The sequence below is a fragment of the Pelophylax lessonae genome (genome assembly GCF_965119305.1).
Source record: "Pelophylax lessonae genome assembly, chromosome: 9".
NCBI lineage: Eukaryota > Metazoa > Chordata > Amphibia > Anura > Ranidae > Pelophylax > Pelophylax lessonae.
In genome coordinates, this window is record NC_138776.1 from 96425266 (window position 1) to 96497354 (window position 72089).

Consider the following 72089-nt stretch of genomic DNA (forward strand, 5'->3'; position numbering starts at 1 on the left):
CTAAAAAAAAGAATATATACTGTTTGGGGGTTCTAAGTAATGTTCTAGCAAAAAAGATTTTTACATGTAGGAGTGAAGCGCTAGAATAGGCTTGGGAAGGAGGTGGTTAAAAGAGATGTATCATATTTTTTTTCCCCCATTTATACTTACCTAGGTGGATGCAGCATCTGTCCCCCGCATTGAGAACCCCACTGATCGCTCGCTTCTGACAGCTGCCCAAACAGAGAGCTGCTGCCTGTCAGTCAGTAGCTCTCTGCTCTGCCCCCTCCTCACTCATTGGAGCACTGGGTTGTAGAGGAGCAGGGAGCAGCTGGCTCAGGCTCTCAGCGGCTCGCAGACAGGCTGAGTCGGGTGTCGGTCCAGGCACCTGGCGGATCCTGACTCTGATGTCAGCAGAGAGCAGACTTCAGCCCGCTCTCTGCTGAAAATGGGTCACAGGAGTGCAGAACGAACTGCACCCCTGTGATCCATAGGAAATGTACAGCCAAACGAGCTCTGGCTGTACATCTCCTTTCACCACTTCTGGACCGGAAGTATTTACCCCCTTAATGACCAGGCCATTTTTTGCGATACAGCACTACGTTACTTTAACTGTTAATTGCGCGGTCGTGCGACGCTGTACTCTAATAAATGGATGTCCTTTTTTTCCCACAAATAGAACTTTCTTTTGGTGGCTTTTGATCACCTGTGCGATTGTTGTTTTTTGCGCTATAAAACAAAAAAAGAGCGACAATTCTGAAAAAAAAAACAATATTTTTTACTTTCTGCTATATAACATTCCAAAAAAAAAAAATGTAAAAACAAACTTTTTTCGTAATTTTAGACGAATTTGTATTCTTCTACATATTTTTGGTTAAAAAGTTATCGCATCTACAAACTAGGGGAAAGATTTATGTAATTTTTATTTATTTTTTTACTAGTAATGGCTGCGATCAGCGGTTTTCTTTGTACACTGCCCTACATACTACTGACCTCTGTACGCCAACCTACATACTACTGACCTCTGTACGCCACCCTACATTCTACTGATCTCTTTACGCGACCCTACATCCTGCTGATATCTGTACGCCTCCCTACATACTACTGACCATCGTACCCTGACCTACCTACTACTGACCTCTGTACCCTGCCCTACCCTACTACTGACATCTGTACACTGCCCTACATACTACGGAGCCGTGGACATTGCCCTACATCCTAATGACCTCTGTACACCACTCCACATCCTACTGACCTCTTTAGGCTGCGCTACATTCTACTGACCTCTGTAGGCCACATAAGACTTGTGGAGGTAACCAATTACTCCCCAGACATTATAAAAATTGATAATGAATGTGAATGCCGAGTTTCTCACTGAAGCCAACTTTTAACCAGTGAACTTTTATCTCTTATCTCTTCAATGTTGTGCAGATAGATCTCCATCTCTCGAAGGTTGCATACCCCTGCTTTACCCTGTAGCATAGATTTATGCAATATATAGGGGTGAGGCACTTTTAATTTACCGAAGTGCAAGTCCTGGGGGGTGGGGGCCGCTGCACACAGAAGGTTTTTCTTACGTTCATGAATAGAATGAATGAAGTTAAAAAACCTTGAGCCTTTACAACTTTAAGGTGATATTTCTACTTAACCACTTTACCATCGGAGGATTTTGCTGTCTTACGTCTGGGCCACGTTTTGCGATTCGGCACTGTGCGACTTTAACTGACAATTGCGCGTACCCAAACGAAATTTACGTCCTTTTTTTCCCCACAAACAGAACTTTCTTTTGGTGGTATTTGATCACCTGTGCGATTTTTACTTTTTGTGCTATAAACATAAAAAGAGCGTAAATTTTGAAAAAATAACAATATTTTTCACATTTTTTTATATGAAATTCCCCCCAAAAAATGTAAAAATCAAAATTTAAAATTTTTGGAAAATTTGTTTTCTGCTACCTATGTTTGGTAAAAAAAAAATCACAATAAGCGTATTTTGATTGGTTTGCGCAAAAGTTATTGCATTTACTAACTAAGGGAAAGATTTCTGTCATTTTGGTGTTTTTTTTTTTTTTAAACGAGTAATGGCGGCGATCTGCGATTTTTTTGCGGGACTGCGACATTGCGGCGGACAGATCGGTCCCTTGACTGACATTTTTGGGGGTACCAGTGACATTACTACAGTAATCAGTGCTATACATATGCACTCTTACTGTAAAAATGACACTGGCAGGGAAGGGGTTAATTTTATTGGAGAGGGAGGGGTTAATGTATGCCTGGTGCTTACTGACATGTGTGGGGGGAGGTGACTGAGTGACACAGAGACAGATCGCAGGTTCAGCTATGCTGAACCCTGCAATCTGACCCTGCCTGTCACTTAGGAGATCCGCCCGCTTTGTTTACACAAGCGGGCGGATCTCCAGACTCGATTCCCCGACGATCAGGAAAGAGCAGCGGCGATCGCCGCTGCTCCTCCCCTGGCCCGACTCCCGCTGTGACTGAATACAGCGGGAGCGAGCCTCAGGCGGTGCGCGCGTGCCACCGAGAAAGGGGAGTGTCTGGCGACGTAGGTCTACGTCGCCAGACGATAACGAACCACTTTGCCGCAGTAGAGCTCTAGTGAGCAGTGGCAAAGTGGTTAAAGGCTATTGTAAAGGAGATTACAGGAGGTTGATATTACAAAAAAAAAAAATAATAATAATTCTCTTCTCCTAACATGCCAGAGCGCTACCTATGGATATTGTGTGTTTATCCCCACTGACCCTCCACTCTGCGCTAAAAACCTCTGTGCCCTCCTAACACTCCGGGCCTCCTGATACCACAGCATCATGCCTTGCCGACACCACAGTACCATTCCCTTCTGACCCCCCCAAACCATACCCTTCTGACACCCCAGCCTTCCCGACCCCCAGTATTATGCTCTCCTGACACCCCAGCCCTTTGGACCCCCCCCCCCATACCATACCCTCTTGTCCCCCCAGTGTAATGCTCTCTTGAGACCCCAGCCTTCCTGATCCTCCTGTATTGTGCCCACCATATCTCCCAGTACCATACTCTCCTGACCCCCCCTAGTACCATGCTCTCCTGACCCCTACCATACATCCTAATGACCTCTGTACACTGCGCTACATCCTACTGACCTCTGTACACTGCGCTACATCCTACTGACCTCTGCACGCTGCCCTACATCCTACTGACCTCTGTACACTGCCCTATATCCTACTGACCGCTGTACACTGCCCTGTAGCCTACTGACCTCTGTACACTGCCTTATCTACTACTGACCTCTGTACAATGCCCTACATACTACTGAGCCCTGGAAAATGCTCTACATCCTACTGACCTCTGTACACCACCCTACATCCTTCTAACCTCTGTACACTACCCTATATCCTACTTACCTCTGTACATTACCCTACCTACAACTGACCTCTGCACATTGTCCTACCTACTACTGAGCCCTGGACACTGCCCTACCTACTACTGAGCCCTGGACACTGCCCTACCTACTACTGAGCCCTGGACACTGCCCTACCTACTACTGAGCCCTGGACACTGTCCAAACTACTACTGACCTCTGTACACTCGCCTAGTTACTACTGAGGCCTGGACACTGCCCTACATACTACTGAGCCCCGGACACTTCCCTACATACTACTGATCTCTGTACGCCACCCTACATCCAACTGACCTCTGTAGGCCGCCCTACATCCAACTGACCTCTTTACGCCACCCTAGATACTACTGACCTCTGTACAATGCCCTACATACCACTAACCTCTGTATACTGCCCTACATACTACTGACCTCTGTACACTGCCTTACCTACTACTGACCTCTGTATACTGCCCTACATACTACTTGCACTGGCCAGAAATCAGAGCAGATAGCCAGGTCTAAATCTAGTCAAGAAAATCAGCCTACAGTACTAGATGTTCTGCTTTTATGATGAACTCCGGCATCAGACTTGTGGAGGTAACCAATTACTCCCCAGACATAAAAAGATTGTGAATGAACGTGAATGCAGAGTTTCTCACTGAAGCTAACTTTTAACTCCAACATCAGACTTGTGGAGGCAACCAAATACTCTCCAGACATTAAAAAAATTGGCAATGAATGGGAATGCTGAGTTTCTCGCTGAAGCTAACTTTTAAGGTAGGCTAAGTTTATATTTTTACAGTGACATTAGTTTTAGTAGATTTCGTTTTTCATGCTGTCTTTACCTTTTACTGGGAGCTTGCTAGTTGATTTAAAAAAAAAAAAAAAAAAAAAAGGGGGGGGGGGGCGCTGCATCCCAGTGAACGTTGATCTCTTCAATGTTTTCCAGATAGATCTCCATCTTAAAAAGGTTGCCTACCCCTGCTTCACACTGTAGCATATATTTATCCAATATATAGGGGTGTGGCACTTTTAATTTACTTAATACTGGGGGTGAAGGGGCTGCTGCACACAGAAGGTTTGTCTTACGTTCATGAAAATAATGCATGAAGTGGTATTCCTTCTATAATGCTATTGTAAAGGAGTTTACAGGAGGCTGATATAAAAAAATAATAATAATAATAATAATAATAATAATAATCCACTAGCTGCCTTTAAAAATACAATTAAAAGAAAAGGGTAGAAATGTGTGAGTGCTAGTGCGCTCCCATTCAAATTATTTGATGTGCTAAAGAGGGTATAATATATATAATTGTACCTTATCTACTGCCTCAACAAGGCGCAGGATAAAGTGACAAAGTGCTAGAAAGTACTTAAATAATTATAAATAATGACAAATAATATGTGCTCCTTCTCTTTTGCCAAAAGGTAATGCAAATTATTAAAAAATAATGAAAATAAATAATTATTCAGCACAGTACTAAAGTGCATATAATAGACAAAGCATCACAAATGTGTAACAATATATAAAGTGCACAGTGCTTAGTGCAAAAAATTATTTAAACTGGCAGTGATAACTGTGGATCACAAGCATCCAAGCCAAAAAAGGGGATGCAGGTCCTTTAAATGTGCCCAGCAAAATAAAGTGCATGTGAAAACAAGCCCAGGAGTCTTTTTGGTGTGTAGTTCTTATTGGCTCAGAAGGATTAATGGCAATATTCCTGAGCTTCCACGCGTGCTGCATGCAGTCCTACGGTGTTCACACACAATCATTAGATGGCAGCTTACCAGAAAAACCTTATTAACCAGCTTAGAATATAGGGGATAGATTCCACTCTCTCATCTGGGACAATCACAGCCTATTCCGAGTGATCCATTTCTCTTAGGGGTATGTGACAGGGTTGAAAGCCAGAGACCATTGTAAATCTTAAAAGGCTTTCCACTTCACTTCCACAGCAACCTGATAAACTTGTAGATGAAAAAACGGTTAAAAAAAACTGCACTTACCTTACAAAAGATAGATTCCAGCATAAAATATGAACGGGCGCCTGCAGTGTGGACCGCGCCAAAGTGACGATTTTTTTTTCCTTAGTCCAGGGACTTCTAGATGCTGCTCTAAAATGAGTTAGCGCATCCTATAGATTCCGCATATTCAAAAGAAAAGGGTACCAAGGAAATATGAGGGCCCCATAATAAACCAGTCATTATGGAATCAACCACAGGTGTGTCGGCTGAGCACCATGGGATAGTATAGTAAAGCCCCTTTCACAACGTGACACATCCAGTTTTTGCATGTAAATGAACTGGCTGACTGTTTACACCCGACTGCCCTCCAAACCAATCCAAGCAGGCGGAGTGGAACGGATCCCCTATTGTTTTTTTTTTTTTGCCTCATGGGATCACAACCGGAGGTAGCAGGGTGTAAACAGACACAAGTGTACATTTACATCTCACTGCCCATAGAGGAGAATGGAGGGTCCGATCAGGTCAGGCTGAAAAAAAAGGACAGCCAGACCTGATTAGATCCCTTTAATATGGGAGGTCCAAAGCAAAAACACTGTGTAGCACTGCAAAGCAGGACATGCGTATGTAACAAGCAGATACGACTGCCCTCATGTACATATATCACTATACATCATACATAAATAAAGAGGTTTTAAAACTTAACTTCTTGATAGGATTATTTATATTAAACTGATTAACACATTTATATAAAAATACTTTGAGGACTATACATTTCTTTATATGGTATATAACAAGATCACAAAACTTGAGAAGGAAAAAAGAGGTGTAAAGCATATTATTTTAATATATTTAGTATACAGCTGTGAATGAGATGCTCCCATTCTTACAAATTAAAGTAAATGAAAATAATAAGATACATGTAAATAAATAAAAAAAACAATTCTAGTAAGAATAATATTATGAAATTATTCACTTGAGCAGGACATGTGGCTGGGTAAAACTATATAAAAAAATAATTCATTCAACAGTCTCATTTACCTACACTAATACAAAAATATTTCAGATATAACTTGGAGAAAAAGGTTTAGGATATAAATAGAACCATAAACCCTTGACTGATGACAAATTAAACCTGATTGGTGTATAACAACTCCACATCTGTGCCACTTATCCTTAAAATAAAATAAAAAAAAAAAAAAACTGTTATTAGAGAAACATCGAGGCTGCCATTCAAGATTTTGCTTCTTACAATTCTGGTTGCTTGGCTATTATGCTGATGTAATGGCTTCAGTACTTCCTCAATCACCAAGGTGGAATAAATATGTGATTAAGGCCCCTTTAACACTTGTGGAGTATGCCAGCAGATCCGCCTGCTTAGCAAGGGATCTCTCCGATTATCCCTTCTAAGCAAGAGGATGACAGGTCTGTGTCCGCTCCACTTATGCAGAGCAGATACAGACATTCTTGCTGTTCTCTATGGACTGTCGAATGGAAACTGACTACCTGTCCCATTTTCACTCGACTGTCATCCGATCCAATCTGCCAGACGGATGTAGAAGGGATCCCCATCTGTCTGTTTTTAGCGGACAGGACCAGATCAGAGGTCGGCGGGTGTCAATGGACATCGAAAGCATGACCGTTTATGTCTGCCGCTCCATAGAAAGCAATGGATGGATCAGGGTCCACCAGTCCCAACAGCCAGCCAACCCAACAGTTGAACCCAAACGGTCTGTCATTGTGAAAGGGGCCTAAGGAGTTGCGACTTTGTTCTGACTTTATTAGCTGCATGCATGTTCCAGGTTCATGACTCTGAGTACTGAAATCAGAGGAACCGGCGTGAAAGCCAAGCAATTAAGAATTTGCAGAAGGAGCTTAGTAATGACAGCCTCTGTATTTTCTGTGGCATGGGTTTTTTATAAGAGCAATGTCATGACAGGTCATGTGACATATTGAATTTTTCTTAACCGAGAACAGATTCTTTTTTCACCTAGCTGCATGAGCATTGAATAGAAATGACTGGGGATCGTCCTTGACCCCATTTTGGAAATATGGGAGCAATTCATTTTCAGACCTGCTGCATGTGACTTTTTGGAAGCTGATAGCCTTACCCTCAGTCACTTCCAGAAAGGACGTTCCCCTTGATGTTAAACCTAACAAACATTCCTTTTGTTCCCCCTATATTCTTCTCCTATGTGCCATGGATGTCCCTGATCCCAAGATTGCTCCACATGAAAAGACTGACTTTCGGTTACAAGTCAGGATTCTTCTCTATAACATGCACACCTCTCTGTAGGATAACAGGGTGTTCATGTATCTGAGCTTGCACCTGATTTTTCTTAGATGAACATTAAGGCCAATGCAATCTTTAAAGAGCCGTCATAAATAATATTACACAGAATTGAAAAAAATACAGATACAAAAATTAAACATATTAAAGGTCTGTTCAAGTATTAACAATCCACTGATAAGGAGCACATCCAGGAGCTGTCAAGCAAATAGCAATATACAAGCAGCTTTGGATCTGTAGTAGGCAGCGTCCCTGGAATTTTCTCACTTCAACAGATGCTTCAACTGGTCCTGGAGGTTTGAGGATTGTTCAACACTATACGTGAAGCAGAGGATAAGAAAAACAAGTCATGCTGCATTTATTTAGTTTAAACACAAGCATCTACAATGGTGAATAATGGACCATCATCCACGACCACATCCATCTTTATTTGCTGAAAAGATCACCTGGAAGGTTAGGAGCACCCCATCCTGCCCCAGCAGTTTACCTGGGTACAAAGGAGGGTTGGGAATAGGTAACAGTGCACATTCCAAATCAGGGTGAAGGGACCATGTACGATACAGGGAGAAGAAAACTGCAACACCAAAGACATGAGGCGTCAGTAGTGAAGGTAAGGAATTCCTCCTAACTTTAGAGGAAACCTGTATCTGCATGTGGCCCCCGCAGCTCTTGCTACAGCTTCATTAAGCTGTAATATTAAAACCAATTTTTCTTTTCTTATTCTCACTGAGAAATTCAGGTCCATGTGCTGCTTGTCTGTGTAAGCGCTAAGCATTTCTGGGTATAGGGGAACATTATCCCTGACCCCCTAGGATGCAGTTAATCTGAGTAGCTAACCACCAAGCTTGACCTGGTGAGGGAGCGCAGGAAAGGGAATATAAGTGCCTTGGGAAGTGCCCCATCATGAGAACCTGTCACTTTGTCCTGAATGGGCAAAGTTACAGATACACTTTCAAAAGATAGGGCTGTCAATAATATTACTGGTCATTATTTGGATTTAGAGGGCTGATATTCATGACATAATAACGTTTGATAGCCAATTTTTGATTATATTTCAACAGGACAAGGTGAGCAGGTCTTTATTGTGAGCTGTCAAGAAGAAAAATCTAATGATGTGAAGATTTTTTAAAAGTTGTGGAGACATTCAAGAAGGTCCGAATGCAGACTTTTTTTTTTTTTTTCATTTTAAATAGGATATAAACCTAAAGTTTAGTATATACATTTTTTTCAGCATACAGCACCATACATATCAGTTATGAGTAATGGTGTGTATTACATTACCTGAAGATGTCTCCTTCAGCTACACACCTTCCTATCCTCAAAACCAACCGATGCTGTCCTCAGCAGCTGCCCTCCGCCACTGTAAGAGTTAAAGTGGAGTTCCGGCCTGTTTTGCAACTTTAGTGATTCCTGGAGCGCTCGCTATGCTGATCAACAATTGGGCATTTTCATTTTTTTTTCGGGGGTCCCTTACCTTATTTTCAGGGCATTTTTTATTGTACTTCGTCCTTCTCCCCCCTCAGTGGTCACGGCTACCGACATCACTTCCTCCTTTGCATTGCATCCTGGGAGCTGTTTGTCATCACTCCCAGGAGGCTGGAATCAGGAAGAACTCCCAGAACACTCCCTGGAATCAGGAAGAAGGACACAGCAGATTACACTGCGGCTTCAGATGTCCACATCCAAGATGGCCGCGCCCAGACAGCGTTTTTAAAACTAAGATTTTGACTAAAATCCAATACCGTACACCTTGTAAGTATGAGAATAGCGGTTCTGTAAAGGGCGATGGATTAGTATTATAGGGGTATTTTTCATTAAAAAAGGTATTTGAGGCCGGAACTCCGCTTTAACTGCAGCCTTGGCTACACAGAAAAGTTGTGCCGCCTGTCTGGTCCTCACCCTCTGCCATTCACGGAACTTGTATTACTTTAACCCCACAATGCAACACATTCTGTGAGTGGACAGAGCAAACCTGTACTTTAACTGCTCCACCACCTATTCACAGAATGCAATGTGAATGGAAGAGAGGGCAGAAGGGGCCAGGTGGGTGGCACAACTTTTCTGTGTAGCAACAGCTGCAAGTAAAAATGGCATTGGGTGGACATAACAAGGAAAAGAGGAGATCTGTAGCAGAAGTAGACACATACAAGTAAGGGATTCACCTCATTATACATAAACTAATGTGTATTGTGCTGTATCCCAAAAAAGGAAAAAAAAATAGTTTCACTTATGGTATTGGACAATACAGTAAACCCCCCTCCATTGCGGGGGTTACGTTCCGGACCCAGCCGCGAAAAGTGAAATTCCGCGAAATAGAAAAACCCTATTAAAATGCATTGTAGGCATGAATTTTTTACTGTCACTGTACGTGTAAAAGCATTTTAAGGTCTTTAAACACACTTTTAAAACAATAGAAACTCATTTAAACACATAAAAGATATTAAGAGACATAGCAAGAGCTATGAAAAACACAAAAATATTTCATTTTTAATGATTTATATAGTAAAATAACATTACAAAAAAAAACGCGAATTACCGGGACCGCAAAAACTGAACCGCGATGGAGCGGGGGATTACTGTATACTGTAAAGAGAAGAGAGCCGCTCAAAAGTCTACTGCGCCCCCTCTTGGTGGCTCTCTCCCCCCACACTGGGTGCTGGCCCCTTCAGGAGAACATCCTCTCTGTTTGTCTGCTGCAATATTAAATCCAGGACCGCACTCTAACCAAATCAATTACATTCCTTAGTAAGAATGCAGGCTTCAGTCACAGTCCCCGCATCTTAGCCACGCACCTCTGATGTGTTTCACAGATTGGGCTTAGTCGTAGAGAGCCACTACAACTAAGACCAATCAGCGTGAAACGCACCAGAGAGGCGTGGGCTTTAACTGAAGCCTGCATGCTTACTAAGGAACGTGACTGATCCGATTTGGAGTGTGGTTCTGAATTTAATATGTTATTCAGCAATTTAATGCGCGCTTCCACAATATTTTGGGAAAACAATTTATAATTTATAACTGTATTTTGTAGATAGATTTTATGGGTTTATAAACACTTTCCACCGGTTTTCCTCCACTCTAAGGCTTGCACACAGCTGTACAGAGCCCAGAGCCCATATAATGACATTACTGCGATCCACTGCCCCTGCCCATTGAGATGCATTTGAATATGCAGCTGTACACAATAGCGTATAGGGAGATGTATACAGCACCCACATGTGCACTGATGCATCTTCCAAATGCATGTAGTGTGTGTTTAGAGCAAACATCAATGCACATGTGGCTGCTTTACACTACATGCACTCACCTCATTATACTATACGGCGGACGGGATCGCCTCTCTTGTTGGTGCTTTACACTACATGCAGTCACCTCCTTAACCACCTCATTATACTATACAGCGGGCGGGATCCCCTCTCGTTTTGGGAAGATGTCTTATGACAATTCCCTAGTCTCATCACTCTTGCGCGCCCACAGGTACTCTGGGACACGGCGCAACCCCGATCTCTGTAAAGAGCCGATGACGCAGCTCTTTACCCACGGAAACACGAAAGTGCCGGTAATTGGCTCTCCTCGCCTAACACTGACCGAGTGTAAGGAGATGAGAGCTAATCAGTAGCATCTTTTCACAGGGGAGACCTGTACTGATTATCAATCCAGCCCCAACAGTGACCATCAGTGATGCCAATCTGTAACCATCAGTTTTGCCAATCTGTGCCACCTATCTTTGGCCAAAGGTGCCGCCTATCAGTGCCACCCATCACTGCTAAACAGTGCGGCATATCAGTGCCATCTATCAGTGCGGCATATTAGCAGCGCCTCCTCATCAGTGCCCATTAGTGCAGTCTATTAGTGCCAATCAGTGTCACCTAATCAGCACACATCAGAGAAGGGGGAATATTACTTATTTACAAAATTTTCTGACAGAAAAAAAAATGGATTTTTAATACAGCTTACATGTAAAATCAATTTCTTGAAGTACATCACGGGACAAAGAGCCATAATCATAACATATGGGTTATATAGGCCACCTATAGGTGAAGGACACTGGCAACCAATCAGAATTGATGACCCCCTAAATTACCCCTCCCACACAGGAAGTACCTCAGTTTTGTAGCAAGCAATAAAAGACCCCATAGAAGTGGGGAGGGACCTCTGTGTCCAGTGATGTACTTCAAGAAATGGCTTTTACAGGTAAGTTGTATAAAAAAAAAAAAATTATTTGCATACATCACGGGACACAGAGCCATAATCGGAACATATGGGACGTCCCAAAGCAATGCAACTGAGGGGAAGGAGACACCAAAACAATACTGCCATCTGACCCTTAACAAAAGGATTACATTGCTGCCTGCAGTACACTGCGGCCAAAAGCAGACTCCTCCTGGGTCCCAACATCCACTCTATAGAAACGAGTGAACATATGCACCGACGACCAGGTCGCGGCCTTGCAAATCTGAGCCATAGAGGCTTGATGGCGATGTGCCCAAGAGGCACCTGCTCCTCTGGTAGAATGTGCCTTTACAGGAAAAGGTGGGACCTTTCCTACTAAACCTACTAAACCATATGCCTGGGTAATAATCTGGCGTCCAACAGGAAATCATGGATTTAGATGCTGCCAACCCCTTCCTGGGGCCTTCTGGCAGCACAAACAAGCTCTCCGTTTTATGAATATGACCAGTTTCCTGTACATAAAATTGAAGTGCACGCATTACATCACTGTTGTGATTAAAAACCAACAAAATAAAGCTCTATTTGTGTGAAACAAAATGATATAATCTAATTTGGGTACAACGTTGCATAACCGTGCAATTGTCATTCAAAATGTGACAGCGCTGAGTGCCCAATTTTGAAGTGGTAAAATGCATCGTGGCATCAGGTCTCAGGAATGTCATTAAACAGGCTCTGAACGCTGTACGACCCCAATATTGATGCATGCATTAAGCTCAAACCTGACGTTCAAAGGATCCAAACTTGTAAAAATAATTTTCTCAAAGTAGTGTCAGTTTCTACCTTCATCAGTTCTAGAAAAAAACAGGCAAAACTGTAATAAAATGGAAGTACAAAGAAAAGAGTAGCAAACATTTACAACCTATATAAACAGGACACTGCTTGTTATCTAGACTTACTTTTTCTGTATGGCTTCTTGTCTGGAATAAGGTAAAGAAACGTGTTAGTGGAAGTTTTGGATCTTTAGCAGAAGTAATAAAACAGAATCGAGGACACAATAATGAGAACTTACTGGTACTGTAGATGTGTTGTTATAATCGCCATTTTTCTGAGGCTCTGTAAATGATCAGTAAAGCGTTAATTTATATAGATTATTTGTTCAATTTTGGTAATAAACAGCGACTACCAAGTTTTGTTTTCCTTTAAAAGTGATTGTAAAGTCATTTTTTTTTTCTTAAATAACAAAAATGTTATACTTACCTCTTCTGTGCAGTGGCTTTGCACAGAGCAGCCTGGATCCTTCTTCTTCTTGGGTCCCTCATTTGCTGCTCCTGGCCCCTCACTCCTATCGATTGCCCCCACAGCAAGCAGCTTGCTATGGGCATCCTGAGCCGAGTTGCAGCTCCGTGTGTTCGTTCGGACACGGAGCTGCCGTTCGGCCCAGCCCCCTATTTCCTGATTGGCTGACTTTGACTGAAAGCCGCAGGAGCCAATGGCACTGCGGCTGTGTCTCAGCCAATCAGGAGGGAGAGTACCGGACTTGTGGACATCACTGAACAGAGATTTTAGTGTAACAACACCCCATAAAGTGTAGATATCCCACACTGAGAAGAAACAAATGGCAAAACCTTTCCACAAAGTTTGCACAAATAGGGAAAGAAAGTCCTTTCGGACACAAGTCCATTGGTTTCTTCAAATTAAATTTCCCGTGAAGAGTGAATGTGTCCAAAACACTTGTATCTTCACCCAAGGACAAGGTGGGGCATGCACTGTGGATGGCTCCTTACCAAAAAGATACCAATAATTGGCAGTCAAGATGAATCGACGGCCTGTATCCTCACAGTGTATCGTCCCCTCCTTTCCATATACACCTCGTGCTTGTGAAGAAAATATAGCGAATGGCTCCTTACCAGAAATGACATACAGTATATATTAGACTTGAAATGTGAAGGGCAGTGTGGAAGGTCAGTCCTCTCCTTTGCTCCATCACCGATACCGATCAAAGGAAATTGGGTCCTCAAAGGGGGGGGGGGGTCAAACAGAAGAAGCAGACTAATAGTGCATTATCTTTAAAACAACATGGATTTATTGAAAATTGCACTTACATAGAACGAAGAATAAACAAACAAGTTTTCAAGCTGGCACGGCCGCCTGAAGTGCGGTCCATGCAGAAATAGTGATGGCGCGGCTCTCCTATGTCCTACGCGTTTTCCCCGAATGGGCTTCCGCTGGGAATGGAGCTCCAGCGGAAGCAAGATTCATATTGACTGCCAATTATTGGTATCTTTTTGGTAAGGAGCCATCCACTGTGCATGCCCCACCCTGTCCTTGGTTGAAGATACAAGTGTTTTGGACACATTCACTCTTCACAGGAAATTTAATTTGAAGAAACCAATGGACTTGTGTCCGAAAGGACTTTCTTTCCCTATTTGTGCAAACTTTGTGGAAAGTTTTTGCCATTTGTTTCTTCTCAGTGTGGGATATCTACACTTTATGGGGTGTTGTTACACTAATTGCCACCAAACAGCTTTTGTGATAGTAGTTTTTTCTTTGGTGGATTTAAGTTATTTATACCTTGCTATTTCTTATATAGCATTTTCTTTTTTGTCACTTGCACAAATTTCTGGAAAGCGTGCTTATTTTATTCCCATTTATTGCATTCTCTAGTTCTTAGAGTTAAGTGCTGCCTCCCCAACACAGGTTAGCGCACTCATAATATACACTATTTAAATCCTATGAATAAGTCATATATGACAAAACGCGTCAACGCCGCATTTTCCTATCTGTAATCACTCTGTTTTCTACATGCTGGTTACCTGTGGATGTCTGTAAGTGTTTTTGACCTTTTTAAATAAATCTTATTGAAGCAGTTTTATACTATGTATGTGCAATTTGGCTTATTTCCATATATCGGTGTGCTGCCGGAAGACAATGGACCACGGGGAGTGATCCCTTCATCGGGAGACGTTTCATCAGTTGTGTCTCCGGTGGGGCATCCCGAGGTGGATCTTTATATTATATTTTATATATATATATATATATATATATATATATATATATATATATATATATATATAAAAATAAAAGAAGGTGCTGTGTCCAGCAATTAACATCAGAGAAATTCATTTTACGTAAGGCCTCTTTCACACGGAGCGGACCGTATTTCGATCCGCTCTGACACTTTTTTTTGTGTCATCCGGTCCGTATGTTCGCATATCATCCCATCCGTTTGCAGATGATATACGGACATAATGTATGTCTATGGCAGGGCTTGACAAATTTGCCTGAAATCTAGGAGCCAGCTAAAAAAGTTAGGAGCCAGTTTTTTTTTTTTTTTAAAACAACCAAGCTTTATTTAATAAAACGGATACTAAATTTACACGTAAATACGACTAGAACCCCACTCTCCTCTATAGCGAAATTGGATGGAAACAGACTGTCTCTTTCCATCCACTGCCATCTGATCCGATCCACGGTCGGGATGGATAGAAAATAGAACAACCATCCGTCTGTTTTTGGTGGACAGGATCAGATGGCGGCAGATTACTGCTCCATAGAGGAGAATGAAGGGTCCGATCAGGTCTGCCTGAAAAACTGACAGGCGGACCTGATCAGACAGCCCGTGTGAAAGGGGCCTTCGGCTGTGGCATGGCGATGGAGGGGAAAAAAAAAAAAAAAGATTATATATATACACATACATATATACATACATACATATACACACACACACACACATACATACATATAGTTGTTTTTAATAATAATTGAAAAAAAAAAAAAAAAAAGAATACATTTTTTTTTTTTAATAGTTAAAAAATTATTTTTTTTTTTTTCATTTAAAAAATAAATTAATAATAATAACCACACTCCCTGTCCACTTACCTTTAAGCAAAGGTAACTGGATAGGGAGATGAAGCCTGCAAAAACTTCCCTCTCATTGCATTGAGAACAGGCAGTGGAAAGTCATTACTCCCGGCCACCACAAGAGGGCGCCAGTTCCCCATTGGAAGCCTCTCTCACTCACAGAAGAAGGCCGAAAAGCCGGGGCCTCAATTTTTGGGCAGCGCACAAGTCCGTGCACTCGGGGAGGAGGTGGGGGCGCAAAAGGGACAGGACACCTCCTGCAGGGCACCCCAGGCGCCAGGTCGCTAATTCTAGTCGCAAATGCGACCTGGCGCCTGGGGTTTGTCGAGCCTTGGTCTATGGGATTGCGGCTGTCAGCGGATGACACTGCTGACATCCGATTTTGCGTCCTTTACGTTTTTTAAACGGAAGAAAAATAGGGTTCTGTTCCGTTACAAAAAACGCTGACATCCGCAATCCCATTGACATGCATTATGTCCGTATATCACCCGCAAACGGATTGGGTGATATACGGACATACGGAACGCCCGTGTGAAAGAGGCCTTAAGTGAAAAATCCAATTTTTTTAAAAATGTATCTGCATATTTCTTGCTACTACCATATCCTTCTACCAAAGAACAATCCAAAATAAATTCTCCTGCTCCTGATAATCGCAGTGAAAACAGATATGTGTATGTTAGTTGTGGTTTGTACCTGTAGTACAGCCCAGAAACCATAGTGTGCATTTTGCTTTTTTTTTTATCCTACCTAAAAACACACTGATACTAATTTAAAAGAAGAAAAAAATTCTGGCATTGACCTTTGACCCAAACACTGACCTAGATCGAGCTTTGATCTAGGTATTTTTTTACCTTATTTTTTTTTTTTTTTTTTCTCTCTGCAAGAACAGAAAGATACACAATGTAGCTCTTTCCTCCATTCAAACAAAGAAGCAGGCTTCACAGTGACTGATCACTATGATAGCAAATCAGAGGCTATCACAGCGATCAAGTGACCCGGAATTGGGCGTTCCAGGTCCCGATCGTTAGTAGGGGGCCTGGGGCTCTCAGCAATACCCCGGTAGCTTTTATTGATGTGCTGGGAGTGCGCCATGCAGTGTGCTCCCAGCACAAGGAAAGAAGCGCAAATAAGCCACCCCACGAAAAAAAGGCCAGTCAGTCCAGTGGTGCAGTTTATTTGCATACGCCAAGGGGTTAATTTTGGATTGAGTGGAGAGGGATTTGAACACCTGTCAGGTTTTTATTGCTGCTCTTTGGGAGATTCACCCGATTTGTGTTTACTGTTATTACCGAGAGTGAAAGTGAAAGAAAATCCAAAAATTTTAGGTTTTCGCAAGAACAGAAATAGAGTGGAAATCGTCCATTGGGGATACTAGTTCTGGTAACCTTGGTGGCAACCAGGGATTCCCTCTCACTTCCTGTTTTTGCTATTGGACAGGAAGTGAAGGGAAATCTCCCCAATGGGATGCAGATGTAGAAAAAAAAATACTAACAGGTTATAACCCTCCCTTACTCTATCCAAAAATGAAAAAAGAAAAAAAAAAAAAAGGTGTTGCCTTTGGTTCTACTTTGACACGGCCATACAAAATCTAATGACTTCAATCGATCGGATTCCTGCAATATAAAAGACATCGATTGGTTCCAGTACTGGTTGCTGCAAATGGTCACTGATCTTTGCTTTGCCATAATGTAAACCAGCCATGTCTGTAAATTTACTAAAAGTACCAGTAAGGAGCTGAGGCCCACATATTCTAGCACTTGTCTTTTTGATATCTAATGGGGCTTCTCAGGAGTTGAATGTACATAGGTAGGGCTTGATAGAAGACATATCGTCCCCATGGTATGGACTTTTGTCCTTTAAATGTTTAAGATCAGGTCAAAGATCTCTGTGGATCAAACTGTTAAGAGATTCAGCAGTTCATACTGGAGCTGAATAAGAAAAATCCACACCAAACAAGATTCATACAGACTGAGAAGCCAGACTCAGCTGATTGGCATGGTTAATGGCCTTATTAAATGCCCTTTAATCGGGACACATAGCAAGCCCTAGCAAGTGGAGCCTTTTGGACGCATTCTTCCACTACAATTACATTAGCATTTACACCCTTCAGTCCACTCTGATAATCACTTAAAGTGTATCTAAACCCAAAAACAAAAACAATAGTGTTTTTATTTAGGGTCAGTGGGTATAGAAAAGAAACACCCCTTAATCACATTTTGTTGCTTTGCAGCCAGAAATGAAGACAGACACAGTTTTTGTTTTATCCAGTTGTATTTACTCAGTGCAACTTATAACATCCAAGTAAAAGATAGAACACCAACATGTCAGAAAAAAAAAACAGAATCACTGAGTTGGAAAAAGGATCACCCACCCCCCTTATGTCACTAGTAGAAAAAGCTGGATAAAACAATAATGGAGGGTCTTCATTGCAAAGCCACAAAATGTGATTATTGTAAAGGGCGTGATTATTTTTCATACCCACTGTATACTGCAGTTTACCAGCCTTTAACTGATTTTTTTTCAGTTATTTTTACATGGAAATCCTGTAAATAACACATTTTCAGTCTGGGTGGTAACAATGGCTCTCTTCCACTAATACAGTGGAGGAGTAAGTGTGGACACCCAGGCTGGACTTAAAGAGGAAGTAAACCCTCCTCTGCAAGTTGTACCTATAGGTAAGCCTATGATAAGGCTTACCTATAGGTACTGTAAATATCTCCCAAACATGTACCGTTTAGGAGATATTTACCTTCGATGCATCCAGTGACGTCACTGGCGCATGCGCTCTGAAGGAACGGCCGCTCGTGCCGTTCCTTCAGAGCCCCGTGCCGTGACTGTCGGCTCCCGCGCACGTGCGTGGGAGTGACGTCACCGCGGCTCCGGCCAATCAGATGGCTGGATGCCGCGATCCCGGAAGACGGGCGCCCGTCATAGAGGTGAGCGGACGGCACGGCGGGGGCTCGTTCTAAGGTAAGTATTTCATAATGAGCTAGTATGCGATGCATACTAGCTCATTATGTATTTCTCTTTCAGGTTGTAAAAAAAAAAAAATATATATTTTACCGAGTTTACAACCTCTTTAAAACATGTCTGTCCTCCATCTCCATTACAAGGCTGATGGAATTAGTTGTGTACAGAAGAAAGATAACATTGTTTGTGCTTTTTATTCATCTCACAGGAAGTGACAAGGGCATTACTGGCATGATCAGCATGTATTTTCTGTACTTGCGGCAAATGTTCTTAGCCTTCAAAGGATAAGTCCTTCTTTCTAAAAAATAAATAAATAAATGCACATTTTTGCAGGTAAAAAAATGAGCATTTATTTATTTTTATTTTCAGCAGATCACATGTGCAATCTCAGGCGCATGCAGACTGTCAGTGTGTCTGTTTGCTCATACCTCATACAAGAAGGCAGTTACGTTGTGACAGGAAGACTCAAAGAACTAACTAGAGTGGCTGACTAGCGCCCTAGTAGTTCATGGAACACTACAAGCCGTCAGCAGCAAAGGCTGTCAGTACTTGTAGTTCATTCATTAACAGAACTCTGTGAATGAATGACGCGGTCGTGTGGGCAGCCACATTCTTTTCAAAGTGGGTGCAGGCAGAAGATCCCAGCCCGCTGTCACAAAGGGAGGGGGGATTCAGGAATAGGCTGCTGGAGTGGGAACATGGTACGTCCTAAAAAATGTGTGGAACATGTAACATGTTCCCAAAGGTGAACTTGTCCTTTAAAAAATACTAATGCAGTCATCAAATTTAAGGCCTGGTAATCCTCAATATATAAAACGGTGTCTGAATTGTAGCTGTGCAGCAACTGTATTTAGTACACTTCTCCTTAGTGTGTTGTATGATTGGATTTACTTACATCTTCTGAATGTAAAATGGAATCTTCTTGCATCACCATGTTTCTGGCCGCATGGCCAAGAAGCTAGAAAAAAAAAAAAAAAAAAGTGTATTTTTTCATATGCTTGCAAACTACAATATACCTGGACTTGAAAGACATTTTGGGGGTCGAAGCACCCTTGATTTCTTTAAGCTACAATTCATTATATCTTTACAGCAGTAGTTCCCAATCTCAGTCCTCAAGTACCCCCAACAGGTCATGTTTTCAGGATTTCTTTCACGGGTGTTTTTAAAAGTGTCAAAAACTTGGTATCCGTGATAAAAATTTTATCCAAAGAAAATTTCCAAAATATAGCCTGATGGCCATACTTAAAGTGAATATAAACCCTTTTTTCCCCTTATAAAAAACAAACAAAAAATAAAACGCAGGTTTAAACTTACTTCCTCTGTGAAACAGTATTGCACAGAGTGGCCCAGATCCTCCTCTGCTGGGGTCCCCTTCCAGTGCGCTGTCCTCCTCTTCTTTGAATGCTCTAATAGCAAGTCAGCTGCTGTGTGGGCACTCATGCGCTCCAAGCTTGGCTGTGTGTGTCCATAAAAACACACAGAGCAGCTTGACCCACACTGGTTTTGACTGAAAGTAGCAGGAGTCAATGGCTCCCAGATTCTCAGAGCCTTCTGTGAGACCAGGAAGAGGGGAGAAGAGCTGCAGCAGACCAGCACAGCGCTGGATTGAGAATGGACTCAAATAATTGTTTACACTTCACGTTAGAGCTGCACGATTCTGAATAGAATGAGAATCACAATTTTTTTGCTTAGAATAAAGATAATGATTTCGGTGTGACATCTTTCAAATTATACAAAAAAATTGGGCTAACTTTAAAGTTTTGTTTTTTTAAGTCATTAAAGTGTATTTTTCGCAAAAAATTGCTTTTGAAGGAGCGCTGTGCAAATACAGTGTGACATAAAATATTGCAACGACCGCCATTTTATTCTCTAGGGTCTCTGCTATATATATATATATATATACACACACACACACACACACATACATATACACACACATACATATACACACTGTCTGGGGGTTCCGAATAATTTTCTAGCAAAATAATTGGATTTTTGACTTACCGTAAAATCCACTCCTCTGATGTTCATTGACAGCTCCTCAACTTCTTAACCATTGGGTTAAACTGCCCCCTAAACTATAGCCAACCAGGTAACAGGAGCTCAACCAAAACAACTGGAGCCCACCTGAAAAAAAAAAAAAAAAAAAAAAAACAATACACCCTCAAAGAGGACCAGATCCTCTAAACAGCAGCCTGCAAAAACCTTGTGTCCAAAGGAAGTATCCGCAGATGCCAACACATCCACTTTATAGAACTTTGTGAAAGTGTGCACCGATAACAAGGAAGCTGCCTTGCAAACCTGCGTCACTGACGCCTGATGACGGAAACCCCTGGAAGCACTGAGTGCCCGAGTAGAATGCACCTTGACAGGGAAAAGGAAGAACCAGACCCTGGATAGAATAGACCTGAACCACCGTCTGTTTGATCCATCTGGAAATGGTTGCAGAGGAAACGAACAACCTTTTCCGAGGCCCATCAGTGAGCACAAATAGTGAGTCTGACTTCCTAAAAGACTCTGTAGCTGCCAGGTAAACCCTGCGTAGAAGTCTTGGCAGAAGATTAAGAGGAGGGAAGGCGTAAATCAGACGATACTGGCCCAATGGGGCAACCAGTGCATCTGTGGCATCCACCAGAGGATCCCGTGACCGAGCCACAAACCTCTGCACCTTTCTGTTGAGCCGGGAAGCCAACAGATCCTCCTCGGGATGCCCCACCGAAGACACAACTGATGAAACACCTCCGGATGAAGGGACCACTCCCCTTGGTCCAACGCCTGCCGACTGAGGTAATCCAACTGCCAGTTTTCCCCCTCCAGTGACCTTCCAGTGGCCAGATCCTCTGAGCAGAATATTTGCAGAGGACGCCTCCCCAACCAGACAGGCTGGCATCTGTGAGGACCACTTTCCAATACAAGGGGAGGAAGGATTTGTCCAGCCGAAGCGCTTAAGAATAAAGCCACCATATCAGGGACTCTTTCCTTCCCTGGCTCAGTCAGGTCTGATTGTCCAGAGACTGCGGATTCTTGTCCCTTCTGGTCAGAATCTCCCTGCAGGGACCTCGTATGGAACTGTGCAAACAGAACCACCTCGAAGGTAGACACGATCAGGCCCAGCACCCGCATGCAAGTCTCTGGAGGGATGACCATCTGCTGGACAGCAGGAGACGACTTGCAGCCTGTAGTTTATGGATTTTGTCCAAAGGAAGGAGCACTCTGGCTAAGGCCGAGTCCAGAGTCAGACCCAGATAGTACAGCTTGTGGATGGAACCAGAGCAGACTTCTGAAAATTCAGAATTCAGCCAAACTCCCTCAAGCTTCTATGGTGAATTTCCGGTTTTCCACCAGAGCAGTAGGAGACTCCGCTCGCAGAAGGAGGGCGTCCAAGTAGCCCAGTACCACGATCCCCCATTGGCATAACAATGCTGCAACCGGGGCCAACAATTTTGTGAAGACCCAAGGAGCAGAGGTCAGACCAAAAGGTAACACCACAAACTGATAATGCTCCTCTCCCACAGCAAAGCGGAGGAAGCTCTAGAGACCGACACATATTGGAATGTGAAGGTAAGCGTCCTTGATGTCGATGGAGAAGAAAATCCCCCTGAACTTTTGAACCCGCACAAAGCAGTTCAGCGCCTTGAGGTCCAGAATTGGACGCACCTTGCCTTCCTTCCTGGGGACTGTAAACAGGTTTGAGTAAAACCCCTAAAAATGTTCCGAAGTCAGAACCATCACCTGTAAAGTAAAAGAACTTGTACCGCCCCAAAAAAGACCCTGTAAGCAGACCGGGGACAGTCGCATATCAGAGGGAAGAAACTTACCAGAGGGTAAGAACGCAACTTGTTGTAGCCAGACCGAATTACCTTGTGGACCCACAGCAAAGATGTCCCCCCACCCCAGACACGGGTGAGTGCGCACCTTCCTGCTGAAGGGGCCTTGTCCGCGGGTCTGGAAAAGCCCACACTTGACTTGCCAGACAAAGTTCGCTTGGATCCTCCATAGGAGGCCCCGAAGGGCTCCGATCCCTTGTCAGTTGACTCTGAGGGACAAAACAACTTCTTATGAGCCGAGAAGGAGGGCCCACGTCTAGGACGAGGGTCCCTGCCCTTAGTAGCCTGCAGAAGAAAGGTACTCTTTCCCCTGTGAGGCCCTTATTGAGGTCATCCAGGGTAGCAACAAACAGGCGGTCTCCTTAAAATGAAAGATCAGTCAAGGCCTTTTTAGAAGTCTGGTCCGCAGACCAGCATTTGAGCCAAAAGACACACTGAAGGACCACTGCCGAAACAGAGAGCCGAGCCACTAGGGGAGCTGCATCCAAAGAGGCATCACAGAAACTGCAGCCCCTGGACCAGCTGGTCCGCCAGCTCAGCAAAGGCAGGGGGGAGCTGTTCTCCCTTCAGGTCACAGCGTAAAAGCTTAGCCCACTCAGTCAGAGTCTGCGACACCAGGGCAATGGTGAAAATCCGCCTCAGTGCCGAACCACCCAAGGTGTACAAATGGCGGGCCACAGCCTCCACCTTCCTGTCAGCCGGGTCCTTAAAGGCCGGGGAATCTTCAACCAGAATCATGGTTGCCTTGTTTAATCTGGAAACCGGAGGGTCCACCACCATTGGAACAGTCCACTTCTTAAGAAGGGACTTCTCATAGGGGTATCACCTAGCAACTCGCCTAGGGACCCCAAGGAGACACTTTGGTCGTCCCCACTCTTCATTGACAATTCTGTCAAAATAGGAAGGGAAAGGGAACTCCTTTGCTGCACTGGATGGCTTGTGAGTGCCAAAGGGAACCTGCGTCTCTGTCACAGCTGTAGCTGCGTCCTCCAACTTTAAGTCTCAGTGCGTCCACCAGTGCCTTTTTGTGCGCGGTTGCAGAAGCAGAGGAATCATCCTCACTATCTGAGGTTTCAGGGCACGAAAACAACCTCAGTGACTGAAATTTTAGCGGGGCTGGGGGGGAACCCATGGGTCCGACCATCTCAAGGAGGGCCCCAGTCCACCCCAAAACCCTCCAGTGGTAGTGGGGGGACAGTTACTTACCACACCAGGAACAGGGTGGGCACAGCTCCTGACAGGACACCCCTTCATCGTAATGTAGGTGCTGTCGGCCAGAAGGAAACACTGCGACTCAGACCGAAGCCAGTTCTTATGCATCCTCACGAGACGTTTAACTCGCAGGCCAGCCCCTGTCCAGTGGGGTCATGTCGCGGCCAACCTAGCGCCAAGCTGCGGTCTGCACGCACTTGCTGGCCGGACTGGGGAGACCCTTAGGATCTAAATGATCTAGTATGTCACCCAGTCCAGCACTTGATTGTAGTTCTCACATGAACAAATAAGAAAAAAGGAAAACAAAAAATCAATTTAAAAAGAAAAAATTGCCAGGATCAGGGATTCCAGCAAGGAATTAGGTCCTTACTTCTGACTAGGCAGAAAAAGACTGAGTGCCTATAGCTGAGAGTGGGTGTATAGCCCCTGGAACTGCCGATAGGTGTAGTCAAGCTCTTTCCTGCCTAGTGTCCTACTCCTGTAGGGGGCAGTATAACCCAATGGTTAAGAAGAATAAGGAGCTGTGTCCTTCAATGAACAAAGGAGAAAAAAACTGGTAATCTCCCTCAGTCTGGGGCTCCATGCAAGATCTCGCCTTGTGGAGTTTCAATGATCATGAGAACGGTGAGGAATCCGCCCAGAACTAAACAAGAGAATCTTGTCAATGATCTCAAGACAGCTGGGACCATAGACACCAAGAATACAAATGGTAACACACTACGCCATGAAGGACTGAAATCCTGCAGTGCACGCAAGGTCCCCCTGCTCAAGACAGCACATGTACAGGCCTGTCTGAAGTTTGCTAATGAACATCTGAATGATTCAGAGGAGAACTGTGTGAAAGTGCTGTGGTCAGATGAGACCAAAATTGAGCTCTTTGGCTTTAACTCAACATCTTTAGAGGAGGAGGCATGCTGCCTATGACCCCAAGAACACCATTCCCACCATCAAACATGGAGGTGGAAACATTATGCTTTGGGGGTGTTTTTCTGCTAAGGGGACAGGACAACTTTATCACATCAAAGGGACGATGGACCAGGCCATGGACCATCAAATCTTGAGAGAGAACCTCCTTACCTCAGCCAGGGCAATGAAAATGGGTCGTGGATGGGTATTCCAGTATGACAATGACCCAAAATACACGGCCAAGGCAACAAAGGAGTGGCTCAAAAAGAAGCACATTAGGGTCCTGGAGTGGCCTAGCCAATCTCCAGACATTAATCCCATTGAAAATATGTGGAGGGAGCTGAAGGTTCGAGTTACCAAACATCAGCCTCGAAACCTCAATGACTTGGAGAGGATCTGCAAAGAGGAGTGGGACAAATCCCTCCTGAGATGTGTGCAAACCTGGTGGCCAACTACAAGAAACGTCTGACCTCTGATTGCCAACAAGAGTTTTTCCACCAAGTACCAAGCCATGTTTTGTGAAGGGGGTCAAATACTTATTTCACTCATTAAAATGCAAATCAATCTATAACTTTTTTGAAATGTGGTTTTCTGGATCTTTTTGTTGATATTCGGTCTCTCACTGTTAAAATAAACCATTAAATTATAGACTGATCATTTCTTTATCAGTGGGCAAACCTACAAAATCAGCAGGGGATCAAATACTTTTTCCCCTCACTGTATATGATGGAGGACAGTGTCAGTCCCCATCTGGTGGACAACAGTGTCAGTCCCCATCTGGTGGACAACAGTGTCAGTCCCTCTATGATGTATAACAATGTCAGTCCCTATATGATGTATAACCATGTCAGTCCCTATATGATGTATAACAATGTCAGTCCCTATATGATGTATAACCATGTCAGTCCCTATATAAAGTATGACAGTGTCAGTCCCTCAATGATGTATAACAGTGTCAGTCCCTATAGGATGTATAACCATGTCAGTCCCTATATAATGGATAACAGTGTCAGTCCCTAGGTGAGGAATAGCAGTGTCAGTCCCTATAGGGTGTATAACAGTGTCAATACCTATCTGATGTATAACAGTGTCAGTCCAATATAATGGATAACAGTGTCAGTCCCTAGGTGAGGAATAGCAGTGTCAGTCCCTATAGGATATAGGACAGTGTCAGTCCCTATATGATGTATATCACTGTCAGTCCCTAGGTGATGTATATCAGTGTCAGTCCCTATAGGAGGTATATCAGTGTCAGTCCCTATAGGACGCATATCAGTGTCAGTCCCTATAGGATGTATAACAGTGTCAGTCCCTATAAGATATATAACAGTGGCAGTCCCTATATTATGTATATCAGTCCCTATAGGACGTATATCAGTATCAGTCCCTATATTATGTATATCAGTCCCTATATTATGTATATCAGTGTCAGTCCATTGATAGTATGTATATCAGTGTCAGGGACGTATATCAGTGTCAGTCCATTGATATTCTGTGTATAACGCTGACTGTACAGGGAAGGATCAGACATCCAATCATCTCATCCCCTCTTCTCAGTCTACACCTGTGCTACCCTATAGCCCCGCCTTCTTCCCCCAAGCCCAGCCCCCGGTCTCTAGCCGGAAGCCGCCCCCTCACCTCGGAGCTCCGCGATCCCTTCAGCACTTGTTTGGTGAGGGCGATGACGTCAGCGCCGCATGTGCTGACCTTCTCGGTGAGCAGTCCCTTCACCGACTGCCCGTACTTGGTCTGGCCGTCCGCGGACGCCGCCATTTTCGCCACAGCTTCCCTCTCCATCATAAGTACGGCTCACAGCGCGCCTCAAAAAGGCAAAGCGAAAATGGAGGGAGGGGCCGGAGCCCTGCTTGGGTCCCGCCCACTGACCTGTGCGCCAACAAATCACATGACAGGAGGTGGGGCATTGTATAGGGTGGAAGAAGAGGAGGAGGGGGGCATTGTATAGGATGGAAGAAGAGGAGGAGGGGGGCATTGTATAGGATGGAAGAAGAAGAGGGGGGGCATTGTATAGGATGGAAGAAGAGGAGGAGGGGACATTGTATAGGATGGAAGAAGAGGAGGAGGGGACATTGTATAGGATGGAAGAAGAGGAGGGGGGCATTGTAAAGGATGGAAGAAGAAGAGGAGGGGGGCATTGTATAGGATGGAAGAAGAAGAGGGGGGCATTGTATAGGATGGAAGAAGAGGAGGAGGGGGGCATTGTATAGGATGGAAGAAGAGGAGGAGGGGGGCATTGTATAGGATGGAAGAAGAGGAGGAGGGGACATTGTATAGGATGGAAGAAGAGGAGGAGGGGGCATTGTATAGGATGGAAGAAGAGGAGGGGGGCATTGTATAGGATGGAAGAAGAGGAGGAGGGGGCATTGTATAGGATGGAAGAAGAGGAGGAGGGGGCATTGTATAGGATGGAAGAAGAGGAGGGGGGCATTGTATAGGATGGAAGAAGAGGAGGAGGGGGCATTGTATAGGATGGAAGAAGAGGAGGGGGGCATTGTATAGGATGGAAGAAGAGGAGGAGGAGGGGGGCATTGTATAGGGTGGAAGAAGAGGAGGAGGGGGCATTGTATAGGATGGAAGAAGAGGAGGAGGGCATTGTATATGATGGAAGAAGAGGAGGAGGGGGCATTGTATAGGATGGAAGAAGAGGAGGAGGGGGGCATTGTATAGGATGGAAGAAGAGGAGGGGGGCATTGTATAGGATGGAAGAAGAGGAGGAGGGGGCATTGTATAGGATGGAAGAAGAGGAGGAGGGGGCATTGTATAGGATGGAAGAAGAGGAGGAGGGGGCATTGTATAGGATGGAAGAAGAGGAGGAGGGGGCATTGTATAGGATGGAAGAAGAGGAGGGGGGCATTGTATAGGATGGAAGAAGAGGAGGAGGGGGCATTGTATAGGATGGAAGAAGAGGAGGAGGGGGGCATTGTATAGGATGGAAGAAGAGGAGGAGGGGGCATTGTATAGGATGGAAGAAGAGGAGGAGGGGACATTGTATAGGATGGAAGAAGAGGAGGAGGGGGCATTGTATAGGATGGAAGAAGAGGAGGAGGAGGGGGGGGGGGGCATTGTAAAGGATGGAAGAAGAGGAGGAGGGGGGCATTGTATAGGGTGGAAGAAGAGGAGGAGGGGGTCATTGTATAGGATGGAAGAAGAGGAGGAGGGGGCATTGTATAGGATGGAAGAAGAGGAGGAGGGGGCATTGTATAGGATGGAAGAAGAGGAGGAGGGGGCATTGTATAGGATGGAAGAAGAGGAGGAGGGGGGCATTGTATAGGATGGAAGAAGAGGAGGAGGGGGCATTGTATAGGATGGAAGAAGAGGAGGGGGGCATTGTATAGGATGGAAGAAGAGGAGGAGGGGGCATTGTATAGGATGGAAGAAGAGGAGGAGGGGGCATTGTATAGGATGGAAGAAGAGGAGGAGGGGGCATTGTATAGGATGAAAGAAGAGGAGGAGGGGGCATTGTATAGGATGGAAGAAGAGGAGGAGGGGGGCATTGTATAGGATGGAAGAAGAGGAGGAGGGGGCATTGTATAGGATGGAAGAAGAGGAGGAGGGGACATTGTATAGGATGGAAGAAGAGGAGGAGGGGGCATTGTATAGGATGGAAGAAGAGGAGGAGGAGGGGGGGGCATTGTAAAGGATGGAAGAAGAGGAGGAGGGGGGCATTGTATAGGGTGGAAGAAGAGGAGGAGGGGGTCATTGTATAGGATGGAAGAAGAGGAGGAGGGGGGCATTGAATAGGATGGAAGAAGAGGAGGAGGGGGCATTGTATAGGATGGAAGAAGAGGAGGAGGGGGGCATTGTATAGGATGGAAGAAGAGGAGGAGGGGGCATTGTATAGGATGGAAGAAGAGGAGGAGGGGGGCATTGTATAGGATGGAAGAAGAGGAGGAGGGGGCATTGTATAGGATGGAAGAAGAAGAGGGGGGCATTGTATAGGATGGAAGAAGAGGAGGAGGAGGGGGGCATTGTATAGGATGGAAGAAGAGGAGGGGGGCATTGTATAGGATGGAAGAAGAGGAGGAGGGGGCATTGTATAGGATGGAAGAAGAGGAGGAGGGGGCATTGTATAGGATGGAAGAAGAGGAGGAGGGGGCATTGTATAGGATGGAAGAAGAGGAGGAGGGGGCATTGTATAGGATGGAAGAAGAGGAGGAGGGGGGCATTGTATAGGATGGAAGAAGAGGAGGAGGGGGCATTGTATAGGATGGAAGAAGAGGAGGAGGGGACATTGTATAGGATGGAAGAAGAGGAGGAGGGGGCATTGTATAGGATAGAAGAAGAGGAGGAGGAGGGGGGGGGGCATTGTAAAGGATGGAAGAAGAGGAGGAGGGGGGCATTGTATAGGGTGGAAGAAGAGGAGGAGGGGGTCATTGTATAGGATGGAAGAAGAGGAGGAGGGGGCATTGTATAGGATGGAAGAAGAGGAGGAGGGGGCATTGTATAGGATGGAAGAAGAGGAGGAGGGGGCATTGTATAGGATGGAAGAAGAGGAGGAGGGGGCATTGTATAGGATGGAAGAAGAGGAGGAGGGGGGCATTGTATAGGATGGAAGAAGAGGAGGAGGGGGCATTGTATAGGATGGAAGAAGAGGAGGGGGGCATTGTATAGGATGGAAGAAGAGGAGGAGGGGGGCATTGTATAGAATGGAAGAAGAGGAGGAGGGGGCATTGTATAGGATGGAAGAAGAAGAGGGGGGGCATTGTATAGGATGGAAGAAGAGGAGGAGGGGACATTGTATAGGATGGAAGAAGAGGAGGAGGGGGCATTGTATAGGATGGAAGAAGAGGAGGGGGGCATTGTAAAGGATGGAAGAAGAGGAGGAGGGGGGCATTGTATAGGATGGAAGAAGAGGAGGGGGGCATTGTATAGGATGGAAGAAGAAGAGGGGGGCATTGTATAGGATGGAAGAAGAGGAGGAGGAGGGGGGCATTGTATAGGGTGGAAGAAGAGGAGGAGGGGGCATTGTATAGGATGGAAGAAGAGGAGGAGGGCATTGTATAGGATGGAAGAAGAGGAGGAGGGGGCATTGTATAGGATGGAAGAAGAGGAGGAGGGGGGCATTGTATAGGATGGAAGAAGAGGAGGGGGGCATTGTATAGGATGGAAGAAGAGGAGGAGGGGGCATTGTATAGGATGGAAGAAGAGGAGGAGGGGGCATTGTATAGGATGGAAGAAGAGGAGGAGGGGGCATTGTATAGGATGGAAGAAGAGGAGGAGGGGGCATTGTATAGGATGGAAGAAGAGGAGGGGGGCATTGTATAGGATGGAAGAAGAGGAGGAGGGGGCATTGTATAGGATGGAAGAAGAGGAGGAGGGGGCATTGTATAGGATGGAAGAAGAGGAGGAGGGGGCATTGTATAGGATGGAAGAAGAGGAGGAGGGGGCATTGTATAGGATGGAAGAAGAGGAGGAGGGGGGCATTGTATAGGATGGAAGAAGAGGAGGAGGGGGCATTGTATAGGATGGAAGAAGAGGAGGAGGGGACATTGTATAGGATGGAAGAAGAGGAGGAGGGGGCATTGTATAGGATGGAAGAAGAGGAGGAGGAGGGGGGGGGGGCATTGTAAAGGATGGAAGAAGAGGAGGAGGGGGGCATTGTATAGGGTGGAAGAAGAGGAGGAGGGGGTCATTGTATAGGATGGAAGAAGAGGAGGAGGGGGCATTGTATAGGATGGAAGAAGAGGAGGAGGGGGCATTGTATAGGATGGAAGAAGAGGAGGAGGGGGCATTGTATAGGATGGAAGAAGAGGAGGAGGGGGGCATTGTATAGGATGGAAGAAGAGGAGGAGGGGGCATTGTATAGGATGGAAGAAGAGGAGGGGGGCATTGTATAGGATGGAAGAAGAGGAGGAGGGGGCATTGTATAGGATGGAAGAAGAGGAGGAGGGGGCATTGTATAGGATGGAAGAAGAGGAGGAGGGGGCATTGTATAGGATGAAAGAAGAGGAGGAGGGGGCATTGTATAGGATGGAAGAAGAGGAGGAGGGGGGCATTGTATAGGATGGAAGAAGAGGAGGAGGGGGCATTGTATAGGATGGAAGAAGAGGAGGAGGGGACATTGTATAGGATGGAAGAAGAGGAGGAGGGGGCATTGTATAGGATGGAAGAAGAGGAGGAGGAGGGGGGGGCATTGTAAAGGATGGAAGAAGAGGAGGAGGGGGGCATTGTATAGGGTGGAAGAAGAGGAGGAGGGGGTCATTGTATAGGATGGAAGAAGAGGAGGAGGGGGGCATTGAATAGGATGGAAGAAGAGGAGGAGGGGGCATTGTATAGGATGGAAGAAGAGGAGGAGGGGGGCATTGTATAGGATGGAAGAAGAGGAGGAGGGGGCATTGTATAGGATGGAAGAAGAGGAGGAGGGGGGCATTGTATAGGATGGAAGAAGAGGAGGAGGGGGCATTGTATAGGATGGAAGAAGAAGAGGGGGGCATTGTATAGGATGGAAGAAGAGGAGGAGGAGGGGGGCATTGTATAGGATGGAAGAAGAGGAGGGGGGCATTGTATAGGATGGAAGAAGAGGAGGAGGGGGCATTGTATAGGATGGAAGAAGAGGAGGAGGGGGCATTGTATAGGATGGAAGAAGAGGAGGAGGGGGGCATTGTATAGGATGGAAGAAGAGGAGGAGGGGGCATTGTATAGGATGGAAGAAGAGGAGGAGGGGGCATTGTATAGGATGGAAGAAGAGGAGGAGGGGGGCATTGTATAGGATGGAAGAAGAGGAGGAGGGGGCATTGTATAGGATGGAAGAAGAGGAGGAGGGGACATTGTATAGGATGGAAGAAGAGGAGGAGGGGGCATTGTATAGGATGGAAGAAGAGGAGGAGGAGGGGGGCATTGTAAAGGATGGAAGAAGAGGAGGAGGGGGGCATTGTATAGGGTGGAAGAAGAGGAGGAGGGGGTCATTGTATAGGATGGAAGAAGAGGAGGAGGGGGGCATTGAATAGGATGGAAGAAGAGGAGGAGGGGGGCATTGTATAGGATGGAAGAAGAAGAGGGGGGCATTGTATAGGATGGAAGAAGAGGAGGAGGAGGGGGGCATTGTATAGGATGGAAGAAGAGGAGGAGGGCATTGTATAGGATGGAAGAAGAGGAGGAGGGGGCATTGTATAGGATGGAAGAAGAGGAGGAGGGGGCATTGTATAGGATGGAAGAAGAGGAGGAGGGGGGCATTGTATAGGATGGAAGAAGAGGAGGAGGGGGCATTGTATAGGATGGAAGAAGAGGAGGGGGGCATTGTATAGGATGGAAGAAGAGGAGGAGGGGGCATTGTATAGGATGGAAGAAGAGGAGGAGGGGGCATTGTATAGGATGGAAGAAGAGGAGGAGGGGGCATTGTATAGGATGGAAGAAGAGGAGGAGGGGGCATTGTATAGGATGGAAGAAGAGGAGGAGGGGGGCATTGTATAGGATGGAAGAAGAGGAGGAGGGGGCATTGTATAGGATGGAAGAAGAGGAGGAGGGGACATTGTATAGGATGGAAGAAGAGGAGGAGGGGGCATTGTATAGGATGGAAGAAGAGGAGGAGGAGGGGGGCATTGTAAAGGATGGAAGAAGAGGAGGAGGGGGGCATTGTATAGGGTGGAAGAAGAGGAGGAGGGGGTCATTGTATAGGATGGAAGAAGAGGAGGAGGGGGGCATTGAATAGGATGGAAGAAGAGGAGGAGGGGGGCATTGTATAGGATGGAAGAAGAAGAGGGGGGCATTGTATAGGATGGAAGAAGAGGAGGAGGAGGGGGGCATTGTATAGGATGGAAGAAGAGGAGGGGGGCATTGTATAGGATGGAAGAAGAGGAGGAGGGGGCATTGTATAGGATGGAAGAAGAGGAGGAGGGGGCATTGTATAGGATGGAAGAAGAGGAGGAGGGGGGCATTGTATAGGATGGAAGAAGAGGAGGAGGGGGCATTGTATAGGATTGAAGAAGAGGAGGAGGGGACATTGTATAGGATGGAAGAAGAGGAGGAGGGGGCATTGTATAGGATGGAAGAAGAGGAGGAGGAGGGGGGCATTGTAAAGGATGGAAGAAGAGGAGGAGGGGGGCATTGTATAGGGTGGAAGAAGAGGAGGAGGGGGTCATTGTATAGGATGGAAGAAGAGGAGGAGGGGGGCATTGAATAGGATGGAAGAAGAGGAGGAGGGGGCATTGTATAGGATGGAAGAAGAAGAGGGGGGCATTGTATAGGATGGAAGAAGAGGAGGGGGGCATTGTATAGGATGGAAGAAGAGGAGGAGGGGGCATTGTATAGGATGGAAGAAGAGGAGGAGGGGGCATTGTATAGGATGGAAGAAGAGGAGGGGGGCATTGTATAGGATGGAAGAAGAGGAGGGGGGCATTGTATAGGATGGAAGAAGAAGAGGGGGGCATTGTATAGGATGGAAGAAGAGGAGGGGGGCATTGTATAGGATGGAAGAAGAGGAGGGGGGCATTGTATAGGATGGAAGAAGAGGAGGAGGGGGCATTGTATAGGATGGAAGAAGAGGAGGGGGGCATTGTATAGGATGGAAGAAGAAGAGGGGGGCATTGTATAGGATGGAAGGAGAGGAGGGGGGCATTGAATAGGATGGAAGAAGAAGAGGGGGGCATTGTATAGGATGGAAGAAGAGGAGGAGGGGGGCATTGAATAGGATGGAAGAAGAGGAGGAGGGGGGCATTGTATAGGATGGAAGAAGAAGAGGGGGGCATTGTATAGGATGGAAGAAGAGGAGGAGGGGACATTGTATAGGATGGAAGAAGAGGAGGAGGAGGGGGGCATTGTAAAGGATGGAAGAAGAGGAGGAGGGGGGCATTGTATAGGGTAGAAGAAGAGGAGGAGGGGGTCATTGTATAGGATGGAAGAAGAGGAGGAGGGGGGCATTGAATAGGATGGAAGAAGAGGAGGAGGGGGGCATTGTATAGGATGGAAGAAGAAGAGGGGGGCATTGTATAGGATGGAAGAAGAGGAGGAGGAGGGGGGCATTGTATAGGATGGAAGAAGAGGAGGGGGGCATTGTATAGGATGGAAGAAGAGGAGGAGGGGGCATTGTATAGGATGGAAGAAGAGGAGGAGGGGGCATTGTATAGGATGGAAGAAGAGGAGGAGGGGGGCATTGTATAGGATGGAAGAAGAGGAGGAGGGGGCATTGTATAGGATGGAAGAAGAGGAGGAGGGGACATTGTATAGGATGGAAGAAGAGGAGGAGGGGGCATTGTATAGGATGGAAGAAGAGGAGGAGGAGGGGGGCATTGTAAAGGATGGAAGAAGAGGAGGAGGGGGGCATTGTATAGGGTGGAAGAAGAGGAGGAGGGGGTCATTGTATAGGATGGAAGAAGAGGAGGAGGGGGGCATTGAATAGGATGGAAGAAGAGGAGGAGGGGGCATTGTATAGGATGGAAGAAGAAGAGGGGGGCATTGTATAGGATGGAAGAAGAGGAGGGGGGCATTGTATAGGATGGAAGAAGAGGAGGAGGGGGCATTGTATAGGATGGAAGAAGAGGAGGAGGGGGCATTGTATAGGATGGAAGAAGAGGAGGGGGGCATTGTATAGGATGGAAGAAGAGGAGGGGGGCATTGTATAGGATGGAAGAAGAAGAGGGGGGCATTGTATAGGATGGAAGAAGAGGAGGGGGGCATTGTATAGGATGGAAGAAGAGGAGGAGGGGGCATTGTATAGGATGGAAGAAGAGGAGGGGGGCATTGTATAGGATGGAAGAAGAAGAGGGGGGCATTGTATAGGATGGAAGGAGAGGAGGGGGGCATTGAATAGGATGGAAGAAGAAGAGGGGGGCATTGTATAGGATGGAAGAAGAGGAGGAGGGGGGCATTGAATAGGATGGAAGAAGAGGAGGAGGGGGGCATTGTATAGGATGGAAGAAGAAGAGGGGGGCATTGTATAGGATGGAAGAAGAGGAGGAGGGGACATTGTATAGGATGGAAGAAGAGGAGGAGGGGGCATTGTATAGGATGGAAGAAGAGGAGGAGGAGGGGGGCATTGTAAAGGATGGAAGAAGAGGAGGAGGGGGGCATTGTATAGGGTGGAAGAAGAGGAGGAGGGGGTCATTGTATAGGATGGAAGAAGAGGAGGAGGGGGGCATTGAATAGGATGGAAGAAGAGGAGGAGGGGGCATTGTATAGGATGGAAGAAGAAGAGGGGGGCATTGTATAGGATGGAAGAAGAGGAGGGGGGCATTGTATAGGATGGAAGAAGAGGAGGAGGGGGCATTGTATAGGATGGAAGAAGAGGAGGAGGGGGCATTGTATAGGATGGAAGAAGAGGAGGGGGGCATTGTATAGGATGGAAGAAGAGGAGGGGGGCATTGTATAGGATGGAAGAAGAAGAGGGGGCATTGTATAGGATGGAAGAAGAGGAGGGGGGCATTGTATAGGATGGAAGAAGAGGAGGGGGGCATTGTATAGGATGGAAGAAGAGGAGGAGGGGGCATTGTATAGGATGGAAGAAGAGGAGGGGGGCATTGTATAGGATGGAAGAAGAAGAGGGGGGCATTGTATAGGATGGAAGAAGAGGAGGGGGGCATTGAATAGGATGGAAGAAGAAGAGGGGGGCATTGTATAGGATGGAAGAAGAGGAGGAGGGGGGCATTGAATAGGATGGAAGAAGAGGAGGAGGGGGGCATTGTATAGGATGGAAGAAGAAGAGGGGGGCATTGTATAGGATGGAAGAAGAGGAGGGGGGCATTGTATAGGATGGAAGAAGAAGAGGGGGGCATTGTATAGGATGGAAGAAGAGGAGGGGGGCATTGTATAGGATGGAAGAAGAGGAGGGGGTCATTGTATAGGATGGAAGAAGAAGAGGGGGGCATTGTATAGGATGGTAGAAGAGGAGGAGGGGGGCATTGTGTAGGATGGAAGAAGAGAAGGAGGGGGGCATTGTATAGGGTGGAAGAAGAGGAGGAGGGGGGCATTGTATAGGAAGGAAGAAGAGGAGGAGGGGGCATTGTATAGGATAGAAGAGGAGGAGGGGGGCATTGTATAGGATGAAAGAAGAGGAGGAGGGGGCATTGTATAGGATGGAAGAAGAGGAGGAGGGGGCATTGTATAGGATAGAAGAAGAGGAGGAGGGGGCATTGTATAGGATGGAAGAAGAGGAGGAGGGGGCATTGTATAGGATAGAAGAGGAGGAGGGGGGCATTGTATAGGATGGAAGAAGAGGAGGAGGGGGCATTGTATAGGATAGAAGAAGAGGAGGAGGGGGGCATTGTATAGGATGAAAGAAGAGGAGGAGGGGGGCATTGTATAGGATGAAAGAAGAGGAAGAGGGGGCATTGTATAGGATGGAAGAAGAAAAGGAGGAGGGGGGCATTGTGTAGGATGAAAGGAGCTGTCCTAGAGGGGAATTCTAATATAACAATGGTAATAAGGGAGAGAAAAATAAGAATCGGGAAAAGAGCTGATTGGAGGAGTAACAGTATAACTGAAGGCAGAACTTATAGAGGGGAATTGAATTAGATCCCCTGTCTGTTACCCCCGTATGGGGGGGGGTCGCCCTCTATATATCCTGGGGACATCATCATTGACAGTGAAAGAAAATTACAAATGTTTGGTTGGCCCCAGATGAGGAATAGAGGGGAAATCTAGCAGTGGGGACACTAGGTCTGGTAAAACCCAGGGATTCCCTCACTTTGGAAGAATTTCCTCTCACTTTCTGCTTTGGTTGTGAGACAGGAAGTAAAGGGAAATCTCCCTAATGGGACATAATTGGCAAAAAAGCCCAACAGGGTTATAATCCTTTCTTCAAAATGGAAAAAAAAAGCTTTGCCTAAAAGTAGAGTTCCAATCATATCCTATTATATACATAAACCTACCCCCACTCTAATCCTATTCTATCTACCCTGTATGGCCCCCCTTTCACACTTCGGCGACTTGGGAGTGCAAAGTCACATGGGAAGTCTTACCCCATGATTTCCAATGAGTACTGTTCATATCTGTGCGACTTCAAAGTAGTCCCTGCACTACTTTGGTCCGACTTTGATGCAACCTGAGGTCCATAGATTTCAAGATTACACAGGCATTGTTTAAAGTCGGGTCACAGTCGCATGACTTTTCAGAGCACCCAAGTGTGAAAGGGGCCTAAAGGAAAGATGTCTATGCTTACCAATTCTGAGGGCGTTCCAGACCAGTCCCATGATCTGCTCCCAAAGTAAGCCTATGGGTGACATTGCCCGGACTGTGCAGCTGTTGTCCCTGCTTCTCCTCTAAACTGAAGCAGCCGCTGGAGAGATCATGTGACCAGAGCAGAGCACCCTCAGAATAGGTATAGACATCTTTCCTTACAGTATACCAGTGTTGGGGTAGTTACTCAAAAAATGTAACTAGTTACTAGTTACTTCTGTAAATTGTAATGAGATTACTTTACTAGTTACTGCATCTGAAAAGTAACTTCACTTCTTATTACTTTACTTTCCTCTTTCATAATTGACCGTGTAGAAGAAGATACATGACACTCTTTCTGCATAGAGTTTATTGTATAAACACAGGCTTTGGGAAACATGAGAACAAAACCTGAAAAAAACAGAATAAAACATAAAGTGCAACAAAAAGTCATAAACTTCATCCCTCTCTATTCTTCGAAATAACGATTGTATCGCACGGCTTGGGTAACGCAGGAAAGCGCGTTCCTATAGCCTAGTAAAGTAGTGTAGTTACTTCCTATAGCCCAGTAAAGTAGTGTAGTTACCAATATTAGTATTGTAACTAGTTACTTTACTTAGTTACCAAAAAAAGTAATGTAGTTACTGTAATTAGTTACTTTGTAACTAGTTACCCCCAACACTGCAGTATATATAGAATAGACTTACAATGTGGGTGGGAGCAGATTTAGGGATAGTTAGGATTTGACTGGACTCCTACTTTATGTTATACTTTACTAAGCAGAACAAACTTCATATACATAAGACTCCTTCCACACTAACGATCAGTCAGTTTTTCAAGCAAACCCAATCGTACCATCCATTACTCTCTATGGAGTGGTAAATTTCCATAGATGTGTCTGATGACACCTGCCAACATCCAATCCAATCCTGTTCACTAAAAACAGACGGTCTGGTGGATCGGATCAGATGACAGTCAGAGGGAAACAGATAGGCGGTCCATTTCCATCAGACAACCCCATAGAGGACAGTGGGCTGTGTCTATGTCTACTCTGCATTAGCAGAGAGATCCCCTGCTGAGTGGGTGAACTGTGCCAGTGTGAAAGGGGGTCTAACAGTGACCATTGCAGGTTAGCAGGAGAATTATACACAGAGGACAGGTCGTGGTGTGCACCTAGGCAGTATACAAAATACAGTGTGATATTGAGACCATGTATTTATGAATTAAGCCTCCAGGGGGCACCACGAAAAACCTCTTCATTCACATAATAATTAGATGCAGAATGAAGTACTGACTTATTAGTGTCTGTGCCACAAAGCATCGCCCCCTGCTGGGGAGAAAGAGGACCTGATGTGTCAGGTGACCACCCTGAAGACTTTTTGAAAAGGAAAGTAGAAGCAAAACCATATTCTGGGGAATTCATAGACATTGTCACAGACACTCCACTGCAGAACAAATGTAGTTGGGGGGGGGGGGGGAGTGACAGATTTATGTAGCAATCAGAAACAGGTATAAGGTGGCAAGGGGGGGGGGGGCACTGAACCTTAAAGGGGTTGTTACCCTAAACAAAATATATGGAGATCCTGTTTTTTTTTTTTTATAGCAGGTTAACCACTTAAGCCCCAGAAGATTTTACCCCCTTCCTGACCAGGGGGTATTTTGCGATTCGGCACTGCCTGAATTTAACGGAAAATTGCGAGGTCATGCGACGCTGTACCTAAACAAATTTGACGTCCTTTTTTTCCCACAAACAGAGCTTTCTTTTGGTGGTATTTGATCACCTGTGCGATTTTTTGATCATGCGCTATAATCAAAAAAGTGCGACAATTTTGCAAAAATAACAATATTTTTCACATTTTGTTATATGAAATTCCCCCCAAAAACAATGTAAAAATCAAAATTTTTTTAAATTTTTGGCCAATTTGTTTTCTGCTACCTATGTTTGGTAAAAAAAAAAAAATCACAATAAGCGTATTTTGATTGGTTTGCGCAAAAGTTATTGCGTTTACTAACTAAGGGAAAGATTTTTGTCATTTTTGTTGTTTTTTTTTTTTAACGAGTAATGGCGGCGATCTGCGTTTTTTTTTTTTTTTTACGGGACTGCGACATTGCGGCGGACAGATCGGACCCTTGACTGACATTTTTGACACTTTTGGGGGTACCAGTGACATTACTACAGTAATCAGTGCTATACATATGCACTGTTACTGTAAAAATTACACTGGCAGGGAAGGGGTTAACTTTATTAGAGATGCAGTGACTATGTGTGTCCCTAGGGGCGTGCTTCTAACTGTGCAGGGATGTGGCTGTGTGTGTAACAGCACAGATCAACGGTCCTACATAGCAGGACCGTTAGGTCAGTGCTTTTACACAGGGAAGAATGACAGGCGGCTTTGTTTACATTAGCCGCCTGCCTTTCTCCCTTCACAGCGGACGATCGCGAGTGACCGGCGGACATAGGGTCCGCCGGTCACACGCACGGAGGTGTCTGTAAACGAGGCGGGAGCGTGCCTCCGGCGGCGCGTGCTCGCCTGCTATTGGCTCCCAGGCTAGTGATGTACCGGTACGTCACTTTGCCTGGCCGGGGCTGACTGCTGCAGTATATGTACTTGCGGCGGTTGGCAACCAGTTAAACAGCACAGTGCTTGTGCTGTCTAACCTGCCCCTCTGCTAACTGTAAAAAACCTGGCTTATCCTGCTACTTCCTGTGTCCCTCTCTGTGTGCTGACCATGATGCTCATGGCTAAGGTGTCTCAGATCTCCCCCGTCCTCTCCCTGCCTGTTAGCTTGGGAGTCTGCATCTCTGTCTCGGCCCCCCCTGCTTCTGTTATTTAACTAAAATTACACTGCCAGCCCCTCTCTTTCAATCTCCCATCCTTCCTCATTATAAACAAGTGTTTGTAAGAAACAAAGCCTCTAAATACCATTATGTGAAGTATCTTCAGGCCGGTCAGGTGGCTCCTGGCCCCTCTGGTACTCTGATACAGGGCTACAGCAGTAGTGGCAAGCGGCCAGCTCGGCGATCACGTGACTCCTGGCTGATGTCAGAAGGAGAGCTCGGCTCCTCCTGCTGTAGACCTGGATCGTAGCAGCAGAGCACAGGGAGTCACGTGACCGGCCTGAAGATACTTCACAAAAAGGTATTTAGAGGGTTAGTTTCTTACAAACACTTATACAGTGCAGGATGGGAGCTTGAAAGAGAAGGGTTGGCAGCAAAGCATAATTTAGGGTTGCAAACCCTTTAAGGCTCCGTTCACATGTCAGCGTATGGATCACGGGCAGAACCGCTGCGGTTCCGCCCGCGATCCGGAGATTATTGCAAATCGCGGGACGCCTGTGCGTTGCCCGTTGATTTGCAATAGCCCCCCAAACGCTGAGCGATGTTGCCGTGATTTCCGCCTGCCGAATCGCGGTAACATCGCGCAAAAAAAATTGCAGGACGCATTACGCCCAAAAAAGTACAAGAGCTTCTTTGGAGCATATTGCGTCCCGCGATTTTTTTTGCGCGATGTTACCGCGATTCGGCAGGCGGAAATCGCGGCAACATCGCTCAGCGTTTGGGGGGCTATTGCAAATCAACGGGCAACGCACAGGCGTCCCGCGATTTGCAATAATCTCCGGATCGCGGGCGGAACCGCAGCGGTTCTGCCTGCGATCCATACGCTGACATGTGAACGGAGCCTAAGGCAGGCCATAGACGATTCGAATTACGTACGATTTATCGTTCGATAAACGAAAGCGGCACTCGTGCACATCATCGAGTGTACCATCAATGTGAGCCGAAAATCGTACAACAAAATACTATTTTTTGTGCCTTTTAACCACATCTCTACCGGACACACTCCCTACTGTTCTGTGTTTTGTTAGGCGAAATCATACAACTCCCCCACTAATGATACGAAATTCGGCCGATTTTCGCAAAAAAAAACAACATGTTGGATATGTGAATTTTTGCTGACGTACGAAAATCGAACGTTTTACATACCACACTAACGATACGATAATCGTTCGATAACACTGCCATTTACAATTTTCGAACGAAATTCGAATCGTCTATGGCCTGCCTAAGTGTCTATACAACAGACGACTCAGCTTTGCTAGCTCTAACACTGTCAGCTCTGCAGCCAACAGCTTCTGATAAAGTGATGACATATCCCCAGCTCCATTCAGCTGCTGACTGGGAGATTCCCTGCCCAACAGCTGAAAGTAAACAAATGGGTGGGATGCCAGCTGATTTAAGTACCCAGATATGGCTGTGGCATCCCCGCCCTGTGTTCACTGCCAGCTGGGGAATCAGTGTTGCCAACCATCCATAAATTTAAGGGCAGACCGTAAATTTCAATCCATATACGGGCTGCCGTAAAAAATATGGCATGCACAGTTCTAAAGCCTTTTGCTTGGCCATTTTCGGCCAGATGAGCGCATTCGCAGTAGGTCAATGACGTAATGCCATTTTTGAATGGACAGCAGTCGACACTCGGAGTCCCAGGGACTGAACCCCTGCACCATCCATCCATGGCTGCTGGAGACTCCCACCACATTACTGTGAGCACAGCCACACTTAGTCCTGGAGACTGGACCCCTGCAACATCCGTCCATCCATGGCTGCTATCTTGTGAAAGAGCGGGTCTCTCTCAGGGGCTCAGTGAATTGAAGCGTGGTACTGTGATAGGTTGCCATCTGTGCAATCAGTCCACCTGTGAAATTTCCTTGCTACTAAATAATCCACGGTCAACTGTTCGTGGTATTTTAACAAAGTGGAAGCAACTGGAAATAACAGCAACTCAGCCACAAAGTGGAAGGCCACGTAAAATGACAGAGCTGGGTCAGCGCATGCTGAAGCTCACAGTGCGCAGAAATCGTCAAAGGTATGAATACACATGCACATAATGGGATTTTTGTACTTACCCCCTTAATGACCAGGCCATTTTTTGCGATTCGGCACTGCGTTACTTTAACGGAACATTGTGCGGTCGTGCGGTGCCGTACCCAAATACAATTGATGTCCTTTTTTTCCCACAAATAGAGCTTTCTTTTGGTGGTATTTTATCACCTCTGCAATTTTTCGATTTTAAGCCATAAACAAAAAAACTGTTTTGAAAAAACACCATATTTTTTACTTTCTGCTATAAAACATTCCCAATACATTTTTTTATTAGTTTAGGCCAATTTGTATTCTGCTACATATTTTTGGTAAAAAAAAATCCCAAAAAGCATATTTTAATTGGTTTGCTCAAAAGTTATAGCGTTTACAAACTACAGGATAGATTTTTGGACTTTTTATTTATTTATATTTTTTATCAGTAATGGCGGAGATCTGCGATCTTTAGCGGGACTGCGACATTGCAGTGGACAGATCGGACCCCTAACTTGACATTTTTTACACTTTTTGGGGATCACTAATACAGTAATCAGTGCTAAATAATATGCACTGTTACTGTATAAATGACACTGGCAGGGAAGGGGTTAATACTGGGGGCGATCAAAGGGGTTTATGTATGCCTAATATGCTTAGCTGAAACTGCTGATCTGCCCCTGCCTGTGTGAGAGAAGATCCGCCTGCTTTGTTTACATAAGCAGGCGGGTCTTCTCTCGGTTTCCCGGCCCACCTCCTGCTGTGCCGAAACCACATGCACTCCAGTCATGTAATACTACGTGACTGGACGAAGCCGAGCCACCCTGCCGTAGTAATGTTACGGCAGGCGGTCGGCAAGTGGTTAAACAACAGCCTGCAAAACTTTGCGGCCAAAAGAAGCAGATGCCAAAATAACTACCTTATAGAATTTTGTGAAGGTATGCAAGGACGACCAAGTGGCCACCTTGCAAACTTGCGATATTGAAGCCTGATGACGGAAGGCCCAAGAAGCACCCAAGTAGAATGTGCTATGACAGGGAAAGGTGGAACCTGATCTTTAATGGAATAGGCCTGAGTCATCATCTGTCTGATCCATCTGGAGATGGTAGCCGAAGAAGCAGCAGCCCTTTTCTTGGTCTGTTCGTAACCACAAAAAGCGAGTCTGACCTCCAAAAAGACTAATTCGCTGCGAGATACACCCGAATCGCATGAAACACATCCAAAGTATGCAAAGCAAATTCCTTGGAATGAACCGGCTTGGGACACAAGGAAGGCAACACAATGTCCTCATTCAAATAGAAGCCAGAGACGACTTTGGGCAGGAATGATGGACAGGGACAAAGAACCACTTTATCCCTATAGACCACCAAATAGGGACTGTGACAGGATAATGCTGCCAATGCCAATACCCTGCAGGCCGAGGTAATAGCCACCAAGAATGCCACCTTCTGGGATAATGTAGGCAAGGAAATCTCCTAAATATTCTCAAATGGAGGTTTCTGGAGAACCGAAAGCACTAAATTTAAACCCCATGGCGGCAAAAGAGACGGTACAGGTGGAGCCACATGTCGAACTCCCTGAATGAAGATACAAACTAATGAATGCGTGGCTAGGGGTCTCTGAAAGAGGATTGCTAGGGCAGATACCTGGCCCTTAATGGTACTCAAGGCCAACTTCTGATCAACGCCCCGTTGAAGAAAGGTTAAGATCCGAAACACAGAAAAGGATCAAGGATGAGCAGCAATCGACTCACACCAAGAAATGTACGCTTTCCACGTGCAATGGTTTATCTTGCTGGAAGACAACTTCCTCGCCTTCACCATAGTAGGGATCACTGATCCAGACAAACATCCATCCCCCAGTACCTGGCTTTCAATAGCTAAGCCACTAAAACCAGCGACTGTAAAGCAGGATGGCTGGAAGATCTCCGCTCTTGATTCCTCGCATGAACTGCGGAAGAAGCCTGAGCCCAGGATGATGCTGGTCTGATCATGGCCCTTGGATGTCTGCGGCACCTGTCAGAGGACCCCGTGATCACGCCACGAACTTCGGTTTCCTCCAGTGGGGCCGAACCTGCTAAAGGAGCTGCATGTAGGACTGTGCAAACAGAAATGTCTTGAAGGTGGACACCACTAGACTCAGAACCTGTATGCAAATCAGAAGAGAGAACTGTTAATGTGATAGCAGCTGGTGAATCACGGCCTGTCCTGAAATTTGTCCAGAGGAAGGACCACCCTGGTCAGAATTAAAATGAGACCTAGGTAAATCAATTCCCTGGACGGGGATAGGGGGACCTTAGGTAGTTCAGACATCACCTGAACCTTTGCAGGAATTAAATCCGCACAAGGAAACTCAGGACCTAAAAAACCTGAAAAGGACGAGCTTTGTCCCCCTTTCTGTGTACCCCCAAAAGAAACCTTTCACAGATCTCCTTGGCGCTCACCAAAGAAGTCTACGGGGCCGGAAACCAGCAAAGATGTCACCCCACCTCAATAATGGGTGAGGGCAGACCTTCATACTGAAGGGGTCTTGTCTGCGGGTCCCAAGAAGCTTGCTCTAGGTTTACCAGACCAAGGTTGCTTGGAACCTCCCAGGGAAGATTTAAAAGATCTATTTCCCTTATTATTCTTCGTCCCAGAAGCACAAAATTTTCTATTGGCTGAGAAGGAGGGCCCCTGTCTGCGATGAGGCTCCTTCCCTGTCCTTGATTGTGGAAAGAAGGTACTCTTCCCCCTCGTGATGCCCTTAATGATGTCATCCAGGGTAGCCCCAAACAGGCGATTGCCTTGAAAGGGCAGATCAATGAAAGCTTTCTTAGAGGATTGCTCTGTGGACAAATTCTTAAACCACAGCATGCGCCTAATCACCACTGCTGAAACAGAAAAGTTTGGACAGCACAGGAGCTGTATCCAAAGCTGCATCACAAATAAACTGATGTCTCCCATTCTGAGCAAAATGAAAACACTTAGCATTGTATGCAACTCTGCTGGCATCTTGTGGTCAAATATGGGTATCACATGTGTGGGACAATTGCACAGTTATAAACTGCCGTAAATGATAACAAACATCAGGACACTTTACATATATGATCATGCAGCAACAATTCTTTCTATCTTTTTACATATGCTACTACATCAACTGGTAGTCAACTTCTTGTTTACATGTGTTTGTGTGTATTTTTAAACACAAGTCAAAGCACTTTTTACTGTGTGCTTTTAAGATTAGTTATTTTGGCACAGTATTTATTAATATATTCCAGACTTGCTTAAAAAAAAAACAAGTGCTTATTAATAATACAATGTTTTTTTTCATATTTTGAGTAAAGAAATAATCAAAAAATATTTTTTAATAATTTGACTTTAATAGTGGCTAAGTCACAGATATCCAACTATGAACGATTTGACAAACTAACCACGTTCAAAAAATTAGAAGAGCACATGTCAGATTACAATAAACTGGAAAAAAAATCTACTATACCCAAATGAATGAAACTGGTCTATTTCACAAAATATGGAATCCCTGGCTTGAACATGGTAATAATGTTTAATCATTATTTCCTAAAGTATAAAAAAGGGAAAACTTTTTTTTTTGTGTATTTGTTGGTGTCTTTTCATGCCTTAGAATATACTAGTAATGATATAATTAATCAACTTTTATTTAGACTGGTGTTACTCTGTAGGACTGTAATCATGTCTAAACACAGGACTAAAGGAATAGATTTAGTAATAGGGTTATATAAAATGCATTTTATCATGTAATTTAATGTTCTCTCGCATTTACAGCACTAATCATTCAGGTTTACATATCTCAAATAGCATTTGATAATATACCATTCCTTAGGGCAGTGATGGCGAACCTTGGCACCCCAGATGTTTTGGAACTACATTTCCCATGATGCTCAATTACACTGCAGAGTGCATGAGCATCATGGGAAATGTAGTTCCAAAACATCTGGGGTGCCAAGGTTCGCCATCACTGCCTTAGGGTATCCGTGTGATTACAAACCTTCAGTTTCGGCATTTCAATGTAAAGGAATGGGTTAATCCAGGTGTGTATTTTTTTACAGCACCAAATTTCATTGTGCTCTATATATATATATATATATATATATATGTAGTCAGAACAAGATTTGCAAAACAAGAATGCATTACAGAATAAACAAACATTTTTTTTAAAGTTCCATGGACCAATAATATTTGAAGCTTTACTTGATGCTAGGTTCAAAAAGGTTGCAGCAAAATAAGCCTCTCGCATACATATATATATACACACACAAATATACATATTATATATATATATATATATATACAGTGCTTTTTTTCTCAGAGACAAGGTGCAGGAACTCACTCCCCCTCCTAGGTCACGCCCCTACCCACCCCTAGAACCGTCCCTAGGACTGCACCTCTAGAGAACAGGGAACCAAGTATAATTTGGGGGCTATACAAGTAATTTGTATGGAATTAAAAAAAAAACGCAATGCAGTAAAATGTGCAAAAAAAATAGAAATATCCAGCACTTACCAAAGTAAGCTCAGAGGCACTTCCAGGTGATTTCAGCATTCTTGTCATACGCATCTTCTCTGCTTCTCTTCTTGCTTCTCACATCAGTAACAGTGTGACGACCAAGAAGTAGCCATGAGTATACATATTTAGAAGGGTCAAAACAACATAGAGGAGGACCATTAAAGCGGAGTTCCGGGCACAAAATCGGTATTTTTTTTTTGTGCCCCTCCGCTAGCTACACATAACCTGAAAAGGAATTGGATAGTTATTTTTTTTTTTTGTATACTCACCTTGTAATCGAAGATCGTAAATACTCACCTCAGGGTACTTCCTCCTCCAGCGCCGAGGCTCACCCCGTCACTTCCTGCCTCGCGATGATTCCTGGGAGCTGAACATCATCGCTCCCAGGAATCAATGCGACGGCACCGGCCCCGCACGTCACATGCCCAGAAGCTGTTTAGGAATGCGGCGCCGCGCCGGAAGTGACGAGAGGGGCCGGTGCGGCGCATTCTGGGAGAAGAAGACGCGGAAGAAGACACCGAAGAGGACCGCGCCGGCTTCAGCTGCCCACAAGAGAGATGGAAACGCTGTGGAAGAAATTTTCAAAGTAAGTATTTCTTCTAAAAGGTAAGTGCGAACCGGGACAGATCAGAGGCTAGCCATTGTGGAATGTGCTAGCCCTGACTGTCCCGGGGGTATGTTCATTAAAAAATGAGATCTGTGCCCGGAACTCCGCTTTAACTGTGATAAACAGTAGTCCTGAAATGTTTTTTATCAGAAGGGAAGCTCTGTTCGGAGCAATTTATTAGTGAGAATCCTCTTTCACACTCGCTGGATGAAATTGGAGACTCCTTTGATGGCATTTATAGGAGGGCACAGGTCATCAGGCAAAATATTCTCAAGCAAAAATTCTCTGAAAGCATGAATCATTTGCTTTCATTCAACTGGCATCTAATGGACACATTTCCAATTTCCTCCTCTCCAAAAGTAAGCTTTTGCTCAAAATTGTCAGGCCAATGTTTGGAGTCAAGCACCCTGGTGCAGTTGGCAAGAGCAGAATCATTTTCAGTGAGCAGTCTACACTCTATTGAAAATTTGAATTTTTTATAAAAAGCATCAGGATCTATAGGAAGGTCAATTTTAGCTTCTTTTCTGTAAAGGGAGATTCCCTGAAAACAGAGCTTTTCAGAGGCAACAGCTGCTTCTTTATAATAAGAACCTGGCTCTGTTCTTCTGCTTTCAAGCAGTGGCGTCACTAGGGGGGGGCCATGGCTCCTCCAAAATTAGTCTGTGCCCCCCCAATTAATTTATAAGCACAACACTGACTGGAATCTTCTGTCCGTCCCGCCGCCGCGCAGCGCCTCTAAACACACAGCAGGCCAGCGAGCTGGCTGGGCGGACCGGCGCCCCAACGAGCGAGCGGAGGGGGGCGGTGCACAGCGGAGCGGCATGATGTCAGGGAGAGTGCGCAGCGTGGTGCGCATGTGCGCAGTGCGGCGTGAGTGCGCACCAGCCCGCCCCAGCCTGGCTGAAAGCGCGCGCGGGACTGGCGGGCGACCAGGCGTAACGTGTCAGTCACGCTGCCGCTGTCCACACTGTGTGTGTCTCTCCTGTGGGGACTCGGGGATCGGGACGGTCGGGAGTGGACGTGGACCAGGACCAGATGGTGAGTGAGGCAGCCGCGGCGGACGGAGGCAGCAAGAGTCCACACTGGCGACTGGCGTCTCTCTGGAGTCTGGCACTGGCAGCAAGCATAGCATAGGCCAGCCCAGTGAGCCAGCAAGCCAAGGCCAACTTAGCACTGCAGAGGAGTGGAGGAGGACTCAGACAGACTGAGGAGTGACTGAGGAGCCGACTCAGCCGAGCCAGGCCAGCAGCCACCAGCAGCAGCAGGACACGAGGACGAGAAGCAGCAGGTCGGCATCGGCTTAGAGGTGGCACTGTGGCACTGGCAGCCTCAGCCTGCCTGGGAGGTGAGTCACTGGAGAAGTGAGACTGAGTCCACTCACCAACAATTGTCAATGTGGACAGTACTTGATTGACATGCCAAGCTGACAGAATTTTACAGCTGAACAATGCTGATAAATTCTGTCAGCATGTCAGCCCACATTGTCATTTTCAGGGGTATGAAGGTGGTATGAGATGCAAATGTACAATGGACTCACATTGAGTCCACTGCACATTTGCATCTCATACCACCCTCATACCCCTGAAAATGACAATGTGGGCTGACATGCTGACAGAATTTATTTTACAGCTGAGCTGAACTGCTCCACTAGTGCGAGTGCCATCTCTAAAACCGATGTCCCTGGGCCTGCTCCTTGTGTGCTGGCTCACTGTGTCTGGTTCCATTGCTGCGTACTGCTGCCTCGCCTTACAGTGAGGTGACTCCGCTAATGCTGTCCACATGCTCTGGGCCTTCAAATATATAAACATGAAATATTCGTGACTGATGCCCATTGTCAGGAATATTTCATGTTTATGTCTTTATTTGGCCAATTTTTCACAAATGTTTCATGTTTATGCTATTGAAGGCCCAGAGTGTGTGGACGACATCAGTGGAGTCACCGGTAAGGCGAGGCAGCAGCACGCAGCAGAGGAGCCAGACACAGCCAGCACGCAAGGAGCAGGTCCGGGGTCATCGGTTTTAGAGGTGGCAGGTAAGTGGAGCAGTGAGTCCACTGCACATTTCCTTTCTCGTACCACCCTCACGTCCCTGAAAATGACAATGTGGACTGATCCGCTGACAGAACTTTACAGTTGAACATGGCAAACATGTATAATACATGTCTGTAAGTTTGCTATGTCCAGCTGTAAAATTCTGTCAGCATGTCAGTCCACATTGTCATTTAATGTTTATGCTTTTAATATCCATTGTCAGTAATATTTCATGCTTCATGCATTCTAGATAGATAGATAGATAGAGTGTATATATATATTGTAAAGTTTGGGGGTTCTAGCTCCACCGGATTGAGTGCACAACCGTTTAAAACATAAACAAAAAGGCTTTATTTCAGCAAACTTAAACAGGCTTCCAGCAGTGCATAAATCGAACACAAAATAAAGTCCGCTTTTCTTCAGCACAAAGGAATAAGGTAAGAAAAAAAGGCACATACGGTTTTGTGGATGGGTCTTCACCCCAAGGTTTGTAACAGTCCTTAATAGACCTCTCAGCAGCTTCCAGCAAACTTGCAGCTCCTTCAGACAGGTGCAACCACCAAACTACTCCTCCCCCACACTCACCTATTGCTGCTTCCTGTCTCTTAAGGACTGCTTCTCATGGGACTTAACCCTGTGTGTTGGAATCCCTTATGGTCAGGGGTGGGGGCTCTTTCCCACCCGAATTTCACTACAGAGCCCCCCAAATTCCGGGTCCCAAATATCTCTCTATTCAACACAGAGAACTGCGATTCAGTCCTCCTGATTTTAGCTATTTCCAGGAATTTCTCACCCGTCTTGGGTGACCCCCTGAACATTTCCCAACTTCCCTTAAAGAGACCACAACCCAAACACAGGAGATATATAGCGACTGTCCAGGACCCAACCTTGGCGTCCTGTACAATATATATATATATAAATTGCGTTTTATAGTTGGCCCCCCTACTTTTGTCCCTGTCCCCCCATGTGCCCCCCCTAAATATGAAAGCTGAAGACGCCACTGCTTTCAAAGAGTTGTACAACAGTTTGTATTTTTTTATTTGCCCTGTAGAGATTTAGTCTTTGCTCTTGCAACACCAAGCTTAATTCCGACAACTCTTGAAAAGCATCACACGAGTCCCTAATTAAGTAAGAAGTTTGTGTTGGTCATTTTTTTCAATAGGCCTTCATACATACACCTTTCAGTCTTATCCCGGGCGGTATCTTGCTTTGCTTCTTCAAAATGATGGACCAAAACTCTGTAGATTTCCCACACTGCTGACACAGATCTAAAAGTAGATGCCACCCATCTTGTACTAAGAACTCGTTTTATTTTCAAAAGCTGCGCCTCTAGGGAGCTAGCACAAAATTGCAGTTCTCTGCAGTTTTTGGGAGATGCATGATATAGTACATGCAAATTATCCATAAAGGCCTTAAATCTGTTAATGTTTGTTTGACTATATCTCCAACTACCAATTCTAATCTGTGATTAGCACAGTGCCACAGAATAATTGAAGAAAATTTCTCCTTCAACAATTTCCCAACAATGCTCTTATTTCCTAACATCACGGCTGCACCATCACATGTTACACTGATCAAATGCTGTCTTAAGTAGTCATCCAACATCCCATTAGAATGGAGGCAGTTAAGAAGAGATGTGCAAATTCTTTTCACATTGACGCTTTTAAGCTGAACCAAATCAAGAAAGAAATTTACTGGGGAATCCATTGCACTGTGTGCAAGAAAAAAAATCGAACATTTACAATCAGTGTAGATTTTTGACTTAAGGTGGTTGACTCATTATTGATAAGGGCAATTTTATTTTTTGATCTTATGATTTCATTGACCAGGTTTTTTTCTCATTTCTTGTGCAATATGATTCACAATATTAATGCAGGCATTTGTTGAGGGAAGAATTCGGTCCATATTAATGCCATTTAACTCCTGCAGATCAATTTTAGTGCAAAAACTACTGAACGACTGGTTTTATTTGGTTATTTTGTATGCAGTGCGAAAGATCTTCTTCGTTATTTCTTTCTCTTGGGCCACGTTTTTTAAACAAATTGCTTCAAGATGTTCATTTTTTCGTTCCAAAAATTTTTTTAAGGCGGCCTTGTGTGCAGAACTTTCTTTGTAATCAAACATTTTTTTATTAAAGAAGTGAGCTTCTGCGATTGTTTGTTGCCATAACTGGTTACCTCATTATTTGCCCATTCCTTAGACATCTTCATGCCATTTCTGTTTTCTACGCCAAGAATACCAACTTTTCTGCACACCTTGCACCCAAGCTTCTGATCATGGAAGTCAAGCCAATCGTACTTCTCGCAAAAAGATTTTTTTGTTCCTAAGTCCAGCAACTTGGCCAGGCAGTTTCAGAACTTTAAAAACAATCTGGATCAGTGCAAGAAAGACCATCAAGTGTGAACTTCATCAGAAGACACAATTAAATTGGTGAAGAAACACATGAATGAGATGCAGACTGTAAAACAGTTGACTGTTCTGCGTTCCCTGTTCCACTTCACTTATTGGTAATTTTTTATTGCCATGGGTAAAAAAGCTAGTTATCTTTTTCATGGTAAAAATTATAAAGGATTTGACTTCTTTCTAAAGGGGTCGAGTAGATGGAGTAGATGGATGGATGAAGATGATCTGAAAATATAGATGAAAACTAACTAACTATGAAGGTAATGGCTTTGTATATTGCAAAAAAATATAAGAAGAGGGTAGAGGGAATGGCGCTGTCTGATATCGTAGAATGAATGAGGGCCAATAGTGGATATGGATTAATAGAAATGATGTATGACCATATTTAAAAGAGAAATAAATAGTATAGGAAAAGATAAAATAATTAAAATCCCAGATGTTATGAAAAGAGGGGATTAAAGGAACTGCATAAAATGTACTAATATATGTATAAAAAGTGAATCACATATGTGAAAAAAAAAAAAAAATATATTATATAAGTGTATAAATATGTAAAATGTGAACGTGGGCCCAAAAAATTATACACAAATAGCTAAACCCATAAATATATAAACGTCAAATTCATAAAAAACATACAGTCATAGATAAAGTGCAAGAAAACACTAAAACTAAAGTGACAAGTGCATGTGATGTAAAATTATATACTATAAGGTGATAAGGTGCAATCGACACAAGGTGGTGAGTGCTAAAGTGCTGGTAGCGTTAAATCCTAAATTAATGTGGATATACACAAATACAGATATGTGACGTAAAAACAAAAAGAAAAAAAATTTTCAAAAAATATATGTATATGGTAAAATATAAAACAGAAAGTTCAATGGTGCACAAGTGCTAGAGTGATGAGAATTCTCCCAAAAATATGTTAGAACAGGTGTCTAACTTTAGATCAGCAAGATGCAATCGATAACCCCGTGGTGGGCAGTGAGGTGCTCGGTGACCCCTATGGTAAATAGCACACTCACCGGAAGTACCCACCCCACACAGGGGTAAAGAGTGGGTATAAGTGGCGTTCCAGTGGTAAATCTTAATCTCCTCTATCGGTCCTAGGATGGGACATCTATGGGGTATCTGGACAGCAGCAATCCTAGGTTGAGCTAGGATCAGATGGTATACTGATGGCGGGGATAACTACTCCCAGTGTCCACAAGGGACCGATATTGCAGATATCCGGATGTTGAAAAGAAGGCACAATAGTGTAATATTTCCTGGGAGGCTGCAGTCTAATACATATCTACATCCGTATAACCCATAAGCGCGGAGTTTATTATTACTTGTATATTGCAAAGCACCGTCTAAGTTTCCGGGTCATATGAATAAACTAAAAAAGGTTACGTTTTAGTAATAATAAAAAAAAAAAAAAAAAAAGTATGTACACAGTTTTTTAATAAAGTTTTCAAATTGATAATAAACTTGATCGCTTAACCTGTATAATCACATGCACTTCAAACTAAAAAGATTGCAATATTCTAACAATGTCAAACTTACCTTTTAGATCCTGTATCTGCATTTTTACAACCCCCTGCATTTACACATGCACCTACAAACACTAGCACCATCACATGTAAGCATGCACATGCGCCATGCGCACCTGAGCACACAAAGCACCCCAACATGTACCACCACAAAGCTCATTGAGGAGCTGGTAATACATCTACATGAATAAAATTATTTTGTAGCAGAAGCGGGATGGCAACAACAGGACAAAGTAAGACTCCATATTAATGACATATCCCTCGATAATCAGTTACTTTACTTCAGTAAATGTAGTAAGGAATCCTGATCAAGAAGTATACCCCCAAAATTTGCCTAAGTTCTTGTATCAACAAAATAAGCTTAATTACTGCACCACAAGTGACAGACAAAACTAAACTGATTATTTTTTTAAAATAAATTACTATTATTCTTCCATCGTTTATGTTTTATGCAAAAAAAAAAACACAACCAGAGGTTTTACATGAATAATGGTATACAGGCAGGAAGAAAGACTGTAGGGGGGGCCTCCAATTATAGAGATCCTGGAAGAGACGGAAAATAAATATTAAAGTGGTTGTAAAGGCACAAGGTTTTTTACCTTCATACATTCTAAGCATGAGGATAAAAAACCCCCCTCCCCAATACTTACATGAGCGCCCACTCGATTCAGCGATGTCCAGTAGAGCCTTGCCTCTCTGGGGACTCACACTTCTGATTGGCTTTTGGCGGCAGTGGGAGCCATTGGCTCCTGCTGCTGTCAATCACAGCCAGTGAGCCATTCAGGAGAAGAGGGGGCGGAACCAAGCCACAGCTCCGCGTCTAAATGGACACAGAAAGTAGCGGCTCGTTTGCCCCCATTGTAAGCAGTTTGCTGTGAGGGCACTCAGCAGGAGGGAGGGATCAGGAGTGCCAACATGGGATCTGAGAAGAGGAGAATCTGGTCTGCTCTGTGCAAAACCACTACACAGAGAAGGTTAGTAAGACATGTTATTTTTTTAAATTAAAAACACTTTAAATATCACTTTAATTTCAGAGCTGACTTTCCCACACAGCCCTACAGCATGACATAACTTCTGATCAGCCCCCAAACCCTTCACCACCAGAATTCAGGCCAGGCCCAAACACTGCACCTTAAAAAAAAAAAAAAAAAAAAGTTTTACATACCTTTTGTTGCAGGGTTCACACGATGAGCAGAACACACACAACAGTTTCAGGCGGATACACTGTATGGGGGCCTCCAATTCTAGAGATCCTGAAAGAAACAGCAAAAAAATAATAACTCTTTACTTTCAGAACTCAGACCATGCCCAAACACTGCACCTTCAAAAAAGAAAAATAAAGGTTTTACATACCTGTTGCTGGGTTCACACGAAGAATGGTATGCAGGTGGCGTAAGGGCTGCAGGCAGACAGACTGTAGGGGGGCCTCCAATTATAGAGTTCCTGGAAGAGACTGCAAATAAATAATAATTGCAAAGCTGACTTTCCCACACAGCCCTATAGCATGACATAACTTCTGATCAACCCCTAAACCCTTCACCTTCAGAATTTAGACCAAGCCCAAACACTGCACCTTTTAAAAAAAAACATTTTACATACCTGTTGTTGCAAGGTTTACACGATGAGCAGAACACACACGATGGCTGCAGGTGTGCAGACTATAAATGGTTAAATACATTGTGCAGACTGTAAAGCTTTCTCACACTACTGCATTTCAAGAAAAGATCAGATCACTCCCAAACCCTTCACCTTCCGACCTCAGATCAGTCCCAACACTGCACCTTCATGGAGCCCAGAGGTTTTTTAAATACCTGTTGAACAGTAGAAGTGTTGTACACGTGAGGGCTGCAGGTATGTAGGAGTCAGGCATGCAGACTGTAGGCCTCTGAAATCCTAATTGAGAGAGCAAGCAAATTACACATTTTCACATTTTGACCTCAGGTTAGCTCCAATGTATGCACCTTCAGACCTCAGACCAGCCCCAATGCATGCTGGAATTTTATTGTGTTGTGCACTACTGCACCATGCTGAAAAGGGAGTTGAGGGCTCATGCACACCAGCGATCTGAACCATATAGAAAAGAAAAAGGGGCGTACTTGGATGTCCACAAGGCACAGGTACAGCTGATGGCCATTACCCTGTAGAAATAAATGAAAGGCTAAAATACATGTGTGTCAACTATATTGAGCAAAGAGACATTCCCAAATGTGCAGCAAGGAGACATTCCAAGTGCATCAGAGACAGCTACAGTCCAGCCCATCAAATAGACAGCCGTAGGCCCAGTCCAGCAAACAGACAGCCGCGGCCCAGTCCAGCAAAGAGACAGCTGCAGTCCAGTATATCAAAGAGACAGCCCAGTCCAGTACATCAAAGAGACAACCCAGTCCAGTAAACAGACAACCACAGCCCAGTACATCGAAGAGCCAGCCCAGTCCAGTAAAAAGACAGCCCAGTCCAGCAAAGAGACAGCCCAGCCCAGTACAGTAAAGACAGCTGGTTCTTGTGGTTAAATACATTTGATTGAAGAAACATTTAACCTAACCTAACTTAGCACAATAAATAGTGGCCAGTTGGAGGAGGAAGTGGGTAACTGTGGGCAGGGCTGCTGTTAGAAATCACGGGGCCCCATACAGACTACCTGGCAGGGCCCCCCCCCCCCCCCCCCGAAAATATTAAAGATATATTTAGCTAAAATTACAACAAAATCACTATTAGCAGACACAAATTCAACAAAACTCAAATAATTCCTGCTAAATCTGAAAGAAAAAAACTATGTTAATAAACAAAAATAAAGATGAGATGAAAAAAATATACAGGCTGGGCAGTTGGAGCTCTGGGATCAGAGAGACAGAGAGAGAGAGAAACAAAGTTACAAATAAACTCAGGAGCAGAGGTAACATTAGAGCCAGTGCTGGGAGGGGGGCCCACACAGGGAGGGGGATTAGTGAAGGGACAACTGTCTCTTTCTCAGCAGATAAAAGCTGATAGCAAGGAGAGGGACAGATCAGATTCAGGTGCTGGAGGAAGATTTCTGTATTTGTCGTCCATCACTAATCCCCCTCTCTGTGTGGGCCCCCCTGTGTGCTTGGGCCCCCTACAAGAGGGCTGGTGGTCCCCCCCTATCAGCGGCCCTGACTGTGGGAGGTGATGGCGACCCTGTTGGTAGGAGGACAGGTATGCTTCATGTCCGCTTGATCTCCATATTGGAGCCTGCTGTGGTGCAGGGTTATCCTAGGGCCTGGCCTGGAGAGTCACAAGATCAAGGCACTGAATAAGTAGAAGTCCGGTGGCGTTCTGTGGTTTTATACCTATGAGGTGAAGTGAATTGAATATACAGAGCAATACTAAACAAATTAATGTTTCAAGGGAGAACAAGGGAGAGGATGGTGAAGAACGGGACAGGTTCTTCATTGCCGTCTTGAAATGCTACAGAACACGGAGAATGAGAGGGGGGGGGGGGTCCAGTCTGCCCATTCTCCTCTGACCTCTGACATCAACAAGGCATTTTCATCTACACAACTGCTGCTCACTGGATATGTTCTCTTTTTCTGACCATTCTCTGTAAACCCTAGAGATGGTTGTGCATTAAAATCCCAGTGGATCAGCAGTTTTTTAAATACTCAGACCAGCCCGTCTGACACCAACAACCATGCCACGTACAAAGTCCCTTTTTTCCCCATTCTGATGCTCAGTTTGAGCAAGTCGTCTTCATCGCATTTTTTTTTTTTTAAATACTCTTTATTACAGAATTATTTAATCATTACAAATAATATGCATCTCTTAACATACTCAATCACATACTTTTGGTTCACCAAGGGATCCCTACATTCACAACTATACAGATAGAAGAGAATCAGCGTACTATATAACATGACATATATCCAGCTTAATATATTAACATACCCTTATACTTTGGTAATTAGACAATCGTTTCCTTCCGTATTTCACTCTTATCGAGAATAACATTGGCATTTATCCATACATCCCAAATCTTATGATATTTTTGTATTACCCCTCTATTCATTATCCTTTCATAGGGAATAATTTGATTAACAGTTTTAATCCATAATTCACTGACAGTGATGTCGCCTGTAACCATTTTACTGCTATTTGTTTTCTGGCAAAAAATAATGTTTCCTGTATTTAGTATCTTATTATATTTTCCAACAACCCAAACAGACAAAGTTCAACAATACATGGAATTGGTCTTGTCAAGACCGTTGACAAGATCTCCGTCACTTGTCTCCAAAACTCAACTGTTAATTCACAATTCCACATCAGATGCAAGAAATCCGCCCCCTCTCAGTGTCATTTCTGACACTCCGATGTGGCCCTCCATCCCATTCTAATGAGCCATACACACTATAAGATTTTCTGAAGACTTTTTCCTTTAGACTTACCAAAACCATATAATATGAGGTCAAATCTAAACAATTTCAATTTGTATGCAATCTGGCAGGCCCTTTCACTATATAGAAAAGGTAAATCTGAAGGAAATCTAACCACAAAAGTTGGAATATATTTGATGTGTCATGTATAATTGTGTTAATCTATTATTTGCGGCAGGTGATACTCTTAAACCACCACCACGTTTAGATGCCTAAGGCCCCTTTCACACATACGGTCCGTTCAGTTCAGTCATGTCAAAATGTTTTTTCATCCGTTTTTTCATCCGTTTTTTTTTACATCCACTACCAATTAAACAAATTGATGAAAAACAGACCGTTTGTCCGTTTACATCCATTTTTCGTCCGATCCGTTTTTTTTTACATCCACTACCAATGAAAAAAATGGATGAAAAACAGACCGTTTGTCCGTTTACATCCATTTTTCGTCCGATCCGTTTTTTTGACGGATGAAAACTAGGGCATTCATCCGTTCCAAAAAACGGACATTGACGGAAGCGGATGAAAACGGATGTTAACGGATGATCATCTGTTGTCATCCGTTTTTACATAGAGATGCATTGATGTCCGTTTTTCATCCGTCAATGGATGGATGAAAAACAGACATACGGACCGTATGTGTGAAAGGGGCCTAAATAAATGGAGTTGCTGCCATGTGATTGACTGATTAGCAATGTATGTTACTAAGTAAGTGAACAGGTGTACCTAATAAAGTGTCTGGTGAGTGTATAACAGCATAGGGTTGTTTTGATGCTTTAAGCATTATGTAGCATAGTATTTTCAGATGTAGTGGCATAATAATTATTACCAAGTTCTGTCCTCCTTGTCAAAATTCTAGTTGTCTGGCTGTGTCTGATGTATATTACGTCTGATCATTAATTTGTTATGTCTGTACTTGTCTGGTCCACAAGCCATTTCAAAAATCAACACTTCCGGGAGTGCTGGATGCCTTTGTCCCCCCACCATGCACTGTGGTTCCATCCTCCAGTCCTTATAGCACTACAGGATTCAGCAGTAATGTAGGGGCCAGAGGAAGCAACCATGGTGTGTGGTGGGGAACATAGACATCTGGCACTTCTGTAAGTATCAAATGCGGGGTCTTACAGAGGCTATAGAGCTGGATCGGAGTGGAGGCAGGAGACAAGGGCCGCTAAAGTGGTAAGTAAAAGAGGTCTTCTGTTCCAGGCAAGTTTAATTTTATTTTTGATTTTTTTTTTTTTTTAACCTGAGAGTGTAGCTGAAAAGGTAAAGAATCTACATGGAATAGGCTGGTCTGAAAAATGTGGTCTGAAATCTCACATACAGTGTGTGTGTCAGTGCCAAGTATATTGGCAATAAAAGCACAATTGGGTAGAGTTATTAGTACTCATGTTTTGGGTGCAGAATTCTCAGGTACTTAAAGAGGATCTTTACTGTATCTGAGCACCACAAACCAAAAACACTATTTAATTTATTTTTAATATTCAAAGCAAAGTCCCCCATCCATCCATGTCTACATGCTTTATTTTGGTGAGAAATCACTTTGAACCCCCCCCCCCCCCCCCCCAGCGTGGCCATCTTGAGTAAGGCTAATGATTCATGCAGCATTTACTTCCTGCCCTTAGCTCATGTATGCATAAAGGAGAGTGTGCTGAGCTGTGAAAACTCCTCCTATCCTCCTTTAGACTTCTGGGATGTATGACATATTTTGCCTAGGCATGAAACCGGAAAGTAACTGAAGAAATGTAAAAAAAAAAAAAAAAGTAAATAGGATATACTTTCCTACCTATTTACTAATGCTAGTAGCATTAAGATTAAAAATGAACAACGTTGATTGGGGGAGTTAAGTTCCACTTTAACCACTTTCAGAAAGGAAGATTTAACCCCCTTCCTGACCAGGCGCGGTCGTGTGACGCTGTACCCAAATAAAATTGACGTCCTTTTTTTCCCACAAATAGAGCTTTCTTTTGGTGGTATTTGATCACCTGTGTGATTTTAATTTTTTGCTCTATAAACAAAAAAACAGCGACAATTTTGAAAAAAAAAACAATATTTTTCACATTCTGCTATATAACATTCCCAAAAAAAAAAATGTAAAATCAAAATGTTTTAACATTTTAGGCCAATTTATTTTCTGCTACATACTTTTGGTAAAAAAATATCACAATAACCAATATTTTGATTGGTTTGCGCAAAAGTTATCACGTTTACTAACTACGGGAAAGATTTATGTAATTTTTATTGTTTTTTTTTTTAGTATTTTTTTTTTTTAGTATTTTAGTATTTAGTAATGGCGGTGATCTGCAATTATTTGCGGGACTGCGACATTGCGGCGGACAGATTGGACCCCTAACTGACATTTTTTTACACTTCTGGGGGGACCAATGACATTACTACAGTAATCAGTGCTATAAAAATGCACTGTTACTGTAATAATGACACTGTCAGGGAAGGGGTTAACCCTATGGGTGATCAAAGGGTTAAATGTATGCCTCATGCTTACTGACGTGTGTGTGTGGGGGGGGGGGGGGGGGGTTCTGAATCCTGTGATCTCTCCCTGTCTGTCACTGAGAAGATCCACCTGCTTTGTTTACATAATCAGACGGGTCTTCTCACACTTTCCCCGACAATCGGAGAAGAGAGGCGGCGATCACAGCCTCTCCTCCTTCGGCCCGACTCCCGCTTTGTCAAAACACAGCGGGAACGAGCCTCCGACCACTAGGAGTCCAGCGACATAGCTACGTCACTGGACCCAGGGGAGCCGCACTGCCGCAGCAGGATTACTGTTGGCAGTTTGCAAGTGGTTAAACTCTTTTACTCAGAGCCAGTGCCGGGACAAGATCACTCAGTGCCCAGGGCAAAAATACCAAATTGCTCCCCCCCCCTTCATTATGTGTGAGCTTATGAGGTGGAGGGGGAGAGAGAGCACAGCCCACACCTCCTCCTGGCTCTCTCCTCCTCTCCTTGCTGCTTCCAGCACTGAGCTGACAGAAATATTGAGGTCACTACTCCAGTCAGCCTTATAATAGAGGGAACTTGCAGCATCCTCATCCCTACAAAACACGCTGTGCCCAGGGCAGATACTCACTTCTGCCCATCCCTTGTCCTGGCCCTGCTCAAAGCAACTGCACAAATTTATTTTGCAAAAAATAAAACATATGGAATATTCCATATGCGCTCATTAATTGGTGTATTATAAACACATGTAAAATACAGAATTTTGTAAAGCCCTATGTTGGCCTAAACAAGTAATATTTGGGCAAGTCAAAAATTACAATCAGTTCAGTCCCACTGAACAATCTACTCACCCAAGCAATGAAATGGTCATGCTGGTGTGTGACTGATTAGACAACCATTATTAACCTCATTTATTCTGACGGAGAGCCATTGAAGTATGCAGCAGATGATGACCTTGAACGGTGTTTGGGTTCATCTGCTCATAGTTAAATACAATATGCATGTCATAAATAGCTGAAATATCGTTCTTAGAAAAGATCATATAAACATTCAAAACCAATGTCAAAGTTTAAACCAGGAAACCAGACAAGTGACTTTGCCTTTTTCCTCTACTATGCACTCAAAATCCAGATGCAAAGAGGGGATGTTGCTGCCTGCACCAAACTGCTCAACCGGTAATCAACACTTTCACAGTTGCCAGCTCCAATTAATTGCTGTGGAGTCTCCAGCCGCGAGGAAATGAGGTTGCATAATTGGATATTCAATCACAGCCACTTCATTTCATCTTCCTTATCTTGGTATAAGCACATCTGCAGGGTGACATTCAAAAATAAAACAAATACAACAAAAAGCACCCGCACCCGCATTCTGGTGTTCTTCAGAATTTCAGTTTAGTATAAAGTCATTTTCTACTTCTGCATCACAGTTTCCAGTGTTTGTGCCAGTCTACAAGACTTTATCGCAAAGATGAATTGTAAGGAGAAAAAAAAGAATCTGAGTTGTCCAAAGAATCAGTCCTATTATTTCAGCAAAACTGGAGCAGCGGGATTCTGGATATTGTGACCAAACAGACATAACGCATAGTGCTCAATATAATGCACTATGCACTATAAAGGGCTCGATGGAATTGTAAAATAAGATTTTATACGCTGAAGAAGATTCATGATTAGGTTTGAGTGGATTAAAGGGCATGCAAATTCTAACAATTAATTGGCTTTTTTTTTTTATTATTATTATTATTATTATAGATTTTTTAGGCAAGGTTGCGTATGACATTTGTATTGGTGCAGCATTTGGCCAGAGAAATGACTAAAATGGAATTAAAAAGCAAACGGTATAGAAAACGGCTTGACTGTTGATCATAAATACATGCAGTCTCTGTCATCTGGCTCTATCAGGGGTGTCAAACTCACTTACATTGTGAACCGAATCAGGATTATGCTTGTCCTCAAAGGGCCAATTGTATCTCTAAGACTATTTAAATTTATCCAGGGCTTTTTTTCTCGAAGAATAGGTGCAGGAACTCGCCCACGCCCCTCCCCCCCCCCAAACCAGGGTGTGCTACCTACAGAGTGCAGGGTTTAGCTCTCTTTCACAGGATGGCCACACATCATTTCCACCCCTCTTAGCTCTGACCTCTGAAGTACTCTCCCCCACGCCCCACCTTTGCACACATCTCCTTTTCTAGCCCTCTACTCTCCCCCCCCCCCCGCCCGCCCCATCTCATACCTTCCCAAAAGTTTTCTTTCATCTCACCTGGTCCGGCACTGGTACCCTCCCGGCAGTGTAGGTGGTTCCGCCTCTCTAACCCGCAGGGAAATCATTGGCCAGTATTTGTCAACCCAGGCACAGATGGTGATCACAGTGCAGCTTACCACGTGATGTCCCATCCCAAACTGCAACTGGCACATGCATCTCCCTTATCCCCGCTCTAAGTGCAGACGGGGATCTGTGGGAGCCGCCGAGAGGAAATCAATCCTTGTATACACAAAAGGCTTCTATGTGTACAAGTCACAGTGGTGATCAGGGACTGGAGGACAAGAGCCCTGTGAGAGTGCCACATAAAATGGCCTGATGGGCTGGAATCGGGCTGCAGGCCTTGTGTTTGACACATGTGGGCTATAAAATGGAGTACCAGTGAGGCAGTAGTTTGTGTTGCGTTTAAGGACTAGAATAGCACAACTTGTTAAATGGCTAGCCCAATAAACATATAGTGGTCATGGGCAGAGGATGGTAGTCTGTTACAGCCCTTCTTACCTTGGAGTGGCAAGAGCCCTCACACAAAAGGGAAAAACCGCAAGGGGACAGTGATTGGGGTGTCATTTTCAAGGAGTCTGGTTAAATTCTACTGGTTATATCCAAAACATTGTGCTATTGATTGTTGAGTATCTATGAGCAAGGTTTGTATAAATGATTCTCAGACATTAAAAAAAAACTTTTTAACTTATTTTTTTGGTCTGTAAATATGGCAATGAAAGCATTTTGTTTGATAAGTGGAAGAAATATCTGTTGATCCACTCAGAAATGTTGTTGTCAGTTGATACTTTCCTATACTCTCTGCATGTACTGCATTCTTACCAGTTTCATTTTGCCCAGCAATCTGTGTGTTTCTGCGCTATGTTATGAAGACGAGCAGAAGGAAGAGACTTGTAGTCCTATTCAGTTTCTGTTGTGAAGATACAGTAGGGTGAGTGTTGTCAGCTTAGGACAGGAACTGAGTTACTGGCAGAATCATCAGATGAAAAGGGAAAAAAGAAGAAAATGAATGCAACCACCACATCTAATACTGGTAAATTTTAATGTATGAAATATACAGGAGATGGTCAGAGACTGCAGCCATGTTATGGTAGGTGGTCAGAGAATGCAGGAATGTTATGCGAGATGGTAAGAGAATGTGGGCATGTTACAGGAGGTGGTCAGAGAATGCGTGCATATTACAGAAAATGGTGTGGGATTGGCCCCAATAATCCTTAGCTTGGGCATCAGGGGACTAGAGGGAACATGCTAATACAGAGCAAGTTGGGAACTATGACCACTATGTCAGATGTCAACTTTTCTGAAGTCTTTGTGGTCTTGTGATGCTCTGGATTCTCTTCCTATTCAGTCCTCTGCCATCAGTGGGCATTCCTGGAATATGCAGAGAGCAGTACTCTTGTGATTATTGTTGCTCTATGCATCAATACACCATTTACAGGGCGAGACCATAATGTTCTGAACTCACAGTCTTCCCTTACAGTCTAATCACACCATTGACCAGTGATTAGTAACATAGAAACATAGAATGTGTCGGCAGATAAGAACCATTTAGCCCATCTAGTCTGCCCAATATATCTGAATCCTATGAATAGTCCCTGGCCCTATCATATATGAAGGATAGCCTTATGCCTATCCCATGCATGCTTAAACTCCTTCACTGTATTTGCAGCTACCACTTCTGCAGGAAGGTTATTCCATGCATCCACTACTCTCTCAGTAAAGTAATACTTCCTCATATTACTTTTAAACCTTTGCCCCTCTAATTTAAAACTGTGTCCTCTTGTGGTAGTTTTTCTTCTTTTAAATATGCTCTCCTCCTTTACCGAGTTGATTCCCTTTATGTATTTAAAAGTTTCTATCATATCCCCTCTGTTTCTTCCAAGCTATACATGTTAAGGTCCTTTAACCTTTCCTGGTAAGTTTTTTCCTGCAATCCATGTACTAGTTTAGTAGCTCTTCTCTGAACTCTCTCTAGAGTATCTATATCCTTCTGGAGATATGGCCTCCAGTACTGCGCACAATACTCCAAGTGAGGTCTCACCAGTGTTCTGTACAGCGGCATAAGCACTTCTCTCTTTCTACTGCTTATACCTCTCAATATACATCCAAGCATTCTGCTGGCATTTCGTGCTGCTCTATTACATTGTCTTCCCACCTTTAAGTCTTCTGAAATAATTACTCCTAAATCCCTTTCCTCAGATACTGAGGTCAGGACTGTGTCAAATATTCTATATTCTGCCCTTGGGTTTTTACACCCCAGGTGCATTATCTTGCACTTATCCACATTAAATTTCAGTTGCCAGAGTTCTGACCATTCTTCTAGTTTTCCTAAATCCTTTTCCATTTGGCGTTTCCCTCCAGGAACATCAACCCTGTTACATATCTTTGTGTCATCAGCAAAAAGACAAACCTTACCATCGAGGCCTTTTGCAATATCACTTATGAAGATATTAAACAAAATTGGTCCCAGTACAGATCCCTGAGGTACCCCACTGGTAACATGACCTTGTTCTGAATGTTCTCCATTGACTACAACCCTCTGTTGTCTGTCACTCAGCCACTGCCTAATCCACACGTTACGTGCATTGGTTGGTTGTGGCATCATTCATTGTGAATGGCACCCCAACACACCTTGCCAATGCACCTGTATTGCAGCACACTGAACACCATGACTGACAACTTTTCAGCAACAGAATTGTTTTAAGAGCCCACTTAGTTATTCCAAAGGTGTTGCTTCCTTACTGGACCGGACCAGCAACATGTTGCCTATTTACTAACAAAGGAAATTTTGCAGCCATATGACATCATGGAGGCACACATGACTATAGCATATTTCTAAAATACACTAAAATCTTTATCATTCAAAGAGCTAAGTTGACTAGCTATAGTTCCTCCATCATGGCAATTTCTTACTATTTAAAAACAGTTGATCAAGGTCTATTTTTCTGATGCCAGCCGGCTGTTTTCTGTTATTTTTCAACAACTACAGTACATTCCTGTCTTGTGTAAAGCTGTTTGCCTCTGACCCCCACTCCTATGATAAAAATTCCATCTGTAGCTTTTTCATCTCTCCCATTTTATGAATTCTAGGAATTTATTAGCCGCTGTGTCAGCTGCTTGTCATTTGTACTACTCAGCTGTCTACTAGTATTCCAAAATCCCTTTCATGCCAGACTTCCAAAGATACATTCTTTGATATCCAAAAATTCAAATATAAGACAAATGGAAGAAAAAAAATAATTTTACATTCTGAATTGTGGCAATGAAGTGATTTAGAGATGACATTTAAGAATACTTGCCATATGGATGAGAAGCACACCAAACCGATTTACAGAGATACCTTCAGTAAAATATCTAAGCTTTGAATTCCTAGTCATCCAAACAATCTCCCTCTGCTGCCCTTTATATAACTTTAGTGTTAAGAGTTCAGCCAGTTAAGTGATATTAAGACTTTTTTTAGAATTCACATGCTATTGTACTGACTTACAGCTTTTGATGTTAATCTTCGAAAAATCATCTTGCTTCATGCAGTCTGAGCTTGTTCTCTGACCATGAGCTCTCTCTTCCACTGGTAGGGTGGCTCCTTCTCCTTGTCATCCTGAGAAAAGTTGTGGAGAAAAAAAATATTTAAAAAGTGAGTTTTAAAGATACAGTGGGGAAAATAATTATTTGATCCCCTGCAGATTTTGTAAGTCTGCTCACTTACAAAGAATTGAAGGGTATATAATTATTATCATGGGCATATTTTAAATGATAGGGATAGAATATTAACCAAAAATCCAGAAAAAAACACATAAAACAAATTATATAAATTAAGTTGCAGTTCAGTGAGTAAAATAAGTATTTGATCCCTAAGCAAAATATGACTTAGTACTTGGTGGAGAAACCCTTGTTGGTAAGCATAGAGGTAATCCGTTTCTTGTAGTTAGTGAATAGGTTTGCACACATCTCAGGGGGGATTTTGGTCCACTCTTCTTTACAGATCTTATTTAAAGCCTTAAGGTTTCTTGGCTGTCTCTTGGCAACTTGAAGTTTCGGTTCCTTCCATACATTTTCTATAGGATTAAGGTCTGGAGAGTGACTAGACCACTCCGTGACCTTAATGTGCTTCTTCTTGAGCCATTTCTTTGTTGCCTTGGCAGTATGCCTTGGGTCATTGTCATGCTGGAAGATCCATCTTTAGTGTTCTGGATAAGGGAAGAAGGTTCTCATCCAAGATTTTACAATACATGGCCCCATCCATTGGCCCCTCACTGTTGCAAAGTCGGCCTGTACCTTTAGCAGAGAAACAGCCCCAAAGCATAATGTTTCCACCTCCATGCTTGACTGTAGGGATGATGTTCTTAGGGTCATAATCAGCATTTTTCTTACGTCAAACAAGGCGAGTTGAGTTAATGCCAAAGAGCTCAGTTTTGGTCTCATCTGACCACAGCACTTTCTCCCAATCCTTGTCCAATTCATTAGGATGTTCATTGGCATGACTGTACATGTGCCTTCTTGAGAAGGGGGACTTGCCTTATTTGGAGGAAGAAAAATGCTGACTATTACCCTAAGAACACCATCCCTACAGTCAAGCACGCAGGTGGAAACATTATGCTTTGGGACTGTTTCTTAAGGTAAAGACCGACTTTGCCGCATCGAGGGGCCAATGGATGGGGGCCATGTAATGTAAAATCTTCGATGAGAACCTTCTTCCCTAAGCCAGAACACTGAAGATGGGTCATGGATGGGTCTCTCACCATAACAATGACCCAAACCATACCACCAAGGAAACAAAAGAGTGGCTCAAAAAGACGCACATTAAGGTCATGTAGTGGCCTAGCCAGTCTCCAAAATGTAATCCTATAGAAAATGTATAGAGGGAGCTGAAACTTCGAGTTGCCAAGTGACAGCTAAGAAACCTTAAGGATTTAGAGAAGATCTGTAAAGAACATTGGACCAAAATCCCTCCTGAGATGTGTGCAAACCTGGTCACCAACTATAAAAAAATGTCTTACCTCTGTGCTTGCCAACAAGTACTAAGTCATGTTTTGCTTGGGGATCAAATGCTTATTTGCTCACTGAACTGCAACTTTAGTTATAGCATTTGTTTTATGTGTTTTTTATGGATTTTTGGTTAATATTCTGTCTCTATCATTTAAAATACACCTATGATAAAAATTATAGACCCTCTTCACTTCTTTGTAAGTGGGCAAACTTACAAAATCTGCAGGGGGTCAAATAAATATTTTCCCCACTGTATATTAAGTTTATCCGCATTCAATTTGCATAACAGGATGACTGCTCTCAATGGAGCCAGATCACACACCACCGGGCAACCACGGTCTGCATTTGGAAAGGGTCCTGTGCATCTTTGGCTCCGAATCAGGTGTGAATTTGGGCAGAAATTTACACCTGATTCAGTGAACAGGGACGCATCAGACACCCTTCTGTGAGCTGCGGCCGCAGCATGTGTGAACCCAGCCTTAATTATACCCAATGAAGTGACAAGCCTCAGGTCATGTGATACACAGATATAAAACAAATCCTCCTGCTTTAGTTGTAATTGTTCATATGCAGCCCTCTCTCCTCTACAGGTATTCAAAGTCCAGAATTTACATTTAGCATTTCTTAGCTTTAGAAGGCAGGTGGATAGGATCTGATGTCACACGCTGCACAGCATAGCGCAGGGAGCTCAGTGTTATCTGAGACCTGAGTGGAGGGAAAGGACATCCCCCACTTCCTCTACACAGTCTTATAGGGAAAGATATACAGCCGAGGCTGTCAGTCACAGACTGCGTGTTGAAAGGGGAGCAGGGCTGTCCCCCAGGATTGTCTGGTGTTGGCATAGTCTGTGAGAAGAAACTCATGCTGATATCAGAAGAATGGCAGAGCAAACAGAAATCACACTAGGTGCTTTGGATAGAAGCAAGTGCACAATATAGAAGAATATGCTAGACAGTCAAAGTAAAGGGTCCTGAGGTGCTTGAGAAGACATTAAGAGGTGCGTTCAGACACAAGAGGATGCCCAATTTATAGTCACAGGTTTGCTATTGTTGTGTGTTATTTTTTTTTGCAGGAGTTGTGTTAAAACAGAAGCCTAATACTTACTTTTTGGATAGTGTAAAGAAGGGTTAAAACCTCTGTTAGATTGTTATTGTGCTTTGTGCTTCTGCTGAAATGGATTTCCATTCAATTCCTGTTCTTGGGATACGTGGGACAGGAAATGAGCGAAATTATTACAATTATAGATATAAAAAAAAAAAAATCATTAGTACAGCAAGGAAGGTTGTAAACCCTTTTTCATTTGGTGTGACCCTACAAGGAGTTTTGCCCTTACTTCCTGTAGCAGGTGCCACCTGGGCCAGGAACCAGATTGTAATTTCTACAGCCAGGGCCATAACGATGAGTGATGGGGCTCTATGGCAAAATCATTACAAGGCCCCCATCTCTTTAACCGCTTGCCGACTGCTCACAGTATATTTACTGCGGCAGTCAGCCCCTCACAGGCAGAGTGACGTAGGTCTACGTCGCTCGCCTGTGAGGCTCTGGGGAGCGAGCGCGCGCCCGCGGAGGCGCGCTCCCGCGCGGTCACGGACCCCCCCGCGCGTGTGACCAGCGGACCCGATGTCCGCCGGTCACTCGGCGATCGGCGGGGGAGAGGGAGAATGTCAGGAAGCTTGTGTAAACAAGCCACCTGTCATTCTCCTCGGTGTAAAGACACTGATCACACGGATCTACTATGTAGATCCGTTGATCAGTGTCCTTACAGCTCAAGCCACAGCCAATCACAGTAGAAAGCACGCCCCTAGGGACACACACAGCCCCTCCCTCCCAAATAAAGTTAACCCCTTCACTACCAGTGTATTTTTACAGTAACAGTGCATATATATAGCACTGATTAATGTAGAAATGTCACTGGTAACCCCAAAAGTGTCAAAAATGTCAGTCAAGGGTCCGATCTGTCCGCCCCAATGTCGCAGTACCGCAAAAAAAATCGCAGATCGCCGCCATTACACGTTAAAAAAAAAACAACAAAAATGACAAAAATCTTTCCCTTTGTTAGTAAACGCGATAACTTTTGCGCAAACCAATCAAAATACGCTTTTTGCGATTTTTTATACCAAACATAGGTAGCATAAAACAAATTGGCTGAAAATTGAAAAAAAATTAGATTTTTACATTTTTTTGGGGGGGAATTTCATATAAAAAAATGTGAAAAATATTGTTATTTTTGCAAAATGCACGCTCTTTTTTTGTTTATAGCGCAAAAAGTAAAAATCGCACGGGTGATCAAATATCACCAAAAGAAAGCTCTGTTTGTGGGAAAAAAAGGACGTCAAATTCGTTTAGGTACAGCGTCGCACGACCGCGCAATCGTCCGTTAAAGTCACGCAGTGCCGAATCGCAAAATACCCCCTGGTCGTTTAGCAGGAAAATCCTCCGGGGCTTAAGTGGTTAAGCATCATCTCAAAGACAATCCTTCTTGTGATACAGAATATGACATTTTTTCACAGCAATTTCTTAGAGGCTACCAAACTCTCTACAGTAATTTACTCCAATTTCTTTTACCACCTGCAAAAACCAGTATATAACCAGACAGCTCTCAGTCCCTGTACTTCTGTTGCACCGTCTGCTATGGTTACAGTTACACCCATATTCTCTGCAGGAGCAGGGACAGCAATAAAAACCCAGCAGAGGTTCTAATTCTCTATCGCTTCAAAAAAAAAAAATTTTTAAATTTCAAATTTTAAATGTTTGGGGATATGTGGGACAGTGATTCAGATGTGTTTTAACTTTTTTTTGCTGATAAATATCAAACAAAACATGTAATTTGCAAAACTACATTAACCACAAGGCTTCTAGGGACCGGAGGATGTCCAGAAGACCCAAGACACAACCTTCATTCTCCTGTAGTAAACCTGAGAATATTATGTTCTGCAGCACACCCACATATTGGAAAAAACAAACCTCCATCCCGAATTATACAAAAATACTTTACATTGGTTTGCGGGACTTTGAATGAGGCAAATTGATCCTTGATTATATGAAATACACTTTTTAATATTTTTATAAAAATGGACCATTATTGGCCTCCCATTGTAGCAACTGTAGATTATACACCAGTAGAAAAGGTTTACTTCAATTCATGATAAATGAATACATAAAAAATAGAAAATAATAATAATTATACATTTCAAAGAATACAACATAATTTACATAGGCCAAATTAGAATTAAAACAGGTAGGTATGTCGAGGAGACCTGACATGTGAGGGAATTCATTTCTGCATCGCACAAAATATATATTTGATGGTACATAGCGTTGTTAGCATCTGATATGGCATTAAAAGCATGATATCTTGGCATCCATATAACTCAATGCATTTCGTGGTTCTGTGCCCACTTCGTCAGGAGTAGGAAGCAATAGAGATATCTAAAGATATAATAGAAAAATATTAGAAAAAAATCCCTATGCCACAGGGGATGACAATAGCTCCTAAAAATTAGGTAAAAGGGGGAAAAAAGAAAAAAAATATATAAGATAAAATATTTACCTACAGGTCAGCTTAAAAAAGCAACCAGCTCCAGGGAGAAGAATGGGGGAGTCAAGCAAATGTCTCACCTGGGGCTGAGACAGGCCAGGTCTGCGAGAAACCATTTACCAAGTAATGATATGTACATCTACATCTAAGTGTGGTTGCCGGAAGTTCGTTCCCGCATAGTACACGCCCACACAGGAAGCAGCGTCCTGGACATCTGCTCATCCGAGCATTGGCTTCCTTGATCCCAGACGGTATCATGGATTTACTCCAGCTCCCCTTCTACCTGTTATGGCTTACATCCTGTAAGTGTTTTTAACCCTTCATTCCTGAATAACTGTAGATACTGCACTTAGAGGCGCCTTATTTTCCTTTACCTTTCCTTCTGGGATGACAGCCATGCAGACCAATTTGATGCAGTATGCGGCGTATGGTCTGAGCACTGACAGGCTGACCCCCACCCCTTCAACCTCTGCAGCAATGATGGCAGCAGTCATATGTCTATTTTCCAAAGACCAACTCTGGATAGGATACTGAGCACGTGCACCCAGCTTTTTTGGTTGACCACGGCAATGCCTGTTCTGAGTGGAAACCTGTCCTGTTAAACTGCTGTATGGTCTTGGCCACTGTGCTGTAGCTCAGTTTCAGGGCCTTGGCACTCTTCTTATTATAGCCTAGGCCATCTTTATGTAGAGCAATAGTTCTTTTTTTTTCAGATCCTCTTGCCATGAGGTGCCATGTTGAACTTCCAGTGACCAGTATGAAAGAATGAGAGCGACAACACCAAATTTACACCGGAGACCTTGTAACACTAATGAGTCACATGACATGGGGGAGGGAAAATGACTAATTGTGCCCAATCTGGACATGTTTACTTAGGGGTGTACTCACTTTTGTTGCCAGCGGTTTAGACATTTATGGCTGTTTGTGGAGTTATTTTGAGGGGACAGCAATATTACTCTGTTATACAAGCTGTACACTCCCTACTTTACATTGTAGCAAAGTGTCATTTCTTCAGTGTTGTCACATCAAAAGATATAATAAAATATTTACAAAAATATTGAGGGGGTGTGCTCACTTTTGTGAGATACTGTATGTTTGACATGTATCCCAACTACACCATAGTTCTTATATTTATATTTAAATGTACATAATTGACCATACGATATATTCATTTTTACACGCATGACTTTAACATTTGGTCCACATGTAGGTTTATGTGGGGTAAATGTTACATAAAGTGCCTTGCAAAAGTATTTGGCCCCCTTGAACTTTGCGACCTTTTGCCACATTTCCGGCTTCAAACATAAAGATATAAAACTGTAATTTTTTGTGAAGAATCATCAACAAGTGGGACACAATCATGAAATGGAACAAAATTTATTGGATATTTCAAACTTTGTTAACAAATAAAAAACTGAAAAATTGGGCGTGCAAAATGATTCAGCCCCTTTACTTGCAGTGCAGCAAACTCTCTCCAGAAGTTCAGTGAGGATCTCTGAATGATCCAATGTTGACCTAAATGACTAATGATGATAAATAGAATCCACCTGTGTGTAATCAAGTCTCTGTATAAATGCACCCGCACTGTGATAGTCTCAGAGGTCCGTTTAAAGCGCAGAGAGCATCATGAAGAACAAGGAAGTTTACAGCCGGATTTGGATACCAAAAGATTTCCCAAGCTTTAAACATCCCAAGGAGCGCTGTGCAAGCGATAATATTGAAATGGAAGGAGTATCAGACCACTGCAAATCTATGAAGACCTGGCCGTCCCTCTAAACTTTCAGCTCATACAAGGAGAAGACTGATCAGAGATGCAGCCAAGAGGCCCATGATCACTCTGGATGAACTGCAGAGATCTACA

The 72089-nt window shown here is 44.0% G+C and overlaps 1 protein-coding gene across 1 annotated transcript; it reads right to left on the reverse strand.

The window, feature by feature from the left end:
- Positions 1-7636: 7636 nt before the first annotated feature.
- BORCS7 (BLOC-1 related complex subunit 7) lies at positions 7637-26376 on the reverse strand. Its single transcript, XM_082268406.1, has 5 exons — positions 26190-26376; positions 19502-19564; positions 12845-12888; positions 12732-12752; positions 7637-7920 (listed from the first exon to the last, which is right to left on the reverse strand). The coding sequence occupies exons 1-5, from the start codon at positions 26349-26351 to the stop codon at positions 7869-7871; spliced, it is 342 nt and encodes a 113-aa protein (XP_082124532.1). The 5' UTR covers positions 26352-26376; the 3' UTR covers positions 7637-7868.
- Positions 26377-72089: the final 45713 nt, after the last annotated feature.

Coding starts and splice junctions, on each gene's coding strand:
- BORCS7 (XM_082268406.1), bottom strand. CDS start 26,351: ATGATGGAGAGGGAAGCTGTGGCGAAAATGGCGGCGTCCGCGGACGGC. Junction 12,753..12,844: donor ACAACACATCTACAGTACCA/GTAAGTTCTCAT, acceptor ACCTTATTCCAG/ACAAGAAGCCATACAGAAAA. Junction 7,921..12,731: donor CAAGAAGCCATACAGAAAAA/GTAAGTCTAGAT, acceptor CTTCACGTATAG/TGTTGAACAATCCTCAAACC.